We start from the raw sequence: 72,089 nt of genomic DNA on the forward strand, positions 1-72,089 counted from the left end.
AAACACGAACAAAGTATTCTGTACTTTGTTCGTGTTTAACTGCTCAGTGAAGTACTTGTCAGTACTTTTTATACAATTTACGGAGCACTTTATATACTTAAAATAAAGGCATCGGGAATGCTGCTTAACTGGAGTTTGGTGCTTTTGTGGAACTATATTACAAGAACCTGGAAAAATGGCATGTTAACAGGGTTGTGTACACTTATCATATCCACTGTAAGCTTAGAAGGTTGGTGGTGTAACAGGAATTGTGTGACCATACATTTTTTACTGCTGGTTTGGAGGTCTTGACACTCAAATATACGTCATTAATTAGTCATGCCACTCCTCAGATCATCCCATTTATGTATCCTAGAAGCACAGGGGTTATGAGAAACAGAGCAAACATATGAGCCAGACATCTACACATCCTGCAAGGATCTGTACAGTTGTGAAGTATGTTCTGTAGTACTTGCCACTGTGCTATACAGGTGAACAGCAATGATGTGTACATGGGTGCAGTCTGTGGTGGGGAAGGGCCATCACCTACTAACACTAATCATGTATCCCGGAGCTCTATATTGTTAGTTACATGTAGTAAAACTGGCTGCAATGCATGATGTTGTGGGCCGTGTGTAACGCATGTCACCATTTGGGTAATGTATGGTCTGTGTAACAGATTTGTGCCACCTCATCTGTAAGTGTTTGTGTGTGTGTGTGTGTGTGTGTGTGTGTGTGTGTGTGTGTGTGTGTGTGTATATATATATATATATATATATATATATATATATATATATATATATATATATATATATACCAGCCAACCTCAAAGTGCAGGTATTAATGTACATATGTTGTGTGGCAATGGAGTTCAGGGTCCCTCCTGCTTGGAAACTGATGTCATTATTTCTGCAGACTCTGACAATGATGATAGGAATAGTGAGGTACAGGTGGGGTTGTCAGGGGCTGAATCTGTGCCATTGGTTGGCATCACATTCTTGTCCACACCATCCCCGCACACAGCGACAATGCCCACACATACCCCATCACCAGTGGCCACAGATGATGGACAGCTGGCAGGTGGTGGCATTGAAAAGGCTAGTGTGGTGACTATGGCAGATGTGTGTGTAGACACTGGCCATAGCCAGAGTGCAGGCGAGGACCCACACAGGTGGATGGACAGGGGTGTTCACAGAAGGATTGCTACTCCTCAAGCTGCTGTCTCAAGTGCCACAGCAGGAGTCACCAGATGCATGTTTTAGGCTGTCATGGATGCACAGGCACCTAGTGAATGCCACACCAAATACTCAGGGTGGTGGATGCAACTCTTCTTGATTTACATGGCAATATACATGACCTTGTTGAGGCCACATGTCAAAATACTGAGGTCATGAATAGACGGAGGGGTGAGACCTTGGCAATCCTTGACCATGGCATGTCTGTGCTAGAGCATGTGGTGGGAGATGGGCATCAGCCACATGGATGTAGGTCAGCACCAACAACAGCTGAGAGTCTATGGGGCCATGCACCATCACACGCCTGTAGTGGCAGTAACACCAGCACTACCAAACGGGGCTTTCTGTACACATCACACTGGAGCAGGCCATGGGCACATAGTTCTGTCTGGTCCCAGTCAGGGGCATGGATCCAGCAGACAGCAGTCACCATCAGGAAGCAGTACTGCATCTGGCCTTGGGCCTGGTGGTGCCAGTGATACCCCTGGAAGGACTAGTTCCCATGTCCGTGGCCAGAGACAGTGAACTGGACACCTTGTCATGTACGGTCCACAGCTGTCCTTTGTACCCCTGTGTAGGGAAACCACATGGCATGACTGTGCACACACACACACACACACACACACACACACACACACACACACACACACACACACACACACACACACACACACACACATTTGTATCACAGGAAGGTCACCTCCAGACACATACAGCACCTCTGCACAACCCATCTGTTGGATACTCCTCCAAACACACACACATGATGTCAACCGTATGGCCCAGCCTAGGCCTCTGGTAAACACACACCACAACATGTGCATATGATGTTACCTGTGCCACATCCCTGTCATCCATACCATCGATGCAGGGACATGCTAATATGGGTTGGATCAGATGTACAGGGTAAATATAATAAAGTCTAGCTATTTAATACTATATAAGGTGCTGTCTGCTTGCATTTGTTATTGGTCAACATACATATGTATGTACCTTATTAGCCAGGATGCAATATTGCTGTTAGTACCACTGACTGAATGTAGTCTGACATGTATTCTGTTTTTGTTCCAGGTGTCTGTGTGTCTGCAGGCTGTGGCCCTGCAGACATTCCCAAGTGGGAGTATGGCAGAGTGGGAATACACTGACCATGTCATAGGCAAGGTACACTTTTATATGTGCATGTACCAGGTGTGAATGCATGCAACAGCGTGTGAGGGACACTGTTGTCAGACAGTGTGACCTTGCATAAATACCCTCTTGTCACAGACAGGTAGCCTTCAGACATGTCAGCTCAGTGTTGTGTGGTACTACAGGCTCATACATATGGAACCGGTTCCTGCAGTACTGTCAGCAGATCCCTCACAAGCGTAGCCAATACATTAACTGAGACCTGGTTCAAGGCTCCAGAGAGCACCCCTGCAATACCAGGCTACAACTCTTACCACACTTTTCGGCCACCAAACCAGGACCAAAACACTAAAGGTGGGGGAGTGTCCATATTCACCAAGGATATTCACAACACCAAGCTAGCTGCCCAACACAATGCGTATGAAATTCTCCAGATGCAACTAACACTAGGTAAGACTGCAATCCAAATTGTAGCTTGCTACAGATCCCCCACCATGCCCCAAGATTCTCAATACACCTTTTTAAACATACTGGAAAATATTATGATACAACCAAACACCCTAATACCAAGTGATTTCAACTACCCTGCCATTAACTGGGAAAACTACTCATGTACCAACACCTTTGCCCAACGGTTCTTGGAATTCATAAATTCCAATGCCCTGGATCAACTAATCCTTAGTCCCACTAGGGGCTCCAATATCCTTGACCTGGTCATTACCAACATGGGAAATTGATGCTCCACACCTATGGTCATCCCCTCGTTGGTCAGGTCTGACCATAAGCTAATCACCCTTGACATCCACATCCCACCCCCACCCCCCAGTAAGAAACCGCCATAAAAAAACTTCTCCAAAGCCACTCAAGTCAGAAGTGACAAACTTCATGACACCCATGCAGATGGGAACTGAAAGTTTGACTGCTGAATCCTACACTAAGGCACTGTATGAGCACATCCACTCGTGCATGAATTGTGCCATCCCCAATAGAACCAAGATGCTCTCCTCCAAAAAAAGGAAGCCAATCTGGTGGTCCCTTGCCATAAACAAACTTTACAACAAAAGGAAGAAACTGTTGCAGAAAAGAGGAAAATCCTAGGATGCAAAAAACTCCCTTACCAGCCTCACTAAGAAGCTGAGATCCCTCATAAAATCCTCCAAAGCTAGTTACAAAAATAAAATTGCCAAAGATTCCAAAGACGACCACAAGACATTCTATAGCTATGATAAGAATCTAAATGGCAATGCTCTGATCTGCTCTGAGATACAACAGAATGGCATTAAATATACTGATCCCAAGAATATTGCCAGTATCCTGGCAGATCGATTCAGTGCAAACTTCACCCCCTCTCACCCCCTAAAGGGCCCATCTCAATACCAAAAGATTGCCAAATTCCAGTAATAATGGCCACACAGGTAAAAAAATGCACTCTCCAAAGCTAAGAATACAGCATCCATGGGATCAGATAACATCCCGGGCTGTGTACTACATAAACTACAAAATGAACTGGCTCATCACCTAAGTGTCATGTTTAATCATAGCCTCACCTCAGGCTTCATGCCCACTGAGTGGCGCATTGCTACAGTTATCCCACTCCACAAGGAGGGATCCACCTTGGATCCTGGGAACTACCACCCCATCAATCTGACGAGCCTGATCTGCAAGGCCATGGAATGTATTATCATAGAACTTATAAACAAAGACATTGGCAACCTTCAAACACTGGACCCCATGCAGTTTTGGTTCATGAATGGCCAATCTTGTCTCCTGAACCTGATTGACTTCTTCGAATCAGTCTCCAGAGCTGTGGACAAGGGTAAGGTGGTCCACACAGCCTATCTGGACCTCGCCAAGGCCTTCGACACCATCCCCCACTCTGAAATCATACATAAACTTAATAAGCTGGGCATTAATCCCTGCATCACTCAATGGGTTGCCAACTGGCTTACTGACAGAATCTACACTGTAAAAGTGGCTGACTCCAAATCCAGCTCCAGACAAATGACAAGTGGAGTACCTCAGGGTTCAGTCCTGGGACCGCTCTTGTTTGTCATCTACTTCTCTGAAGTACAGGCCAACACTAAGGGACTCTGGCTAACAAAGTTCGCAGATGACTTTATTGACTCCCCAAATGATGTGGATATTCTACAAAAGGGCCTTACAGAAACAGATGCTTGGTGCCACAGCCATGGGCTCAAGCTCAATGCTAAGAAATGTAGTTATCCCCTTTGGGAAAAAACATGTACCCATGAATTACCACATAGGTGGCAGTACACTAAACACTGAAAGTGTGATAAGAGACTTAGGGACACAGGAGGACAGTGGTCTCACCTTCGATAACCACATCCCCACAACAGTCAGGAAATCCTTCTATGTGGCACACCTCATCACTAAGGGCTTTTCATCCAGAAAAAAGGAGGTCATTGTCCCACTGTACTCATCCCTCATTAGACCCATTATAGAATACAACACCCCATTTGGTATGTAACTCTCAAGACATCTGTAACAACTGGAAAGGCAGCAGAAATACCTAACTAAAGGAACTGCAGACCTAAAGCAGATGCCCTATGCTGACCGTCTAAAAAAACTCCACCTATACTCTGTCGCATATCATCTACTCAGAGGTAAATCTCTGCTTACCAGATGGGTCAATGTCAAATCTTTGAATGTTGGAAATGTCGAACGTCATATGGTCGAGAACATATGTTCGACATTTCAAGTGTTCGAAGGTTGACATAATGGTGCCATACAGTGCAGAATTGGAGAATTTCCCTTTTCCGCACTGAACCTTGGTCTCAGAGTTGGTATATTTAAGTAGGTGGGGTGTGGGGGTGCAAGGGGGCTTGCCCCCCTGCTCGCACTGTTAATGTATGTTTTTTTTTTTTTATTAGACATTCAAACTTCCAAATGTCAACCATATGGTCTTGACCATATGGTATTCGACATTTTGGAAGTTTGAATATTTGACATAGACCCTTAACATACAAGACCATGTCAAACCCAGAGCTGTTGGACATGCTACACTTAAAGAAATTCCAATCTCTCAGAGATGCATGCTCCAAGGATCTAAACCTTGTCATCACAATGAACAAAACATGCTGGAGGGACAGGTTCCTGACCCAGAGACTCCCTAGGCTCTGGAATAGACTGCCCATACATGTCAAGCAGAGTGCCTCTTTGGCCCTCTTCGAAAGGAACCTTGATGATTGGATGGGGATAGGAAATTCACCCCAGGGATCAAGTCAGTCGCCCTGCTAGATAGGGGTCTAGGGAAGTAAATACTGTAGGAAGAAATAGCCAGGGAGTTGTTATGGCTAGGCTTGTATAGGCCCTAGGGCCAATAGCCTAGTACCAACCTATGAACCTATTAACTCATTCCCTCCAGTACAGCTCTTTTGAGTGTGTACCTTTAATTCATAGTGGGCATGGCTTGTGCCTTTAAAAATGAAGTTATCACCTTACACACACACACACACACACACACACACACACACACACACACACACACACACACACACACACACACACACACACACACACACTCTCTTGCTAATATTGAGATTAGAACCCCTGACTATCTAGTTATTTAGGCTGACAACTGACCAAAGGTGCTGATAAATGCACAGCTGAGGTAAGCTGCTACAGGTGCCAGAAAGTCTGCCTTCAGTTTTTCCCATAGGTCTTGCTAGTTCTTTCTCTCCTGCACTTCAAATAGCCTAATAGCTTTGCACTTCACCAGTTTTTTTTATCAATTATTCTAGCACACCTGAGAGCCATCAGCAGTAGTCCTTCCCCACAGAATTAGCTCCAGTACTTAGTAGTTATGACCCCCCCTCCTGGCATGATTAAAGTGCAGTTCCCTGTGCTTTTGCCCATTACCCTGGTGTACTTGAGCATTCTGAGACACTGCTGCAACTGCCTCATGTACACAGACAACCCTCTCCTCTAAACTCCCAAAACTCAGACTTGTGAGAGATACCCCTATATCACCGAATTGGAAGATATGCACTCTCCAGCGAAGACTGGACTAGCTGGTCAAGAGGAGAAGGGTCAACACCTGCAATACACCACATGGAACACATACCCCTCCAGAGCACCCACTATGACAGCTCTGATATACAAACAATAACCACACACCCACCTTCACAAAGGCACTCAATAGACATTTACCCAAACAGCGGAGACCACCAAGACAGACACCCACTCGACCACCATAACACAGCACAAACCACAGGACACATATCTCACCTACACAGTGTGCCCCTCAACCTAAGCCCCAAAGGCTAACCACCTTGCCTGATACAGTAATCATAGGTGACTCAATAGTGAGGCATACAGATGCCCCACTCACTAGGTTGAACATGGAGGAAGTAACAGTCAGCTGTCTATCAGGTGCCAGAATTCAACACATAACACACCCAGTCAGGTCACTCCACAACAATTACAAGTATCACTCTGTCATTGTCCATGTGTGTGTGAATGACCTGAGATGCTCCTCCATGGACTATATGAAAACAGACATGGTGAAATTCTCAGATTATGTGGGCCAGGCAGGTATGACAGTAGCCCTGAGCAGTATACTACAGTCACCCAGAATGATACCACAGTACAAACAACAAATGATTGACTTCAACAATTGGCTTAAGTGTCTGGTGTCACTCTCATGGGATCCAGTATCTGTGTGCTTTGGATGGCATGCTTGACAGACTGTGATGGCTTGCCAGAGATGGCCTGCATCTGTCACCCCTGGATTTCCAGGTACTGGCTAAGTGTTTTGCCACCCCTACAGTGCCTTTTTAGGTGGTGTTCCAAATCAAATTACCACCGTAACAGCTATACATATATGCAATCTGAGAGTCATGCTACTCAACATTAGGCATCATCAAGGGTCTATATTACGTGATCGAAAGTTTAGGTGATGGAAAACCTAAACATTGACCCATAAATGTTGAAGTCTGACAATGGCGATTGGCCATTTATGGGAATTTTTTCCCTGGGAAAAAATTTGTTTGGCCATTATTGGCAATTTGACCTTTTTCCCAATGTAGAGCGATTTCGGAGTTGGTATATTTAGTTAGGGAGTGTGGGGGGCACAGCCCCCACATCGGTGGGTGTGGGGGGTGAAGCCCCCCCAGTTGATTAGTGTTTAAAGGTTTGTTTTGTTTCCTATGGCCAAGCAAATTTTTTCCCAAGGAAAAATTTGCGTAAATGGCCATTCACAGTTTTAAGGGTTCGACATTTACGGGTCGACGTTTAGGTGTTCAATCACCTTAATATTCAATCATGTAATATAGACCCCATCTCAAGATGCAGCCACTCGAAGCACTCCTCAAAATGGAGAACACTGACATTTGTGCTGTAACGGAGACCTGGTTTACAGCAGCAGACAGCACCCCTGCACTACCAGCCTATAATTCATTCCACACCTGTCAGCCCCAAAACATGGACCACAGCTCCAAAGGCAGTGGTGTTGCCATATTTATAATGGATATGCACACATCCAGATTAGTATCCCAGCATAATGCATCTGAGATATTTCAGGTACAACTGACACTGGGTAATAGTGCAATCCAGGCCATAGCCTGCTATAGGTCCACATACATGTCTCTAGACTCAATCCACATTCCTCAACACCCTGGAATCTATCAAGGTCCAACCCAACACTCTCATACTAGGAGAGTTCAACTACCCCTGCATCAACTGGGAAAAATACTCAAGCACCAATACACTGGCCCAATGCTTCCTTGAACTGATCAGTTCCAATGCCCTGGACCAGCTCATTCTGACACCCAATAGAGGAAGCAACATCCTTGACCTGTGTTGATTACTAACATATGGGACCGTTGCTTGACAACAGTAGTCAATCGCTACCTGGTCAGATCCAACATAGAGTAATCACCATGGAAATCCACATGTCATCCACATCCCCCGCAAAGGTAACCACCTTGAAAAACTTCTCCAAAGCTGACTATGGACTCATAAGAACAGAGGTGGCTAACTTCACAGCACCCATGCCAATGGAAAATACCCGCATGACTGCCAAATCGTACACAAATGCACTGTACAAACATGTACATCAATGCATGGAACTAGTCATACCCAACAGAACCATGACACTCTCCTCCAAACACTGGAGGCCAATCTGGTGGTCCCCTACCATTAATAACTTGTACAACAGAAGGAAGAAACTGTTGCGGAAAAATGTGGAGTCCCAAGAGTGATAAAACTCCTTATTCACCTCAACAACAACTTCAGAACCCTCATGAAATCATCTAAAGCTGCCTATGATGGCAGAATTGCAGCAGACACTGACAACAATCACAAATCTTTTGATAGTTATATCAAGAACCTCTGCGCCAATACCCAGAAGTGCTCTGAGTTACTGCGCAATGCTACCTTCTATACTGAACCAACAGATATTGCCAACATTCTTGCCAACACATTCAGTGCTAGCTTTACCCCTTTCTGCCCCCCTAGGGGAACAATCAGAATGCCAGAAAAATGCCAGGCTCCTAGGATTACTGCCACCCAGGTTACACCTGCATTGTCCTTGGGCAAGGATACAGCTTCCATGGGACCCCAAATTATCCCTGTCTGTGTTCTACATGAACTACAAAGATACCTGGCACCACATCTGTCTGCACTGTTCAGTCACAGCCTTACCTCAGGTTTTGTCCCTCCCAAATGGTGCACTGCTACAGTCATCCCTCTCCATAAAGGTGTGGCAACTACCGAACCTGGGACTTATCAGTCCATTAGCCTGATGAGTCTGATATTTACAGCTATGGAGCACATCATCAGAAATCTGATCGACAAACATATAGGTAATCTCCTAACTCTGGACCCCACACAAATTGGATTTCTGAAAGGGAGATCATGCCTGCTCAACCCAGTTGACTTCTTTGAGTCAGTTACCAGGGCTGTGTATGACAGTAAGGCACTGCAATACAGCATACATCAATCTGGCCAAGGCTCTTGATACCATTCCTCAGTCAGGAATTATGGATGAACCCACCAAACTAGGCATCAACCCCCATATCACTAGGGTGGGGTTGCAAATTGCCTCACAGATAGAACACACAGTATGAAAGTAGTGAGCTCCAAGTCAGACTGCCAGCCAGTCATGAGTGGAGTCCACAGGGATCAGTCCTAGGTACTCTCCTGATCAGCATTTACTTCTCAGGAGTCCAGGCCAACACAAAGAACCTCTGGCTGACCAATTTCACTGACAAATGCAGGCTGGGAGCCATCATCAACTCCACAAGGGATGTAGACATCCTACAGAAAGGCCTCACTGAGACCACTGACTGGTGTGGAAACCATGGCCTGAAGTTTAACACCAAAAAATGCATCATCAGCCCCTCTGGTAAACTCTCAGTTCCCACTAAGTACCACATCAATGAGAGCCCACTGAACACTGTAGGTGCTATAAGAGATCTGGGGACACAGATTGACAGCAACCTCTCCTTTAACCACCACATTTCCACTGTGGTCAGGAAATCCTTCTATGTGGCACATGTAATTACCAAGGGTTTTGCATCCAGGAAGAAAGAGGTCAGTGTCTCTGTGTACTCTTCCCTCATTAGACCAATCATCAAGTATAATGTCCCATTTGGCATGTACCTCACTAGACACCTGCAATAGCTGGAGAGGCCACAGAAGTAACTCCCAATGAGGATCCTAGGCATTAAGCACATGTCCTGCACAGACAGACTCAAAAGAATCCAGCTATTCTCTGTCTCATATCACCTACTTAGAGGCGATCTCTGCTTGACTTGCAAAGCCATGTCTGACCCAGATCTTTTACAAATGCTACATCTAAAGACATCCCAATCTCTCTGCACCACACACTGCAGGGACCTCAACCTCATTACCGCAATCAACACAACATTCTGGTGGGACAGGTTCTTCACCCAGAGACTGCACACACCCTAGAATAGACTTCCCATACATGTCAAACAAAGCACCTAGATGGCCCTGTTGCAGAGAGATCTTGATGAGTGGATGGGTAATAGAAAGTTCACCCCAGGCATCTCTCCAGTGGCTCTACTTGATGGGGGCACTGGGAATTAATGCTGGGTGACACAATAGCAGGGCACTTCTATGGGCTAGGCTTGTAACGGCATCAGGGCCATTAGCCTAGTACACACCTATGAACCTATAAGGGGAGTGACATCGGCATGAGTGATAAAGTATGCCAGTGGGTAGGTAATTTATCAAAATACTTCTTCCTACAAACATACACACCTCACACACACTTATACAACCCACACACACATTTACCAGATCTGAGCGTAGAACCTCTGCCTATCTTGTTATTTGTACTACAGTGTTACACAGTTATCACATGTGCTACAGAGCTTATTGGACTGACATCTGGCCAAAGGTGCTGATAAGGGGAATGACATCAGCATGACTGATAAAGTATGGCAGTGGGTGGGAAACGTATCAAAATACTTACTCCTACATACACACTTTCACACACACTTATACACCCACACACACATTTGCCAGATCTGAGATTAGAACCCCTGTCTAGCTAGTGATTTGTACTACTGTGTTCCACAGTTATTACACACGCTATGGAGCTTACAGGGCTGACAACTGGCCAAAGGTGCCAATAAGGGGAATGACATCAGCAGGACTGATAAAATGGGGCACTGGTAAGTGTTGTGAGTGGGAATGGCCTAAAACTGTTTCACCTACACACACACACACACACACACACACACACACACACACACACACACACACACAGTTGCCAGTATTGAGATTAGAACCCCTACTTACCTAGTTATTTGTACTATAGTGTTACACAGTTATCATATGCACTACAGATCTTATGGGGTGAGCAGTGTCCAATGGTACTGCTAAGGTGAATGACAGCAGAAGATCTTGTGAAGTAGGGCAATGTGAAGTGTACTGAGTGGGAAGAGTCTTCTAATACTTGGACCTATGGAGACACACACAGACACAGGTAGGTGATGTGATATTATAAACTCAACCTTAGTACTGTTACACAATGGGGCTCACCTTTTATGCTGGCACATGCAGCTGTTTACAACTGGTATGCCACTGTCCACAGCAGGACATCACTGTATGCCATTCAGGGTATCCATGTGTGTCTCACTCTGTCTTTGTCCCCCTGTGTCTCTCTCTGTATCACTGTCTGTCTCTCAGTTCCCCACATCTGTATGTGTATGCTTGACATATGCTGTTATCTGGTGCCCATATATATGTGTGTGTGTATCTTACGCAACAGATGCAGATACATCACATATGGGCCACCTACAGCTAGCTGAGGGTAATCCTGTCTGATGTGCGTGTGTGGGGACAGTTGAGGTGTACATAGCTGTCTGTATGCACAGACATATATACACAATACAGTCATATATTCTGATGTGGGTTCCAACAAGTCCTGTGATTCTCTAAGTGTAGGAGCATGCCCAGTGTGACTATCTATAGTTAGGGTGGGACTCCATTCCAGAAATAGGTGTACTCCAGTCTGGGATTTTGTGTGTCACATACATACCTCTCAGGAGTACACAGAACTTTCCTCAGGTTACTTGTTTTGTTTAGCAGACATTTTCTGACATATCTGTCTGAAACTGCAATGTATTGTGTCATTACCTAGTGCCAGACATCCTCAGATCATCACAGTGCTTTACCAGAGGAATACTAGTTGTATGATGTATAGACTAATATTATGAGGGCAGCTATGTAAATTCTTGCGCAACAAGGCCATTTGTGAGGTGTGGCTACAGCCAGTGTACTAATGACACACAGCTGTGTAAACAGTCCAGCAACCTTTTGTGGCAGATTGCCCAGGTGTTTGGCTAGAGGTTTCATCCCTTTTACATACACTTGTGTTTTTATAGCAAGTTAGTTACATATAATTAAAGTGTGATGTTACAAAATAATACAGACATTACTGCTTCAGAATACATAACCTTCAGACCATTCCCGCTACTGCAAACCCCTCACCATACCAACTTTCTCAGAATGTAAAGGTAATATTACAACATATGCCTAACATTGTGCCTTTGTTCCACTTTTATTTTTGCCCTTGTCCAGACATTATGCTGTCAGAGGTTGGGAGTTATGGGTGTGGGTACAGAGTGCATTCAACTGTGCAGGCATGTCCATTATTTGTAACAGCAAACATAAGAAAAAGGGTTACTGAGAATGACCACTGGCAACAGTACCACAAAGCACTTATATTCACAAAAGCCTTGGCACCTTTGCTACACATCCTTCAAGATGTCACTAATATGTGTAGTGTATTCCACATAGCACTGTGACTTCCAGGTATGTCAGTGGTAGAGCAGTGGGTGTCACTGACATGCATAACAGTTGACACTGCAGTTATCTGCACATGACCCTGTCAAAGGCAGCATGATACCTAGGGCAGTACAAGACGACTGCCAGGAAAACATGCTGGCCAGATCCAGACAGTATTAACCACACATACACATAGCTCATTGACCCCTGCATATTGTGGACAGGCAACATGCTTTCATGTGTATTGGTACAGCCCTGCCAATGTGTGCTTTGCTGCAATTTCCATGCAAACATATATGTTACTGCATTTGTGTGGGTATATGCGGGGGACACACCTGTGAACTGTACACACTGTGCTGATATTTGCTTATATTTTGGTTCCGTTTACCATACTGCTGTGCCCTGTCTTGGGGACTGGAGCATATCATTAAAGAGCTCAGGTCAGATTGTACTGGCATACATTTGAGTTTCAGACTTCTTACCTTTCATAGACTTACTGCAACTGTGGCTCCTGTTGTGCTATCACTTTGTGAGTCTGTAGGGGGTTAATTCAACATTGCCGCCATGTGTGTCTTTACCAGACTTTTCTCTGTGGTTTTCTATATCTGACTAGCTGTGTGGGTGTGAGGGGTGGTTATGGGACCCCCACCCTGACATCCATGCCTGTGACCTATGACCCCCCACTTAGTTGTCCCCATATATATACTCCAGTGGGATTTGCCATCTTGGGTACTACTGCATAGTCTGTGGAGGCCAGTTTTGGCCAGACATTTCCTGATGTCCCACATAGCTGTCAGTTGTGTGCTGCTATCCCAGTAGGCCACCCCATTCCCTTGCATGCATGCAGCATTAACATAGATATGCTAGCAGAACATACTATTCCATTCATATACTGTTAAGAAGACTGACTTACCTTGAGCTTGCGGCAGTTGTGAGGACAGTGCTTGATGGCCACCTATGTTGGATGCACACAGTACACTGCCTATACATGGTAAGTTACAGGTAATGTGATGTGTGTGTCATCCATTTTACTGTGTGTGCAAGTCAGAGAGAGCATTGCCTCTTTGCCAAGGTGTGAGCATACTATGCACGCCTCTGTCTGCCTACTGGAGCAGGCTCAGGGGCCTCGTCTTGTGAGTCCCCCTGTGCCTGTAGGGACCTTGGCAATGGTGGTGGGCTGTGTGGCCCTTCCCAGTGCTGTTCCTGCTGCAGCTGTTTCCATAGGAGCATATTGTGTATCATGGCACATACTATGAACTTGTGTGCACATTTGGCTGGAGAGTACTGTAAGGCCCCACCAGATATGTCAAGGCAGTGTAACCATGACTTGAGCATCTGAAACACATGCTCTATAATGATCCTGGTTTGTGCATGTGCCTCATTATGGTGTTCTTGTGTGGGTGTGTGTGCATTTCTGATGGGTGTCATCATCCATGGCTCTAGTGCATAGCCAGCATCCCCTACCAGATGGCCATATGGGATGCCCCCTGGCAAATGTCCGGTACAGCTGTGATGAATGCCAGATGTGGGAGTTCTGATAGCTTCCAGGGATGTCAGCAAACACATTCATGATAATACCCTAAGCATCGCACACAACCTGGCAGTTGATGGAGGGGAAGCCCTTGTGGTTTATGTAGACCCTACCCTGTTCATCATGTGGTACTTTGATGTGGATGTGTGTGCAGTCTATGGCACCCAGTGCCTCTGGGTATTCTGCTACACGGTGGAAGAGATGCATATTGCTAGTCCTCTCCTCACGGGTGTTGAAGTAAATGTCCTCATTGGCATGTGGTAGCATGGCATCCAGGAATTGGTGGAGTACCCTGAATGCAGATGCCTGTGAGACCCCCATGATGTCTCCAGTAGGTCTTTGGAAAGTACCTGTAGCTAGAATTCTTAAGGGTACACAAACCTTGGTATCCACTGGGATGGGTTCCCCTCTGTTGGTTATAGCTCTGAGTTGAGGCCAGCACAGCTTAGTGATTTGCTGAAGTATGTCTCTGTCCACCCTGTAGCGCTCTACTATTTCCAGATCATGTAGCCCCTGGTAGGTTACCCTGGTTCTGAACATTCTTCACCTCCTCCTTGGTCTGTGGCGGTTGTCAGCATTATCCTCCTCTCTGACGTCAGCCTCCAGCACATACTGATGGATTAAAGCAATGGCAGACCCTAACATTTTTCCAGTTAAAATTCCAATGGTGCAGAGTTTGTGGCAAAAAACAGACTGTAAGGTGTTTCTATACTTTATACTGCTGTGCTGCAGATGCTGCCTGTATGATTAGCTGACTATGATACATTCCAGGTGCCACCTATATTACTCATGGCTTTGATTTGGCCACTTTGACTGTTAGAGACATTAGTGGTAATTTGTACATGATTGCCTTTATTCTGCTGTTGCCCTTTTTTAAATTATTTTTTACTTACATCTCCTCCCATTTTCAGCTATGCAGCCACATGCCAGCTGTATTATTGTGTGCTTTGCATGGCCCATTGTAAATTGCAAGAGTCCCATATTAGTGATTTCTACTTCATTTCTCCTTTATTGTGCTGTTGCCCCTTATTTCTTTTTTTACATCTCCCATTTTCAGCTATGCAGCCACCTGCCAGCTGTATTACTAAGTGCTTTCAATGGCCCATTGTTATTTGCAGAATCCCATATTGCTGATTTGTACTGCATTTCCCTTGTTCTATTTCCTTTTTTTGCCTATATCCTTCCTGTTTAAGCCCCAGTGCATCATGCAGACCTGTTTAGCTAGTGTAAACAGCAAGAAATGGCCCTCCCCTGGGTGCAAACACGCTCCTCAGTTCATGGAATAAGACTATACAGCCTCAGACACACCCCTTCACTTAGCTGTGCTTAGCTAAGTGCAAACCCAGGCAACGGAGCTCCAATGTGCTTACAGCAAGCATGACACACCTCCTTTTCATGTAGTTGCTTCTCTTGCCTACACAATGGTTTAGAGCACCTACAATGTTAGGTGCAGTGTGATACTTAGAAGAATTTTGTGATTCAGTATAAGTCCCTTCATTAACATACCCCACTGTCTTAGTCTGTAGTTACTGCAATACACAAGAGCCTTCCCCTTAGCAACCACTGTTCTCTAATATTGTTTTGATTTTGCTTGCCATATAGTATAATGGCAAAATGCAGACCCAATAGGGACAGGAAACAGATGGGAAAAAGGGAATTACAATAGGAAAAGATAGTTTCAAGAATCCCATGTAATAATGGAAATGGTATAGAAAAAATTAATGACATCGTTAGTAAATGGAATGATTTTTACATTTACAACTACACAAGGTTGGAATTGAAAAAGGAACATTTTTCTTTATTATCTAAAGGAATGAAGTTCATCCCTGAGGACAAGTTCAATGTAGTTGACTACATATTGGAGGTTAAAAAGTTTGTTAGAAAATTAAATTTACGAATATTTTTTAAGGACCAAACTGTTACAAAGCCCCATGAATTTATAACAAAGAGTTCTTTTACACCCCCGTTGAACAATCTATTAGCCACTTATGAGAAAATGGTAGTAGAAGAAATTTATGAATATGGGCGAAAAAGTGTTTTAAAAAGACTAGGATGGAATCTAAGTAAGGATGAAGCAAATATTTTAAAGGAATTGCAGGCAGACCACACTTTGAGAATAATGAAACCTGATAAGGGAGGGGGGGCAGTACTTTATGACAAGGTAGAATACATTGGTAAAATGAATGATATTTTAATAAATTCAGGCAACTATGAGGCTATTTCACTGAATGAAGTTAATATTGGGTATCATAAAGTGGATTATATATTAGAAGACCTCTTATTAGAGGACAGGATCGATGGGGAACTATATAAGTTTTTGAAAGTTGATTACCCAATTATAGGAACCATTATAGGGATACCGAAGGTTCATAAAGATGCTATTAATCCCCCATTTAGGCCCATTATATCTGGCAGTAATTCCAAAACTTTTCCTTATGGAAAAGTGGTAGATAAATGGCTTAAACCCATTTATAAGAAAATTCCACAAATAATTATAGATTCATGGGATTTTCTGAGAAGACTAAAGCCTGAAATAGCCCAGAAAGCAGAATGGTTGGTTACCATAGACGTAGTAGACCTTTTTTCCAGTATTCCCAAGGATGAAGGAATGTTAAGGTTTCAGGATTGTATTACGAAGAAAAGTGACATCTCCTGGGAGAGAACATTATTAATAACAGAGTTTATGGATATAGTATTGTCCCACAATTACATAATGTTTGGAGGGGAGTACTATAGACAAAAGAAAGGGGTGGCGATGGAAGCTGCATGTGCCCCTATGTTTGCCAACCTTTTTTTGACCAGTTGGGAAGAAGAATTTATTTTGAGCTCTGAGTGGTCTTCCTATTTAGGGTGTTATTTCCGTTTTTTAGATGATATTTTTATTACATGGAACGGAAATAAAGTAGAACTGGATAGGTTTAAAGTTTATTTGAACACCTGCAGTGATGTAATAAAGTTCACCTTTAATCAAAACCAAATTTCTATACCCTATTTGGACACCATGATTACCCTCGAAGATGGGAGATTTAAATCCAATATATATAGGAAATTAACATTTAGTAATTCCTACCTTGAATATCATAGTAGTCACCCCATGATTCAGAAAAGAAATATAGTTAAGGGCCAATGTATTAGAGCGGCCAGGATGACATCTCAAGTGAAGGATCTAGTGAATGAACTAAAAAAGATAGGTGATTACTTTTTGGATAGAGGGTATCCTTATGAATTAGTGACTGATGTCAGAAATTATGTGTTGAGAGAATGGGGAAAAAAATATAAACCATTATTGGGAAATGATGACACGCATGTTAACTGTAATCAACCAACTATAGATATTGATGGAAATTTAGGTAACATAAGGACAGAAAACGAGTATGGAAGAGCATGCATACTTAGATTTGGTAAACACAGTGGAGAAATTAGGAAAATTTTGGAGAAACACTGGAACATCACCAGGATAGATGGTGAAATATCCAAAATAGTAGGGGAGAAACCATTATGTGTTTATAAAAATGGTAGTAACATGAAGAAATTACTGGAAAGGAAAACCCAACCCAAGGAAGGCATTAATAAAGGTACCCAAAAGTGTGGGACTTGTAAGCAGTGCCAATATATTATAACAACGCCTTGTCTTATATTAAATGACATTAATAGGACCAAAGTATGGTTTCAAAGGGGCAACTGTAGATCCAGGCATCTGGTATACTTAGCTAAGTGTACAAAATGTTCAGTTTTTTATGTAGGGAAGACTACCAGATGCCTGAGAAATAGAATATATGAACACCTTTATAGTATACAAAAGAGAGATGAGAGGAATGCATTGTGGAAGCATCTGTCTGAAAACCAAGGATGTTCAGGTTTTCACTTTGGGATATTGGAATTGGTTAAAACTAACCCCAGAGGAGGGGATATAAAGAAAACAGTGGGGGAAAAAGAGATTATTTGGCAAATTAAATTAAATGCATCTGTTTCCCCAGGGATTAATGAATATTTGTCCATTAAACCCATCTTAGAAGTTAATACATAATTTAATAAAATGTTCCAATAATGTTTATAATATTATTTATTTTTTAAGGTAATTTATAAGGTATTTTGAATAATTATTAATGTGTTTTTAGAGTAGAATTTTTTTAAAAATTTGTTAATATGAATTATTCAGCAACAACATTATAAAAGGATGTATTTATGAAAAGCACTAGCACTTTAAGGCAGTAATGGGGACTAACATGTGATTAAAAAAGAAGGTATAAAAGAATTGGTTAAATTAATAGCATTGTTCTGAGGAAGTCTGAATCGATGAAAGCGCTTAACCGAATGGTTTCTGTTTTTATTTGTCTTCATTAAATGTTTTTTTTAAACTACATTTCAAGTAGTGGTTCATAATTGAAGGACTATACTGTCGTAGTGCTGATGTACTTGTCAACGTTTGGAACAGAGCTTTTTTTCATTTTCATTTGTTGGACTGTTCCTGGTTTTTATCCTTTTTTAAAATTCAGGTTTCCCTTAAAATTGAATTTTCACTATTCTTTTTTTTCCCCATGATACCTTTTGCATGGTGCTGCGCTATGCTTCAACAGCCAAGATCAGCCACAATAAAATAAACTTTAATTTTTAGTAAAATTAAGAGGTTTTCTATGCCAATGACCATATATTTGGCCATTGGCATGCCTACAGATTTGGGTACATGCTTTTATTGGAGCTGTCATGGCTCCGTTTTCATTTTTGCAGAAATGTATTCGGCTAGTAGCCGAATACATTTCTGCATCTTACAGTATTCCAGCACTGTTACCTGCCTGCTTCCCGGATTGCTAATTCAGCTCATTTGCATGGTTTTCATCAGTAAATAAGGTAATTAGCATCCTGCATGCGTTTTCATGCAGGAACAGTGGCGCCTCGCTCGTGCACATCAAAATGGCACATTCCTGGATTGCTCGGCAGCCATATTCCATGCAGGAGCAGCTACACTGCTCCTGCACAGATAAAGAGTTTGTGAATCCCACAGTTTGTGTTTCTCTCTCTCTCTATGTAGGTAAGACACTGTAATCACTAGGTATAACAATTTCAACGAGCAATGCTACCGTTTTCTTGGACTACTATACCTGTTTTTCTTGCATCTATTTTGTTTATAATGGGTGATCCCATGTGATATAAACCTCATCATTCTCTATAATGATGTGTGGTTCATGTTTCTAATGCTTCACATCTACTTTTATTTTGGAGTGTTTGCACAATTCCCAGTGCAACACTCTTGTCACATTATACAGGCCCTCTGCCATGAGTGTATCACACCCAACAAGATGTGTGATTGTTTCCTGTTCATTTTTACAGAACTTGCACTTGTCTGTTTCACCTACATGTTTAATGAACTTTGTAAACAAACATATATGTAGTCCACTCTCCTGAACCTCCGTTATTAGCCTTTCATATTTTGGTTTGAATTCACCTCTCCTTAACCATTCCTGCATCAATCTTAGTCAACACGAGGTTGTTCCAGGAGATCTCTGTATTTGCCACTGTATTTATAGATTTTACAGTTTTCTTTCCTTCTCATCTGATTTGTTTCCTTATATTCTTTTTTTTGTTTTTGGCATATTCAGTTGCTGTCTGCTTTTTGTCTTCTGATTTGATTTCCATTTCCACTTCACACTGAAATGCTTCTACTAAACTAAGCAAGGATGTCATCTTAGACTTCTTTTCCTCATGTTTTAAAACTTTCACTGTGTTTGGATCTAGTGATGTCAGCAGTTATGTAAACAGTCCCATGACTGCATATCAGTACATGTAATCAGTTTCAAGGAGGCTCATACCTCCTTTGGAGCAAGTCATATATAATCGGGTTCCTATTATGTGATCGAAGACGCATTCCTTCGAATGCATGTTGATCGAGCTTGAAAGCACGAAATAGCAAAATAGCGAAACGGCATATAAGTGATTTCTTTCCCTGGGAAAGAAATCACTTGGTTGCCTCTGTTACTTTGCTATTTTCGTCACTGTAGTGCGATCTCGGAGTTGGTATATTTAAGTGGGGGTGGGGTGGGGGTGGGGGGCAAAGCCCCCCACTTTATGTAATGTTTTAAAGTTTTTATTTATATATTTCTTTTTTGTGGAACAGCAATTGTTTTCCCTTGGAAAAAAAATCACTGTTCTAAGTGTTTGGGATTGTAAGCGTTTGCTTACATGGGGTCGATAAATCAGCGTTCGCTTTTTTAAGCGTTCGCTGTTCGCTGATTTAATATAGACCCATAAAATCTTGGTATACATTGATTTTTATATATCATTTGATAAACATGAAGCATTTTCTAGTTTACTTGATCAACTGATACAATACTTTTTGGGGCCAGTCAATCACCCCAAAACTGTAAGTTACAATAGGAAGAACAAACTGGTTTATAGCTTGGGCATTATTCCTAGATATTAAGGTAGTTTTCAATATTAGTTTTAGTCATCTAAAGTATTCTTTGCTGAGTTTTATTCTTATTTGTTCATGTTTTATTTGTGATCCTTCACCTGTTCCCAAATATTTATACACTCCATCCTGCTCAATTTTTTACATCCTCAGTAAGATGCTGAGATCCTTCATAAAATCCACCAAAGCTAGTTTCGAAAATAAAATTGCCAAAGATTCCAAAGACAGCCACAAGGCATTCTATAACTATGTCAAGAATCTAAATGGCAATGCTCAGATCTGCTCTGAGCTACAACAGAATGGCATTAAATATACTGATCCCAAGGATATTGCCAATATCCTGGCAGATTGATTCAGTGACTTCACCCCTCTCTCACCCCCTAAATGGCCCATCTCCATACTGGAGTATTGCCAAATTCAGGTAATAATGGCCACACAGGTAAATAACACACTCTCCAAAGCTAAGAATACAGCATCCATGGGACCAAATGACATCCCGGGCTGTGTACTACATGAACTACAAAATGAACTGGCACCTCACCTAAGTGTCATGTGTAATCATACCCTCAACTCAGGCTTCATGCCCACTGAGTGGTGCACAGCTACAATTATCCCACTCCACAAGGGGGAATCCACCTTGGATCCCAAGAACTACCACCCCATCAGTCTGACAAGCTTGATCTGCAAGGCCATGAAACGTATTATCATGGAACTTATAAACAAAGACATTGGCAACCTTAAAACACTGGACCCCACCCAGTTTGGGTTTGTGAAGGGCCAGTCTTGTCTCCTGAACCTTATTGACTTCTTTGAATCAGTCTCCAGAGCCGTGGACGAGGGTAAGGCAGTCCACACAGCTTATCTGGACCTCGCCAAGGCCTTTGACACCATCCCCCACTCTGGAATCATAGATAAACTTACTAAGCTGGGCATTAATCCCTACATCACTCGATGGGTTGCCAACTGGCTTACTGACAGAATCCACACTGTAAAAGTTGCTGACTCCAAATCCAGCTTCAGACAAGTGACAAGTGGAGTACCTCAGGGTTCAGTCCTGGGACCTCTCTTCTTTGGTATCTACTTCTCTGAAGTACAGGCCAACACTAAAGGACTCTGGCTAACAAAGTTCGCAGATGACTGCAAACTGGGAGCCATTATTGATTCCCCAAATGATGTGGATACTCTACAAAAGGGCCTTACAGAAACAGATGCTTTTTGCCAGAGCCATAGGCAAAAGCTCAATGCCATGAAATGTATAGTTATCCCCTTTGGGAAAAAACATGTACCCGTGAATTATCACATAGGTGGCAATACACTAAACACGGAAAGTGTGATAAGAGACTTAGGGACACATGTGGACAGTGGTCTCACCTTCAATAACCACATCGTCACACCAGTCAGGAAATCCTTCTATGTGGCACACCTCCTCACTAAGGGCTTTTCATCCAGAAAAAAGGAGGTCATTGTCCCACTGTACATATCCCTCATTAGACCCATTATAGAATACAGTGCCCCATTATGTACCTCTCAAGACATCTGCAAAAACTGGAAAGGCCGCAGAAATACATCACTAAAAAAATCACAGGCCTAAAGCAGATGCCCTATGCTGACCACCTTAAAAAACTCCAGCTATACTCTGTCGCATATCGTCTACTCTGAGGCAATCTCTGCTTAACATACAAGGTCATGTCAATCCCAGAGCTGTTGGACATGCTACACTTAAAGAAATCTCAATCCCTCAGAGCCACATGCTCCAGGGATCGAAATCTTGTAATCACAATAAACAAAACATGCTGGAGGGATAGGTTCCTGACCCAGAGACTCCCCAGACTCTGGAATAGACTTCCCATACATGTCAAGCAGAGCACCTCTTTGGCCCTTTTCAAAAGAATCCTTGATAATTGGATGGGAGAAAGGAAATTCACCCCGGGGATCACGTCAGTCGCCCTGCTAGACATGGGTCCAGGGAAGTAAACAGTGTGGGAAGAAATAGCCAGGGAATTATGGCTAGGCTTGTATAGGCCCTAGGGCCGATAGCCTAGTACCAACCTATGAACCTATGAACATTCTTGTCCCAGCTTAATATTTCCTTGATGCTGCAGGTTCCCTGTTTTAAATTTTGTTTCCAGTAATATCTGAGAATGTTTTACTATTTGTAGTTGTGTTTTCAACTCCTTATCTGATGAATTATACTGTTAATTCATCCACATAAAGCAGATGAGATGTCTTTAAACAATGTTGTTTTCTGGGAGCCAAACTATAACCATGGCCTAATCTGTTAAGTAAATAGCTTAATGGGTTAAGAACAAGATAAAACAGCAGTGGTGACAGAGAATCACTGTGAAATAACTTCCTTTGAATTTTTTTCCTGGGATAATAATTCACCCTTTGTCATAGCTCACCCGCAAAGCAGTCTGCCATTGTTTCATTGATCAGTGTAGAGTGTATCTTGTATATCTGCAAGCATTCCTTTATTCATGAATGTGGAATGCTGTCAAATGTCTTTTTTTAAAATCTATCCATGTCATACTTAGATCCTTCTCATTTTTCAATTCTCCATTATGGATTTATTTAACAACAAATGATCCTTGTTCCATCAGTCTTTCTATTGTTACCCTTTTGTTCTATTGCAATAATTGATTTTTTTCTAAATGTCTATAAACTCTGCCTGCATCAGTTCCAGTCAATAGCTTGTATATTGTTGTAAATCAAGTGATTAGTCTAAAGTTTTAGACTGGCTTTTAGGGTCACTCTTAAGGAGGAATATGATTTTTTCTGTTGTTAACCAATCTGATATCTGTTTGTGATGTGTATATAAGTAATTCTTAGGGCAAAATCTCTGTCTAAAGATGTTAATGCTTTTAACCAAAAGTTAGGTACTGCATCTGGGTCTGGGGATTTCCATTTAAGTGCTTTTCTTTATTTTATCTCAGTTTCTCTGACCATTACTTCATCCCATTTCACATCTTTTACATTAGAGCTCCTGTTTCTTTTAATTCTTCTATCCATGCAACATCTTTCTTATGTTCAACAAGGTCTTTTTCTCCAAAACGTGCAAATTTCTTCTTTTTTGATTGTGTTTCTATTCCTTTTGCTTTGTTTCCCAATTCTCTACAAAAACTTTTTGTGTTATTCTTAAATTGTTTATGGTGTACATTTCCTTAATATTTATCCCCAGGTAGATTAACCAAACTATACATAGCTAAGCACAATAGCAGAAGGGGCGCTATGTTAATGTAGCCGAGGCAAAAACTCACAAGATTTTGCCATAAGCTGTTTACTTCTATTTAGCCTAAGTTGCAGTTGGTACTTGGTGACAGATATTGCACAAATGCAGAGGAGACAGACTATGACACAGAAGGAAAAAGAGGGAGGCAGGGACCAAGTAGCTTCTGACAGAAACATAATGCATAATAAAAGGCCTTCGCTTCCAGAATATTATATCAAATTCAATGCTACAACATGCAAAGGAGCATATCTGTTTCCCACAAACCCTATATGAAAGAGCAATTACCATTCAGGAATTCTATGCAGTAGCACACTTTCCTGAAGTATTAGGAGCCATAGACTGCATGCACATAGAAATAAAAGTCCCACCTGGGGAACAGAAAAGCAGGTGCCTTAACAGAAAAGATTTCTACTCAATAAACTTTCAAGTTGTCTGTAATGCCCAAGGGATAATCTACAATGTCTGTGCAGCTAACCCAGGCAGTTTCCACAACTCACACATATGACACACTTGTGAGCTGTACACCAGGTTTACTAGAGGTGAAATTCCTCAAGGTCATCTAGTGAAGGGTGCATGTTATGCACTAGAGCTCTGACACCCATGAGAAACCCACACAACCCCACTGAGCAAGGATACAATGATGCCCATACTCAAACTATGAATATCACAGAACGTGTGTTTGGATTGCTGAAATCAAGAGTCTATTGTCGAGATACATCAGGAGGTATACTATGGCCCTACACATATGTCTGACAGCACCTATCACACACCAGCATTAGGAAGACAGTGAACAGCAGGTCTCCTCCAAGCACCCCTACCAACCCTTTTCTGTGGTAACTTGCCCTCACAATGGCTACTGGGAGAAGTAACTGGTTCTGCAACTGGAATAACCATATTAGCGTGATCAACTCTGTGTTCTCTGTGTCCTGGGAATGCACAGGCATACTGATGGTCTCCATAATATGGGCAAGGTATATCAGAGCCACAACCTCAGTGTCAGACTGACTCTCTGCACCCACAGACTGTGCATTTTCATTGCCACCATCATTATCAGAGGCTACCAATACTCTGACATCAGGCGGTAGGAGTTCCACATTGCTACTCTCAGGATCACCTATGATAACATGCAATAAACACAGCAAACAGAAAAAAAAGAATAAAATTGATCACATATTTTCCTTATATGAAAGATATGTTAAACTTAAGAGATTATAAAGCAACACCAACTTTACTCTCAAATAGACCTGAATCTACCTTACATACAGTAATAACAATAACCAAATTTGTTCTTATGTGAAGGTGGGCTGGCAGCCTGTAATCCAGAAGAGCCTCCATGTAAGGAATGGAAAAGAAAGAAGTCTGCTAAGTGTCGTAATGGAAATGAAACAAGAAAAAGAGGGCAATCACCTTCACAACAGCAGATTAAAAATGTTCTCATACAAAATGTAACGAACAGCTGGATTTCCCCCAAAACACCCTCCACTATTTCTCTGTAACTTTAGTTTGACTCTCAGTTATTGCTGGCTCCCTCCCTTTTTTGCTCTCATTATATATATATATATATATATATATATATATATATATATAATCTATGTGTGTGTGTGTGTGTGTGTGTGTGTGTGTGTGTGTGTCAGACATCTAAGACATAACAATGACACTTGCATTTTACATACCTAGAAGGTCTGCTTGTGAGACTCTGAGCTTGTCATCCACATCTGCATCAATGTCAAGCATTCTGTGGTAACTCGCTGCCAAGATTTCTATATCTCTGACAGTGGACAGGAACTTCTTTGTTTCAGTTAGTGGTAGTTCAGTAGCAAGACCACCCCCAATTATCATCTACTCCAGGAAATTGCAGCTGCCCTACAGTGGGTAGACATTATCATGTCACATGCCTGATACTGTACCTGGGAGTAAGTACTCTCATACCCTCCATTAGCACTGATGTTGTCAACCACCTACTGTCATATCCTGTCTTGGGCAGATCATCTCTACGTCTCCCTAACAGAAAAGCTCCATGGCAACATAAGGCCTTGATAATGACCTCATTTTCTGTATCAGTGTATGGTAGCTTGCAGGGTACAGATTTCTTCTTGGGTGCCATATCCCTCTATGCGATGAAACAGAAAACAACACACATTATTATATATATAATACACAGACAGGATGGCTGTGAGCTCTGTTATGTGTGACTGCATGCATGCAACATACACACTATCATTTAAAAATTAATGCTCCCTATAATTACACACAATTTAGGACAGCTGCCCCCCCCCAAGAAATTCTAATTCAAATATCAGCAATGATCTATAACAGTTCTATAATGCAGATAACATGGTTTTAAAGGTTTAATTGTGTAATGCATTGCAACATTAAAAATAGCAATAAAATGTAGTATTAGAAATATACAACAAAACTATTATAACTGCCATCTCCATTGTTGTAGAGGACAAACATTACAAATCCACAAACCAAACACCTTTTTCTTTTTCTGCTATCACAGGTAAAATGCCAGACCTTCATACAAAGTTAGAATGTACTCATCTGCAATAACTGTGCAAGTTGTTGTTGTTGTTTGTCTTTCGGCTTTTCGGTAAGGGGTCGCCACAGCGGAACTCTGGTCTGCTAATGACTGGCAGTAGATTTTTTTACGAAACGCCGTGGTGCCAGCTCGACGCCCAACTTTCAATGAAAGCATGCCCATTTATGCACGCATGTCTTTTGAATGCTACACAACTGCGGGGAGGACATGCAGACTCCACACAGAAGGCACACCCAAGCCACACCGAGAATCGTAAATACAAGCTAAAAAAATAGGTCATCTAGCATTCTGTAACATCCTTTTTGTAATGCAGATATGGCTACGCCAAAAGAAAAGGATAAAGAAAAAAAAAAAACAAGATAAACGAAAGTGCTTTCAAAGGTCAGTGCAATTCATCTTTTAATGTTAAACTAAAAGCATTATGTAAGAAATAGAAACATACCTTGAGAATACAACAGTGAGGAAAATAGATAAGTATCCAAATATTGTATTTTTAGCAGTATCAAGTTCTCCAGATCAAAACAGTTTCCCCAGAATGCTATAGGGGCATTAGCTACATGATTACCTTTTACATAGTGTAGAGTCAGCCCTGTGAGTATGTACACAAGATGTTAAATAATTAGCATTCCTGAGTACCACAATCTGCATTGTGTAGGGAATGTAAATATGATGTACGGACCTACAAGATTACGTGCACATGCCCTGGCAATACCAGGATGAGCACTGAAAAGTGTTTCTTGCTAATGGCCTGGAGGTGTCTATGATTACTTTGACTGCAGGAACACTTAGCTTTCACAGTCTCCCCTCTTTAAGGTACATCTCCCAAGAGTTTGTTAGGGAGAAGAGACTTACCAAACAGTCTGAAAGCACACTGAGTGATTTAGGAGACTGGCGTTCTTAAAATTCAAATGTTGGGTTTAATAATCAGAGTTACTGACTCTTAGAAATAAATGTTCATATTCCAGGGAGTACTTTAAGCACTAATAAAGGTTAAATATGCAATAAAACAGAGATAAAATTGCTATTAAAAATCATAGATAAGAGAATGAGGCATCATAGAGAAAGAAGTCCACCTGCAGGATCTGCAGTTTTTGTTTAATATTGTATGAGTGCATGGGTATCCTAACTGTTTGCAGTATCCCAATCATCCAGACATGTACTGTCAAATGAGAAAGGACAACTTTCATAACTTGTTTCTGTCATGTTACCATTACATCTAACATTTTTCACCTGCTAATATATGTCTTTGTCGCAACTATGGGAAATACTCTTAGATGATTGTTCTCACTACCCTCAAATAAGTATAGGTTCCTCTTGCAAGATAAAGTTGCTTGATATGTGAATGTACATTTAAAGTATTTGATCAAGAATTTTTTTCCTTGTATTATTTGTGCACTGTTTTTGCATTGAGTTTTATTGGCTGACTGCAGTCAATAGCAGCTACCAGCATTTCACTGTCCAAGGTGAAAACTGATAAATTTTATTTGAACTGCCTTCAAAAGGCCAATAAAGACTGGCATTGCACTTTTGTCAGCAGTCTGGAGAATACTTAGTGAAGAAATTCAAGTTGTTACACTCCCATCTCTGTGGCATAATATATAAAGGTATGGAGATTAGAGAAACAGTGCAGGTGATGCAGGGATCAAAATCTGTTCCCAGTTACTTTTACTGAGGGAGTTCATAATAAATTTTGACACTCATTTTGTTGTATGAATGTGCTGACGGGGAAAACTCATGTAAGGTCACTTTTGACTAAAACTGACAGATAACTCAATTGAAATGATGTCAGTATTAACTGAGTGTGCTGTGTGAACAATGAAAGCATTTCTACTGCTCCCTGTGCTCTTCTCCACTCCAATGACATTAGCAGGTAAAATCCTGATATTGAAACACATGCAAGATAGTAATGGTTCTACAATGAGAAGTGAGATGACTGAATGTATCAGTGTAATGCAGTACTAGGAAAGTTCATTGCTACATGTATACTGTGATTCATTTAATTTGTTTTCAAGTTGTTATTCCCAAAAGAGGTGTTTGAATGCTTCTGATATGTATTGCCTTCTGCAGTTGCACACCACTTGCAGTGCAAAATTCAGGTCTATATTAGATGAACAAAAGTTCATATAAGCGAACGCTCAATGACCAAAAATCCCGGACATCGAAAACAACATCCCCCACTAAATATATATTCCAACTCCGAGATCACACTACAGTGAGGAAAGGGCAAAAACTCCAACCTTCACTGTACTGCGATCCCACAACATACACCTCCATGTCTGGGAGTTTTGCTCATTAGAGCGTTCGCTTATATGAACTTTCATTTATATATTATATGAACTTTCGTTCATATAATATAGACCCCAAAATTCACTTTCACTGCTTAAGGAAAAAAGTGAAAAACTTAGGTTGCCTTATGTAACACAAACCAACCAGGTGGCATTGTCTGGCTGTCAGCACTTGGGATAGTACTCAGTGAAGAAAAGACATCTAGCAATTGACTTTCTCTGTGGCACAAGGTGCAAGTGTAATGAGCTTATAGAAAAAACAGTTGACTCATGGTTTTAATCCACTAAATTATAACTTTACAGATAGTAATCTGAGTACATATTTAATCACATTTTGTGATACCATTGTGGTGTTGTTTAAAAAGCAACTCATGTCACTATTAACAAAATGTGAGCTTTTGTCTGTCCACTTTCACATTATTTGTCATTAACTACAAGTCTGATAATGAATTCCACAAAGTACATTTCTGATGTTGCAATGACAAGTGAGAAGGATGAATATGTCATCTGAATGCACTTCTTGCTCTGATCATTGCTACATCTATCCATTGATTGCATTTAATGTATTACTGTTTTTTCTGATTGCATTTATTACTGTTTTTTCTCTCTCATATGTTTTTTTTTCTAATGCCTTTTCCATTACCTTATATACAGCAAATATGTCTGGAGTTGTTGCATGTTGCTCCACAATAGCACTTACTGAAAAGAATGGACCTGACAGATGTCCAGTATCTGTGGCACAAGGTGTAACTGAAGTGAAATGAGAGATAAAAGGCAAATGAAGCATTGCTTGAATCCTGTTTAGAGATCACATTGCAATTATTTAAAAAAGGACATTTTTTATATTTTAGTCATTTTAATTTGCATTTGCTCTCTACTTGAAAGCATGCAAACACAGTTCACTACCTAAAGAAAAAAGTGGAACATTTTTTAGGCTGCCTTAGCTAGTGCAATCACCTTTGGCAGCAGTGCACTTTGCTCAACAATCTGGATAGTACTAGCACTGAATGGAGACATTTCACAAGCTGTAAACCTGTTTCTGTGGCACATGGTGTAAAGCAGTGAGCTTAGATTAAGACTTTCACTAATTAAGGGTTCAAATCCAGCTAGAAGATGCTTTTACAATATGTGTAACAATCCTGTTTGTCACGTCATATTTATTAGAACTGTAACAGCCAAGAAAAATGCTACTTTTAAATGTTTCTTGTAAGCAATGTATCAGTAATCAGCAAACCAAAAACGTCACTGGGAACTGCTGCTGGACGAATGCTGTAAAATGTTTATTAAAACACAAAACAATCCAAAAGGTATCAAAGTGAACACTTTCGGGCTAAGCCCTTCTTCAGACAAAGTGCTCTTACAAACATCACACTTTTAAAATAAACATACACCAATCACTCTTCAGTCAAAACCCCACCCTATTCTGTTTGTTAGCTGAAAGCTGACAGATCATCATTAAAAACACATTACCACTGCTCTTGCTCAATAAAAAGTACGCCTACTTTTAAGTGTTGGCTTCAAAGGCACCATATCATTCAGCCCAGGTTGAATATGGGCTGTTAAATCTAAAATCCACTTTGTTTCTATAGTTTCTGTCTTTAACCTAATATCACCCCCTCTCTTATTGATAAATACATTGGCTATCACCCTGAATTTAAATCTATGTGTGGGATTATCCTTCACATGATTATATAGCGCATTGTGCTCATCACAGTTCCTAATTGACGAAATGTGCTGTAGTATCCTGACCTTAAACATATTGTTGGTTTTACCAACATAATACCCTGAGCATTACATGCAATCAGCCAAATACACCACATTGACAGTTCTACAGGTAGCTCTCCCCTTGAAATGAAAACTCTTCCCTGTGGAAGGATGTACAAACACTGTCTCCCTATTGATGTGATCACAAGCCTTACAGCCCCCACATGGGACGGTACCCAGCGACCTAGGTAGGCATGTGACCTCATTGTTTCCCCTATCATGACAGAGTATATCCTTCAGGTTTTTGTTCCTCTTATAGCTAAATTGTGGAAAGTCCCCTACTATATCACTCAGATTTCTGTCACTAGTAATAATGTTCCAGTTCCTCTTAATGATGTCACACACCCCTTTGACATTGCTGCCATATGTTAGTGTTATCCTAGGTATAGTTTCCTTTTTCCTGTCTGTAATCCGATGACCATTGTGATTACTGTAATTATTTCCTGGGCTCGTTGTAACATCAAGCCATGGTCTATATTTACCTTGTCTATTCCCACTACCTCTTGCTATTGCTGTTTCCACTAGCTCACATCTATATCCTCTTTCTTGGAAACATTCTTTCAAATCATCTATCTCTCTCTCAAAATGTTCATCCAGTCGACTGATCCTGGAGATCCTGCCAACCTGCCCCTCCACTATGTTGGAAAAAGTATATCTAGGGTGCATGCTGTCGAATGAGAGCAAAGAGTTCTTCCAACTTTCTTTCCGATACAATCTGGAACTAAAGCCTACGGGTGTGAGTTCTACTGTGACATCTAAGAAGTCCAGAGCCTCATATGAGCTCTTGATATCAAACTTCAAGAAGGATGTGGTAGAGTGTAGATATTTAGCATCTATCGTTTTACATATAACCTCAAGCTAATGTGTGCCCAATTTCTTAAAACTGACAACGACATTTAATATAAAATCCACTTGAATATGTATGATGGGCACAATCATTTTGTTATAATTATCATGACTCATCATGTATCTGAACTATATTTTTTATGACTGTTAAGTCTTGTGAAGAATGTATGTAGTTTACCCAACCTGTACTACTCAGCCCATTCAAATGCATCCATCTGAAATATATTTATAAACAGAAATAATGACTTTTACATAGGAACACAGTCCCAGGACTAATTAAAATCACACACATACAGGCCTCTCTGAAGTGTATATTCATTCATTTTCACATTAGTATTATTCTAATTTCCATGCTGGAAAGGTCGTTCTCCTCTGGCAATGTCATTAAATAAGTTGGCTTTCAATTTTTGCATGCTTTATCCCATGGGTTCAAGTCCCAGCTGGTACAACATTTTAACATCGTGTAAGTCCTAACATCACGTATGTCACAATTAATGCTTTTTCTCTTTCCAAAGTGCAGGAAGTAAATCATGTCATTAAGCATTCCATTGTTAAACATTGGAACCTGTGTTGATATAGGTTGAGCATCAGACACGGCAAAGCTCAATGCCATGTTTCACACCTTTGCTGCTATGTGGTGCAAGTAGTATCAAAGTGCCTGCCAAGGAGTCCATCCGCTTTCAGTTGTGCAAATACAGCTTTCAAGGCTGTGCATCTTTGTGTGCAACCAGTTACCAGTGAGATCTGAATTGGGCACCAATTCATACATATTTTGTTAGCATGACATTTGCAGTTATGGCTCATGAAAGAGAGAATGGTGCTAAATTTAGAGGACAAAGGTGGAGTGCTGAGGAGTCAAGGATATTTGTGGCACTCCTCATGAAGTGCTACAGCCATAGGCTGCTGCAGGGGGATTATACCAGGTCTCAGTATGAGGCTGAGGCTTAGGCTTGGACCAGTTTAGACAAGGCTGTCTCCAATGAAATAGGCATTCCATACATTGGGGAACAATGTCGTCACCACTACAGTCACCTTACAAATAGCAAGCAGGACATCCTAAGCCAATATGAGGCTGAATTTAGAACTGCAAATACTCCCCAGTTGGGTAAGTATATTGACCCATAACCTGTCTATGATATGGTATTAATTATTTACCCAGCCAATGCAGGTACTCATTACGCTTTCATACATATTTATTTTCTTTTTCTACTATACAGCTGCAGAGGAGATAGCTGCAAACCATAAGGCACATTAGTAGAGATTAGCTTCCCTCAGAGAGACTTGGGGTATGTATGTCTGACTGAGTCATAGATTGTTACTAGGCTAATGACTGGGGGAGGGGCCTTTCTAAGCCTAGCCATGTTTTCCCAAAATAATGATGTCCTGTATCCAAATAGGACATTGAGGGCCAGGCATATGTAAGTGACCCGAGTCCATAAGGGATATGGGTGCCAGGTCAGTTGTAAATCCCCCCCCCCCCAATCCACTGGTCTGGGTAGGACAATTAGAGGCCTTGATGAGATTTGAATTCATGACCCTAGTTTACTAGGGCAGTGCTCTAACCCATGAGCTACAGAGCCACATTTAAAAACAACATAAATTACAACATCTTTAGAAGCTGTCTGTGAGATTATAACACCTTACACTACATATGTGTTGAATGGATGTCCAAAGATGGTAGCTTCATGCCACAGGAGTCTATTCAGGTCCAAACTCAAGCCAAAATGTTATTTTCATTCCCTCAAGCACTAACATCTTAAGCAGATATTCCTCAACCTTCATCTCAAGCATGCATGCCTTCCTTAATAACTCTTGCTGCTTGAATCAGGCAATGATAATACCAGCTTAACTGTGTTTGGGTTCAGTATCCAGAAGCAGCAATTACTTGATCTGATGTTGTCATTTTCATTCATTCTTCAACTGTTGGGTTTCAATCTGCCCCTTGGATCCAACTCAGCATCTTTTTCCAGCTTGTGAAATACTGAAACTCTCAAGCTGCTCCCTTACCCATAATGCCCTAGTGATCTAACATACTTCAGATCTCATTTGCCACCTTACTGGATGGACATAGTCACTGTATATTCTTGAGTATAGCAACTTTCTTCTTGTGAGTGAGATTTTTTTTACAACTATTTATCTTGATATTTTAAAAACTTCTTTTTCTTTATAAAACTTATATTATTATAGTTCTTCTTCTACTTTAAACTCTTATTTGTATAGTCTTAATTACTATCGTTGGTATCCCCCTATTTCTCATACTTTTTAGTACTTCTCTAATTACCATTGTTGGTAATTTTCCCCCTTTCTCTTTTCTAACTATTTAAAAAAAATCTTGCTTAATAGCTTTCTTTTCTCTACAATAGTGTCTTAAAAATGTCTGAAAAGCCTTCAAGTTTTAAAAAAATATATGGCCATAAAATACCATTGTTGGATGCGCATTCTAAAATGTGTGTATTGTTTAGGCCCAGTGCATCTCTTCTTTAGTTGTGATATTTGCAAAGCATTTAACCCCACAGCTCTGACTGACAGAAAAAATAAATTAATACTAAGAGGTCTGCTCCCTTCCAACTCTTCATCAGCATCATCTGGGGCTCAAACTCCCACAAAACTGGATAAAAAGGATGCGAGAAAGTGTTCGCCATATCCAAACAGATCTTCAACAGCAGGTTCCAAACCTCTGTGCAAAATGTCTAAACCTTCAGATCCAACCCCCTTTGATCTGAAGTCTAGGCCTGAAATGTCTCCTAGGATCCAATCACCACAGTTGGAATTGGATCCAGTCTTCTCTTGACTACCTTCTCCACGCTTGGAGCTGTCTCCAAAGCATCACCACTCCAGACCATTATTGACAGCAGATTTCACATGTTCTTCCAGAAGTCTGACTGAAGCTGATGTGGACAGGATGATGAGGAAGTTCTTCTCAGCACAGATTCAAATGGGGGTTCTTCCAGCTCCAACCCCATTAGATCCAGAGACCATTACTAGTACTATCCCACCATTACTGGCTCCTTCTCTAATCTGATCATTGGTTTTGGAACTGTCAGATCCGAAGATTCTGGAGTCATCTGCATCAGATCTGAAGATTATGATACATTCAGTGCCAGTGGCATCTCTGAGTGTATCTGCATTGAGCACTTTGGGGCCACTGTAGCATCATTGCCAGATCTGGAGTTTTGAAGTCAACTCTGAAGCTGTAAGAGCCATCTCTACCCCTCGGAGCTTCAGCATTAGATAGCTCATCTCCATCTCCTTCCTTGAGTAGTTTGCCTTTGAGGCAGTGGGAGCCTATGATGGATAAATATGTCTTTTTGGAGTCATTGGTTTCCCTCTTTCCAAGGTTTTCTTCTTTCAAGGTAGTTCACAGAGCTTTCTCTGAGGCCATAGTTTGGACTTCCCTTCCTTTCCTCAGCTCCAACTACCAAACCCCATTTGTCTATGTGTCTAGAGCCTCAACCAACTGTGTCAATGGGCTACCCAGCCCAGGACAGTCACCAGGATACCAAACACGGTATACTAATTTCTTCTGATACATCTCTGGAACATCCCACTGAAGAAGTTCCCAGGAAGAAAAGTTCAAAAGGAGGCACTTAGTCCCTCTACAAGAGTCTGTCACAGAAGATATCGACTTTGATGAGGGGAAGGGTCCCCAAGATCACTACCTGATGACATTTCATTTGGAGGTATCTTAGAAATCCTAAAGCAAAGGGATGGTTAGTCTCCTGACAACTCTTCCCTATAGGAGTCAGTATTCCTGGAAGCTTCTGGAGCTGGCCCGTCTACCTCCTGGGTGACTCCACCCACCAACAAGCTCAATGATCTGGTTTTTCAATGGGCATGCAAGGAACCTGACATTAGTGAGCCAATCCCAAGAGACCAGACAGGATCCTGGCACCACCAAAGTAAAGAGAATACTGCAGCAAATGAGTACCAGTTGATGCCATGGTTGTGGCAGTGGCCACAACAAGGAAGGCAGCTAAGGTAGCAGAACAGAGTTCCTCTGCCCCCCCCCCAACAGGGAGTCTAGGGAGTGGGACAGATTTGGGATGACTTTTGCCCTCTGGTTGCTGAATAATTTGAGCACACTTCACTAGACTTCAAAGGGATTTGCTCAAATAACTTACCAAATCTCTTACTGGGATAACATTCTCTGAGGAAAAGGGCTTTGTTGTCTTGCACTTGGCTACCCTTCAAGCCATTTCTAACTCATCCATGAGGCTTATATCTCACACTGCTGCAGGTACTTCACGAATGGCAGGTTCAGGCATTTCAATCAGAAAACATGCCTGGATGCACTTGTGTGACTTTATGTAAACCTTCAAAGCTTGCTTCCTACATAAATGCTTCCTTTGATAGAAGTTCCTTATTTGGCCCCAAAGTTAAAGGCACACTCTCTAGGTGTTAGCAGGAAGGGAAAATACTGTCTGCTCAGAGCGTACATTTTTCACCCCTTCATCAGACTTTTTCTGGGAACCAACAAGGTGGATGAAAAAATGTGGTTCAGAAAATCCCAGGGTCCCTTCCGTGGAGACAGTTCCCCCAGGGGCAGGGGGATCTCTAATGGAAGATGTCATCCCTGTGGCAAAGGTTGTCCACACAACCAGGAATCTAGAGATACTTTGTCTGACAGATCCTACCATTGTTCCTGAAAGGAGGCCTGACTGTCCATCTCTGGAGGCAGTCTGGGGTCATCTGTCCCTGCACCTGAGAGCCTGGCTGGAAATTACCAAGGATTATTGGGTGTGGAGGCTAATATTCAGAGGACACATAATACCCTTTTCCCATCCCCTCCTGCTAGTATCAAACAAAATCCCTAATGTTCCACCCAATCAGAAGGAAGCACCACTAGACATACAAAAGCTAATAGAAAAAAGTCATCCAAGAGGTCTCCCCAGACCAGAAACAGTCCAGAACTTACTAAAATTATTTTTAATACCAAAGAAAACAGGGGACTGGAGACCAGTTTTGGATATCAGCTGTTTAAATCAGTCAGTTAAATACACAAAGTTCCGGATGGTCACAGTGCAGTCCATGCTGCCTTTTCCGCAGAAGGATGTGCTCACTAGATCTTCAGAATGCGAACTATCATATCAAAATGAACAGACGATCCAGGAGATATCTACAATTCCATTTGGAAGCCAGTCATTACCAATTCAGAGTTCTGCACTTTGGCCTTACCACAGTGCCCAGGGTGTTAACCAAGTGTATGGCAGTACTGGCAGCTGTCTTGAGACTGCAGGTATTCCAAGTATTTCCGTATCTAAAAAAACGGCTGATAACTGCATTGACTAGATATCAACTGGTTCTGTCTCAAGATTACTTACTCCAAATATGCTCCCATCTGGGCATTTCAATCTATTACAACAAATCTCATCTGGAACCAACACAGACATTGGAATTCATTGCTGCCTTGCTCAGTACAATCACTCAAGTAACATCTCTCCTGTATATAGAGTTCAGACTATTCATCTCCAGGTCAGAAAGATCATTCAAAGCTCTTCTCTCTCAGCTCAACTGATCCTTCAAGCTTTGGAATCCATGTCAGCAGCAATCATCCTGGTATTGTTGTCAAGGTAGTATATGAGAATTCTTCAGTGGTAACTGAATGGTCCATTCTTTACCATCCCTTGTCCAGTCAGATCAAAAGAACTTAGGCATGCAAAAGTTATCTCCTATGGTGGATACACTCTAGTCAAGAATAAGATGGTTGCCCTTTTGCTGTTCCCCCAACCCAAGGCCATAGTGACCACTGCCGCTTCCCACATAGGGTGGGGGGGGGCACTTCTTGGAAAACAGAGTCTAAGGCACATGGTTCCCTGAAGAGACCAACACTCATATCAATGTTCTGGAAATGAGAGAGGTCATACTAGCATTGCAGACCTTCCAAGGCACCAGGAATATTGTGATCTAGATGAACAATATGTCAGTAATCTGGTACATTAACAAACAAGAGGTAACCTAAATATGAAGGTTGTGGAATGAATTTTCCATCGATGGGGGACAACCATGCTGTGATCTCTTTGCATCTCCTCTCAACAATAAATGCAACAAATTCTTTGCCCTCATCACCCACCAGGGGAGTCACCAAGGGACACTCTAAGTCACAACTGGCCTCCCGGTCTCCTTTACACCTATCCATGTTCCCGCTAATTCCCGAATTTCATCAGAAAGCATCTCAACCGAACAGCACAGTTATCCTCACTGTCCCTTACTGGCCTTGTCAGATTTGGTTTCCCTTTCTTTGGCCTCATCTAATTTATCCTCCATGAATTCTGGATCCAACTCCAGACCTGCTGTCTCACTCGACAGATGAGTCATTCAGACATTTCCACCTAAACTGACCAAAAGGTTGTTCCACTTCTGTTGATTGCTAGACAGCCCAGGCTCTCCTCTCCTGTCCGTCACATTCCCCTATCATCTCACAAAGATTCTACTAGGAAGCTTTACATAAGTAAATCAAACAAATTTGTTATTTGCATGCAACACAAATGTCTAGATCTCTTTTCAGCACCGGTCCCTAAAGTTCTTGATTTTTTTAGCTACAATTTTCAATGAAGGTGCTAGCTTGTTGTAAAAAGTACAACTAGCTGCCATTTATAATTTTCATATAGGTGTAAGTAACTCATCTTTAGCATACTACAAACTTTGTAAAGCCTTTCTAAGGGGAACTTTGCTACTTAGACCCCCATTAAAAGATCACACTGCTCCTTGGGATGTGAACATTGTTTTACAAACCTTAACACAATCACTGTTTGAAACCAAGAAGTAAAACCGCTGACAAAGTCCATGAATACCCAACAAATTTATTGTAATATAAGCGCTTTCATGCACCTCTCATGAGTGCACTTCCTCAGACAATTACATAAAACCAACAGCCATATTTTATAATCAAGTCAATCAAGTAATTAACCAATTAATATAATAACATCTTAAAGAGCACCATTGTGTCCTACTAATCTATGTTAAAAACTATGTGTAAAACTAACAACACTATGAAAAAAACATGCTACATATTTTAGATAAAAACGCAAGTAAAAATAAAAATAAACTGTATTAATTCAAATATTTATGCTATATCTAAAGGCACGGTTACCAATGCCCTGGCTAGACACATTAATGAATTCAATTCTCACAGATTTCAATTTACTGTAGTGCAACAAGTTATTCCCAACCCTAGGGGTGGTCCTTGGCAATTAAAACTAGAGGAACAGGAACTTATTTGGCAACTTAGAACAAATGCTTATGTTCATCCTGGAATAAATGATGTTTCTTCTATTAAATGTTTACTCAGGTTAAAAGCTCTGAAATGTTAAATGATTTTGTGATCTTTTGAATTAATACAGTTTATTTTTATTTTTACTTGCGTTTTTATCTAAAATATGTAGTATGTTTTTTTCATAGTGTTGTTAGTTTTACACATAGTTTTTAACATAGATTAGTAGGACACAATGGTGCTCTTTAAGATGTTATTATATTAATTGGTTAATTACTTGATTGACTTGATTATAAAATATGGCTGTTGGTTTTATGTAATTGTCTGAGGAAGTGTACTCATGAGAGGTGCATGAAAGCGCTTATATTACAATAAATTTGTTGGGTATTCGTGGACTTCATCAGCGGTTTTACTTCTTGGTTTCTTTATCTTGTTTGCTGTTTTTCTTGTTTTTTACAATCAACGTTTGAGCCATCAGCTAAATATGAACTAACTTTCTTGACCTGGAAAACTATCTTTTTCATGCCCATTACTTCTGTTAGAAGAGTATCAAAATTACAGGCCTTGTCATCCTAACCTCCTTATTTAATTTTTCATAGGGATAGGGTATCTTTATGGACCAGTTCTTCCTTTCTTCCTAAGGTGGTGTCAGAATACAATATCAATCAGGTTATCAACCTTCTAGTCTTCTTTCCAAATTTCTCAAATAAGGGAGAGTATATGTTACACCTTTTGGAGATTCACAGGCAATTACAGGTTTATCTACATAAAACCAAACATTTTAGGAAATGTGAACAACTGTCTCTTTCACAGACTTAAAATTAGGCAAAGCCATTTCTAAAGTGACTTTAGCCAAATGGTAACTGATTGTATTACCTTTGTTTATGACAAATTGGGCTTTTCTTTGCCAAAATCACCAAAAGAACATTCCACTAGACCTATGGCAATTTCTTCAGCATTTTTATCCAGATCTTCATTGGATAATATTTGTGCATGTGAGACTGCCAGCACAGCTATCTGAAATTTTGTAAATAATTATATATCATTTGCAAATATTAATATGATTCATATGCTTGTCTTACAAATGTAAGAAAACTATATGTTATGTGGATATTAAATTAGTGGTGCAGAAGTCTGTGTTCAACTGTATGTTGTATACTGAGCTTCAAGAATGTAACCACAGTGCACCCTACTGAAAAAGAACATAAATGTACATAAACTATATATCTGTGCAAATGTATGTTTTAATAGTAGAAACTGGAACATACAGAGTTAACTTGCAAAGCTTCAAGAAAATAAGTTGAAATTAAGAGTGTTTTATGATGTGCTATAAAGTTAGTTAATACAGCAAGAAGACAGGATGTCTAGAGCTAGAAGTTTCTTTTTATTGTCTTGAAACGGAAATTTAATTACTAGGTTTGAAATGTAAAGTGTTTTTATTGCTCTGTGACTTCCTAGAAGCTGCACATCTGAGAGATAAGTATTTGTAATACAGAGGTGTTAGGCTGTGTTAGCATGGGAACTTAAGGCAGGTGAAAAAGAGTGATGTCATCCCAGCTAACCCAGTAGTAATATGTATTCTTAATTTAAAAACTATCTCAGAGAGTGTGTCTGTGCATTTTATATCTGTCTTGGACCTAAAAACATTCACTCAGCACTTCTGCTTGCATGTTGCTCTGTAGGTAAGTTATTTAGGGCATAGTTTCTTTTAGAGATAGTTAGGAATATAGTAAAGAATAGTTTAGATGTGTTCTGAATTTATATAGGAATGCCCTACAATGTCATTTTACATCCCTCACTGGTGCTAATGGTGAGGATTGAGGCTCCTGGATTACTGGGCCCATGCAGGTCCAACACAAGATACAAAATGCACAGACTCACTCTCTGAGATAGTTCTTAAATTAATAATACATATTACTGCTGGGTCAGCTGGGATTACATTACTCTTTGCCACCTGCCTTCAGTTTCCAGGCTAACACAGACTAACACCTCTGTGTTACAAATATTTAATCTCTCAGATGTGCAGCTTCTAGGATGTCACAGAGCAATAAAACCACTTTACAGTTTAAACCTAGTAATTATTTATGTTTCAAGGCAATAGAAAGAAACTTCTAGCTCTAGACATAATGTCTTCCTGCTGTATTAACTAACTTTATAGCACACCATAAAACATTCTTAATTTCAACTTATTTTCTTGAAGTTTTGCAAGTTAACTCTGTATGTTCCAGATTCTACTATTAAAGCATACATTTGCACAGGTATATAGTTTATATACATTTCTGTTCTTTTCCAGTAGGGTACACTATGGTTACATTCTTGAAGCTTAGTGCATAACATACAGTTCAACACACACTTCTGCACCAGTAGTTTAATATCCATATAACATATAGTTCTCTTACATTTGTAAGACAAGCATATGAATCAGATTAATATTCACAAATGACATATAATTATTTAAAAAGTTCCAGATAGCTGTGCTGGCAGTATCACAGTGCAGCCACATCTTGGGCTAATCCGCATACCTTTACTACTCATTACAAATTAGATCTGGTCTCTAGAGGAAGAGTAGCCTCTGGTCAATGGTACTCATGAACATCCTTCCTTAGAGTCCTTCCGGGATTTAGGTAGCTGGGAGCTCTATCCCAACAGTTGAGGAATAAAAGAAAATGAGAACATCTGATAAAAAAGTGACATACTCACCATAAAGTTCCAATCTGTGTTGTCTATTTTTATTTTTCCTCAACTTTCCTCCTTCCATTCCCCTCCTTGTTTGACTTTTGGAAGATAGTAATATGCTTGAGGAACTACTGTTCATTTGTTTGAGTCCCAGATGCTGTTGACTTATCATTTTCTAATATGTTCTGGTTTGGGGGCAGCAAACATGATCTGATGTATGTTATATCACTGAGCATTATGGGTAAGGGAGGAGCTCAAGAGTTTCATTGTTCCATGAGCTGGAAAAAGCAAATGAGTTGGATCCAAGAGTCGGATCTGAACCCAACAGTTGAGGAAAAATTAAAATGGAGAATACAGATGGAATGCTATGGTGACTACATATTTTTCTTTATTTTTATTACTGGATAGGCATTCATAAAATATCAATGGCAGTAACATTTCAGGAAGAATTAAATAATGGTAGTTGCAATTATTAAATTAGAATGCATATTTTATGTTCATCAAAGGGAAATAAAGGCTGCCCTTTGTTTTAGCATAGCAGTTGATTTGATTATTTTATGACACATAAATACCTTTCCATCATACATGAATGTGGTAATAGTGTACAATAGTAAATTATCACAATTGTTTATGTATTGCCAAAGTTTATTGAAAAAATATAGTACTGTGACATGCCATGTATATAATTACCGTTTGTTTGTCTCATCTCCCTCCACCCTCTCTCTCTCTTTTATTTTTTGTCTTTGTGGGATTGCAGTTTGTTAACAATCTGCTGTTTGTCCTACTTGCTGATGAAAAATTAATGATCAACAGCACAGAGAGGTACACTGAGCACTGCAGCTCAGCCCACCATACCTCCACAGATGGCAACACAGACACCCAGCACTTTGGGTTCACAACCTGTCAGTGTTGCCTCCATAACCACTGCTCTATCTGTTCCAACTGTGCCAAGAACTTCTGTCCTGACTGCTGTGCAGTGGTACCTTCCAGGAGCAGAAGTAGTGACAATGATAATTTTGTCACCCAGTAGGAGCTGACAGGGCTCGTGGAGTATATAATGGAGAGGGGTTTCAGTGCACATATCAACACAGTTGAAAAGGTCCCATGCTGCACTGATAAGACAATAAAACTTCCAGAACTGACCCAGGGAGCTGCAGCATGAGACAATGATGACAATTCTGAGAGCAAGGACTACATTCTCATTGTTCTTAAGCTAGACATGGGTGCACCCCTATTGTCTCCTACCTATTTCAAACCATGGTGTCTCCATCACCATACCTGTCTGTCTTTTACATCCTACATGTGTGCACATGCTTCCTAACCTATCCGACCCTCTCATTCTTTTACACCTTTTCCAACATTCCTCTCTCTCCCAAAAGATAACAAAATATGGGTGCCTGTCCCATGAAAAAACATTATGCCTCATACATAGCCCTCCACTTTATCTGTGTGTCATCTTGACACAACTGATTTGACTCAATTGGATAGACAACATTATTCTGTTGTCACTCATTACTGGTGTGGTGACTTCGTTAAGTTATAAAATTATGTGTACAATTGTGCACTTATGCTGTGAAGAAATGGATAGCTATGGTGCTCTCCCATGACCCTCATGTAAATTCCTGTATTCTTACCCCTGTGTCCTACCTTCTGTTTCCAGCCCCATTTTCACCACTTTCTTATCCACCTTTTTCACACATTTAATGTGGTCAAAAATAGATTCACAAACAACATGCACAGCCAGAAATAACCCACGGAAAACCCTTTATGTCCTTGGAATTTGAACAGAGTTTGACATGATACAGCAATGCTGAATGACAGAGAATGTTATTTAACTTCTTATTGTAAAAGCTGAGGATTTCAATGTAATCTGCAGCAGTCAGGTTACTTTCACACAAATGTGCTTAAATTCATGGTGTTCTGAGAACACAGAGTAAAGGTAGACTAAAGGTAGTACCGCGGAACAGTTAATGTTACAGCTCTTAGGCTGCTGGATGCAATAAATTAGGAGTTTCTATGTGGTCTGTTAAAATAATTATCCTTTTTGTAGCCTAATGTATTTGTGTAATGTCATGGGTTCGATTATAGCTGTATATCAATTTATTAATTCATCACATTTCATATTCCTATCATATATTTAACTGCAAACATCTGTATTTCTCTCCATATAAAATATTTCATTAACATACCATTTGAATAGTGTAGAAAGACATCAATTCAGTGGAGTCCCAACAGGGAGGCATAGTAAGCCAACCTTATCCTGGTTAGGTATTTATGTGTATTGCACTCTCCCACCTCTTATTTGTACCTATAACATGTACAGAGCATGACAGATTTATAATGGTTTAATAAGTAAAACTAATACACCATACAGATGGTCCTACATGTCCCGCAAATATGTTGTTCTATTCCTCTCTGTATCTGTCTCTCTGTTTACCCCTTCTGCTTCAGAAGGTTTTCACTCTACTTCATTTGTATTATTTTAAAATTGTGAAGTGGTAATTCCTTTCTGTTATAATAAACTAATGTTCACACGTGCAGAAAGATTTTTGACTGATTTCAAGAGTTCTAATCCAATCATTAGCTAACTGTTATTGGCTGTTTTTGGTACACTATTTTACGTGTATCTTTTGGCTAGATATTTTTATGTGCTACCATTATCCTTCATCTGTCATAATCTACTTTGTCCCTGCCAACATATCACCTTGTCAATGTAGCTTTCTTCTGTACAATTAATCTTTCACCTCTCCATTTGCACAATGTCTGCAGCCAGGCAACAAATACAACTCAGACTAAATGGAAGTACATACTTTTTGGCAATATCTTGTTTATTTTATTGCCTTCATCTGCATTACTCAGTTGTGCTTTGCACCACTGTGCCAATTTATTTTTATTCAGGTTTAATGTACTTTTCAACAAGCTAAGAGTTGGATGTACAGATAACAGCTATCAATACAGCAATGAAGATGGAAACATACATTCACAATTGCCGAAATGTGATGTCAAATGTGAACTATCAGAAGTATGACTCCCTACATGGTGTGCCTAGATACAACTCAGGTATAAATGTTTTTCTTGGAATGCTCTAAAGATTTGAATACAGATGGATAAAAAAATGTTTCAGGATGTTTTGTCTGACTGTAAATGTTGGCTACATCTTTACTTAACACATCATTATCCTGCTGCTATATTAACGTGCCTGCTACCTATTGTGAAGTCTTTCTTGCACAGTTATTTGTGCAAAAGTTGGCATAGAGCATAATAGAGTACTACTAATTCCCATTCAAAACTTCTAGACATTATTACATATGCACTAATACTTTGCCATCAGCAGCAAAATTTAGCTTGGCAGCACTGTGCTCAAAGACTAAAAAAAAAAAAAGACAAAAGAAAAGTATTCTTGTTTTAAATTGCACAGCTTTGTATGCCTCTATTAGGGGAGCTTGATTTCAGAATGATGTTGTCTCTATTAATTCAGTCCTTTAATGTATGTCTACAGTGTTTACAACTGAAATGTGTTATAAGCTGTGTTAACTTATTCTCACATAATCCATCACTGTTTTTCTGCAGTGCACTGCCTATGTGTAATTTACATGTTTGTCTTGGCAATGACATAATGCAATTATGAGGCAATACAAGGGTGCAATCATCTCGACATGAAGTTGCAGGAAAGCTTGATTGATAATCCAGTGGTGTACAACAGTGAATGCCTATATCATCCCATAATGTCAAACATGTCAATGTCCTCAGAGTAACACAATGTACACAAAGGCCAATATCTAAATTATAGAACAGAAGTATGTCATTACATATCACAATCATAATGATGTTACATTGCCCTGTGAAAACATATGCATTTGTTGTACAACCTGTAATGCACAGTACAATCTGTTCTGAATTAGTGTACCAAAAGCAGTCAATAACACTTAGCTAATGACTGGTTCAAATGTCCTATTTCACATTGTTAATGTCAGTCTTCTCCCGTGTTGTCCTCTCTAGATTGTGCAACTTGATAGGAGGTTTGATGTCCAACACGAGAAACATATGTGTGTGTGTGTGTGTAACATTTGGTGGAGTATCCATTTCCCCTGAGAAGAATGCATTTAACTGTTCACACAGCTCCCTTATCCTACTTTTTTATTGAAGCATCCTCTATGAAAAACACACTGATGAGTTCATTCCGACAAAAGTGTATCATGTATTTCCTGTTGTCAAATGCTCATTTGTTCAACATCCACAGTCAGTGCTTGTTAGCATTGTTGGGTTTTATGCTGTAAAGAATGAATGGCATCCACCACAGTTATAATGTGCCCATTTACAGTGGGAGAGGCCTCCACCATCCCATTTATCTCAGTGGCTGTTTACAACATAAACATCAAGTGTCACAGCTGTGTTAAGACTTCCACCCTGGCACTTGTGGTTGAGTCACATGTCTTTAATCAGTAGAGTCACATAGCTTGCTGTTTAATGCCCAAAAGGGCAACCTTTATATGAATGTCCTGATTTTACATAAAACACCATTGTACCTAGCTATTATTGTCTAGTTTTATGTTGGACAATGATATATCATCATGGGTTGTGATTGCATGGCAGTGAAATGGTTATTGGGACATGTCATGCTTTGATTGGTCCTGTGGTGCTTCAATTGAGTACTGGCTTATATAGTATATGTACACAGACAGACTGTGGTTCAATTCAGGGACAGTGTGTGTACTACAAGAGTCAGATCCAGCACTATGTGACCTACGTAGGTGCTAGGGCCTGCTGGCAGGGAGGGGGCCACTGGCCACGGGGCTGCCGCAACATTTGCTATTTTAATTTAAAAAATTGCATGTTTTCTTAAGGATATTCTTCTTTAAGAAAACCATGTGCGTCAATACACGTACCTGTTGCTTGCTTCTTCTTTTCTGTGTTCCATGCATGGAACTGGAATTTAAATACAAGATGTTTTTGCCTGGAACTTACACATGGAGAAAAGAGCATTATATCCATCAGTAGTGCCTGGATGTGGGAACACGCTTGCTGCCAAGCACAGGCTATGTGGGTGTGGGTGTGTGTGTTTGTGATGCCCTAGTTAGGAATGGCATGTTAGTTAATTTGCAAAGACGCAAACCCTGTAGCTTGAGTACAGGAGACAAGGGCCTGAATTCTCTACATCAACTACCAAACTACTAAAAAATGTGAGCTTCAGTGCATTTTCTAGGAACTGAGTTTACCCTACCTTAGGCCACATTGAGTCACTATCTGACTGTATCTACTACATGATGAAGACCGCTCCCTTGTCAAAGAAGCATTGAGATTGTACTGCTCACTGTTGTGTGGACAGTAACGTGTAGCTCCTTTTCAGCATTCTGAATAAATCTGATTCTTCATATGGATCCATAACTCCTTTCTTAATGTACACATTCAATTCAGTTATTTGTGACAGAATCCATTATTTTCTGATATGGCATATGCAGTCAATACAGAGTTCTGGAAAGGGCCTCATATAATAAGCAGGGGTTTGAATCTGGTAGTCTGACTATCATACAAATGTCCACACCAGAAATGTGGAAGAAACAGAAAAAGTCCAGATAAAATTCCACAGATTTATTACAGACAGTTAAGCACTTTTGTTCTTATACTGTTTTATGTATTTGTGTTTTAGTACAAGGTTATATGTACACAGTCTTAAGGGTTTTATTGTTTTATAGGTTCATAGGTAGGTACTAGGCTATCTGCCCAAAGGCATTTATAAGCCTAGCCAGAATGTGTTGGCTTTTGCTGCCTCCTTCAAGGAAAGGAAGTTTTCTTAGTTTTCTTCAGTTTTATTAAACTGATTGGCTTATTGAATGTCACATGATCAGTTTGAGCTGTATTTAAATGGTCTGTGTTTGCATAATGGCAGTTCTGAAGAAGTCCCACTTGAGGACAAAAGCACTTAACTGTTTGTAATAAATCTGTGGAATTTATCCAGACTTTTGCTGTTTCTTCCACATTTCTGGTGTGGTTATTAGTTGGACTTTTGTTCGTTTGATTTTTCTAATACAATGTGTCAGACAACAGTGGCTTACAGACAACAGTTATGGTACACTCAGAGGGCCGCCTTTTTCAGGCCTGTTCCAACAAGGCAGATCATCCATACACTTTATAATAGGAAAGTGCTGTAAGCCCTTACAGGCTGTTTTTCATAACATGATCAATATGTATATTTCTGTAGTACCCCTGATTGTTATGCATCTCTCTGATATCTGTCCTGGCATGTGGTTGAAAATTCATTCATTGCTCACATGCATTACCTTTTCCCGAGATAATTGTGTTGCATTTTGCATATCTTCATCTGGACATTTCTTCATTACTGCAATTGTTTTCATCACACTGTACAACTTAATGGCAAATGAGGGATTCCATAAATGTTTTTACTGTATGGCATGCTGCCAGACCATCAGAAACTGTGACTGGTCCTCTATTAAATACTTTCTACTGTGTTGCTGCTGTTATGTTACTGTTCTCTTATTTTCATGTGAGCATGCCCAGTATAATGCTATCTGAGATATTTGCAAATCAGCAATGGAAAACCTGAACTCATGACGTCATCCATTTTGTGTTGTGTGTTATTAGGTTGCCATTTAGCATTTATATGACTATACAACACCCTTTCCTGTGGGTGCCACTGTCATTTCTTTGCAAAAACATATCCATTCTGATATATCTAACATTACAGTTGTAAGGGTAATTTTTTCATGTGTATATATGCTGAGGTGGTGAATACAGCAGTGGAGTCAGCATGCATACATAAATTCCCTGTACATGTATCTCATATGCAATAACTGCAGTCTATGCATTCATCCCATAATGTACTTTCTGTCCTTGCTGTTATCTGAACTCAGCATTTTATTAGCACGTATAATACATTTTCATTCTCCTTTATTACACTGCGGCTTTATATCCCTATCACAGCCTTTGTTAGCATGTCTGTTTTTTTTGTGTGCATAACTCTGGTACTGTCATTGACATTAATTATCATTACATCAGTGTTTTAGGATTTATGTCAAAAATGCTTCTTAGATACTTCATCACATTTGTCTGTGGTAATATATGAGTACATTTTACACATTTGCCCTTCCACATTAATTAATTTATGCAATATAACAGTTATTTGCATACAATTCTCCCATTTCACTTCTCCTCTTTCTGTATTCTTTCATTGTACTTGTCCTTTAATGTGTCTGGGCTACAGCCCATGTTCATATCTGAGCTTTGCCTATATGCATGCTGTTTGGTTTGCATTCTGTGCTCATGCTTGCAAACACCTTTTCGTGGCTGAGATAACTAGTGCTGGCCACGAAAAGGTACTTGCAAATCTGTAGACGTGATGAGCTGCATGCATGTTTGACTAGCACTTCTGCTCATCACACTATCACACATCATGTAGGCTTAGTGTGGTGCCTCCATAATTATTACTGAATCCCAGGGATGTTTGTGTCTGTTTATATATGTTTGGGGTTATGAAGAAGACAGGTTGCCCTCTCTGAGTTGGGGATGCAGGGGAGTTTGTCTCCTGAAAAACATGTTGACATTTATTCATTTATTTTAGGTTTCCTGACTAGTTGTGATTAGCATGTTGGTTCTTTTACCAAGTTGTAACTTGATGAGTCAAGTGGAATCCAATTATTTCTATTGTTACTTAAGGATACATTCTCTTCAGAGAATGGGCAACCTGCACATCACCATGTTCTCCAGCAGGGTGTTAAAGTACAGGCAATGCCTGGTGAAACACAAGTCCACCACTTCATAGCACTACATTAAACTGCCGTGAAGCTCAGACAGTTAAAAAGCAAACTACCACCATTTCTAATGTTCACTAATTAGAGCTTTGCCATTTAGGAACTGTAAAAGTAAAGTTTATTTAAAGTAAATAAAATAAAAAAGGTATAATAATGTGTGTACGCATTTGTGTGGGCTTGTGTACATGCATGACAGAGACAGAGAGATCACTGACTGCATCATGCAATTGTTTAGGTACCTTTTTATTTTAATATAGAGGATTATGAGCAGGTCACCAATCACAACCGGTTTATTAGGAAGCTCAAGAAGTGAATCTTGGCATCCATGCTGAGAACACATAATTGAAGGTTATGTTCAGAGACCCAAGCATAATTCTTTGTAGTGCATAGAGCACTACTCTGTAAGATCTGCCAGTACGGACAAGCAAATGATAGAGGTGCACAGACAACACAGTGATACAGCGGTAGCATTGTCGCCTCACAGCAAGAGGTTCTGCGGTTCGATTCATTGCTGGAGTGTCTTCTGTGTGGAGTCTGCATGTCCTCCCTGCGTTTGTGTGGGTTTCCTCCGGGTGCTCCGGTTTCCTCCCACATTACAAAGACATACATTTAGAGCATTTCTCCCCAGGCCTCCACTGAAAATTGGCTTTGTTCCAAGTCAGGCTTTCCTGGTCAACAAATGATAAAAAAAATCAAAAAATAGGCAGAATAAAAGATTTGTTTCTGCCTGCTGTATGCACTGATAAGGTGTCCCTTCCTATTAGAGCTTAGAAAGTACCTAGAATAATAGGATATGTCTTTGCCTGCAGTTTGTCTGAAGGATATGAATTCTGAAACTGAAATGCATGTCACTATGCAGTAACTTAAATCCTCTTTGATTTGCATGAAGATCTTGGAATTTATGAGGAACAGACTAAACAAATGAGGCAAAAATCTGGACATTCTGAGAAAAATCTAGACAGTTTAGAGGCATGGCAAGGTGAGTGTAAAAATAAGGGACTGTGTTACACTGCTTTTCTGACTGGAGCTCTCTAAGTGCTTTGATATCTGGCAAAACATTTTTTTTTTTTTTTTACTTTAAGTAGTAGTACATGGGGCAAATAGTGCTAGACCCAACTTTAACAACTTAAGCTAGGGGTATAGCGCTTAACTGATTTGTCTTTTTCTGAATATCAGAGCATAATCATCACACTCAGTGCTCTACAAAATTAATAAAACTGGTATTATTGACTGAAAATATATTTGGGAACCTGCGCAATCCCAGCCTGGGGTGATCATTCAGCACTACATATGTGCAGTGGTTCAGCGGTTAGTATTGTTGCTTTACAGCAAGAGTCTGTCCAGTTCGATTCTTGGCTGGGGTGCCTTCTTTGTAAAGTCTGCATGTCCTCCATGCATTAATGTGGGTTTCCTCTAGGTGCTCCAGTTTCCTTCAGCATTCCAAAGACATGTGTCTGGAGCCTTTCTCCACAGGCCTCTGCTGAAAATGGGCTCTATCCCAGTTGGACTTTCCTAGTAAAAAAGAAGTTATGTCTTACCATAACCTTCCATCTATGTTGTCGATCTTCATCTATTCTTGACTTGTCCAGCTGATATATAGCTCACGTCAGCCAAAAGTCTCTCGAGTTGCTAGTCTACCTACAATGCCCCTCTCTGCATTACCTCCGATCGAGTTTGTAAACATACTGAAAAAGACAGTCTAACTCAAGCCAAAAGCCTTGTCCAAGGTATACCCTAACAATGAAACCCAGGACAGGATGTTGCTCCACCAGAACACCAAGGGAGGGAGCAGGTGAGGAAGGACACAAGAATAGATGAAGCTCAACAACACAGATGGAACATTATGGTAAGACATAACTTCTTTATCTGATGTTGTCAATCATCATCTATTCTTGGCTTGTGGGACAGTCTCCATCTACTTTAGATCGTGGGTGGCCCTATGGAAGAACATTTCTGAGAACCAAAGAACCAAAGGAGGCTTTCCCCCTGGAGACCATATTCAATTTTAATGAGTAATAAAAGTATATGGTTTAGCCCATGTTGCAGCTGCACAGATTTTTGACATGGAACTTTTAGAATGAAAACAACTGAAATTGCCATAGATCTGGTAGAATGTGCCTTCACTGGAATAGGGAGTTGTAAAAAAAGGAAATGCAATCCCTTAACCATCTAGACAGAGTAACCTTAGAAACAGATCTGCCTAATGTTGTGCTTGCAAAGGACACAAATAATTGTTCTGATTGTCTAAATTGCTTAGTTCTATCCCAATAAAAATATAAATGTCTATGAACATCCAGAAGGTGCAGCCAGTATTCACCTTTATTAGAAAAATTTTGGAAAAATACAGGCAAGTCCATAGATTGATTGACATTGGTCTCTGAAATCAGTTTAGGAAGGAAGGCCAGGCTTGTTCTGAGTGACACTCTGTCTTTTTGGAAAACTAAATAAGGGGCTTCAGAACATAGAGCCTGTAATTCAGAGACTCATCTCACAAAAGTGACAGCTATAAGAAGCAATGTTTTCCAAGAAAGAAATTTTAAGTCACAAGTAGCTGCAGGTTCAAATGGAGGTAATGTAAGAGATTGCAATACAATAGTCAAGTCCCATGGTGGTAGCGGATCCTTGAATGGGGGCTTTAAATGGATGGTGCCTTTAAGAAAAACTTTGCAAAACCTGTAGAAGATTAAAGGCTGGTCACTGATACCATTATGGAAATTTGAAATAGCTGCTAAGATAACCCTGACTGTGGAAGCAGAAGCTTCTTTACCAAAAATGGCAGCTAGAAACTCTAGAACATTTTCTACTGGTGCTAAAAAGAGATCCAGACCATTATCAGAAGCCCAAACAGAACATCTCTTCCATTTACTATGGCAGAGATTCCTGGTGGAAGGTTTATGGAATGCCAACAAAATGTGTCTTACAGGAGAAGGAATATCATTATTCCTGGTGACTAATGGAATTGGTGAAACCAAGCAGTTAGGTTGAGAGTCTGTAGATTGGAGTGCACTAGTCCCCGAGGATGGTACAGAATGTCTGGAACTGGGTCAAGAATCCATTGGCGGTGAAGTAGATGAGGCCAGAGAAGGGGGAACCATAATCAGTCAAGGCCAGTAAGGTGCAATGGGGATCACTTTGCTTTACAACCAAGCTGCTTTCTTGAGAAAAGGAGGGATCAGAGGGAAGGGGGAAAGGCATAAAGGAGACCTAGGGGCCCAGTCTTGGAGAAGATCATCTCTGGGGACTCCCCCCAAGGGGGAATTAGGGCAAAGTAGCTTCAGCATATGTTGCTCAAGGGTGAAGCAAACAGGTCACAACAAGGCTGGCCTCAGGAAAGGAAGATCTTCTTCACCACTCTGGAATTTAGAGACCACTTGTGTGGCATGAGAATGCATCTGCTCAGCTTGTCTGCAATCACATTTGAACTCCCCAGGATGTGTATTGCTATCAGAAAATGGTTGGATGTTATGGCCCATTGCCACATTCGAAGGGCTTCTAAACACAGAGGGTAGGACTTGGTTCCCCCTTGTTTGTTGATGTACAAGGCTACAGACATGTTGTCTGACTGAATAACTATTGTCCCCTGAGGTAAGGCAGAATGAAATGCTTGCAACACCAAAAGCAATGCCCTTAGCTCTAGAACACTGATATTCAGATTGACCTCTGAGGGGGAACAAGTGCCTTGGACTGTCCTCCCAAGATAATGCCTCCCCACCTCATCTGGGAAACATCAGTGGTCACTATGACCTTGGGCTGCAGGGGGACAAAGGGGCAGCCTAGAAAAATCTCCTTGGACTGCATCCACCAGGTTAGGTCATTTTTGCCTTGGCTGGATATGAAAACTAAGTGATTCATGGGGTGTGTTAGAACAAACCATTGGTTCACAAGCAACCATTGGAGAAGTCTCAAGTGAAATCCCTTACCAGTGGAACTAATGTAATCGCTGCTGCCATGGAGCCCAATGCCTGCAGAATTTGCTGAGCTGATATTTTGTTTGAGTGAAGACGAGGGGAACCTGCAATTTTATTTTCTGCAACCTGTGGTAGGGAAGCGATGCCACACAGGACAGGATGTTGAGACGAGCTACTCTAAGAAGGGGTTAGTTGGGATTTCTCAAGATTGGCCGTGATGTCCAACTGTTGAGATAGTTCCAGAATGAAGTCTGTTGTTCATAGTTGTAGTTGCCTGGTGGAAGCGGTGAGGAGCCAGTCGTCTAGGTAAGGAAATACTCGGAAAACATGCAGCCTCAAATATGCTGTGACCACTGCCATGCATTTGGTGAACACCCTGTGGCTGTCATGAGACCAAAGGTTAGCACTCTGAACTGGTAATGACTGGCTCCTAGCCAGAAGCGGAGAAACTTTGATTGTTTGTTAAACTTTATTTGGTAATATGCATCTTGAAAGCTGATAGAGCACATCCAATCATTTTCCTCTAAGAAAGGAAGTATTGACTGAACCGTGACCATCCAGAATTTTGACTGTTGGATAAATTTCTTTGGAATACTGAGATACAAAATCGGTCCCCAGTCCCCAGGTTTCTTTGGCACTAAAAAGAATCTTGAGTAGAATCCAGACCTTAATTGGTCGGGTGGGACTTCTTGGATGACTCATTTCTAGCAACTTTTGTATTTCTAATGCTGCTTGGTCCCTCTGACTGGGTGGAACATCGGGGAGTCTTGCTTGGGTTCTTGGGTAAGGAGTGAAGTGGATTAAATAACCTCTAGAAATGATCCTTAGCACCCAGGCATTGGAGGTTATTTGTTGCCCAGCAGATGGGTGCAAGGAATATCTTCCCCAACTGCCTCCAGAGGCAAGCAATCGGGCCCCCTTTCAGGAGTGCTGGTAGGGTTTACCAGAGAAGGAATCCATGGAACCCTGAGTCTGCAGACCACCTCTGCCCCGGGACAGTGTCTTCCATTGTAACTCTGCCCTCTGCCCAGAGGGGTGGTTGAACCACATTTGTCCTGGAAAGGCTTCTAGGACTTCTTGAACCACATCTCCTTTGATTCCTGGAGTAGTATCGTTGAGGCATGGAAAAACATACACCCACAGCAGACAGACTCTTTCCATCCTTTTCAAGCCTGGACAGAGTTTCCTTTACTTTGGGTCCAAACAAAAAGGATCCATCAAAGGGAGCATTGATGAAGGAAGACTTGAATGGTTCCACAAACTCGCACAGGCACATCCAAGGGTGTCATTAAATAGCAACACCTGAACCTGCTGACCTGGTCACCCCTTCAGCTGCATGCGCAATGAGCCTCATGGATGAATGCAAAATAGACTTCAGGGTAGCTAACTGGGAGGCCACTTTTTCCTGGATCCCATCAGCCACTGCTCTCACCAGGGTATCTGACAGCTCCTTCACCAGATCCCTCTGAAGTCTAGTAAAGTGTGCCAAAATGTTCAAGGAACTGATGGAGAAGGTCGATGATGCATAGACCTGCTTCCCAAATCTGTCCATCGCCCTGGACTCTCAATTAGGGGGATGTACAGTAGAACATTCCTTGGCTAGTTCTTTCTTGGTGGCAGCCACCACCATCATGGCATCAACTACTATTCCCTTTGCCCAGTGTGGATGATCTTCAGGAACAGAAAGTATTTTGTCAAGTCTCTGGGGGACAGGTTCTACAAAGTCAGGAGTCTTCCAAGCCCACTGAGCAATCAATTAATTAGGTTGTCAGCAGGCAGAGTCATCTAGGAAGTAGACAGGTGAGCACCAAAGGCCTACAAGTACAAGGATTTCTCAAAGGATGGGTCTTTGGGCTTCCAATCTCTCCTCTGCTTTAGGATCTCAAGAATGTCTCCAAAGGAGATCTCATCTGGGGGTGACCGAGGGGAACTCCCCCCCCCCATCAAAATCCATGTCCTCCATGATGGATTCCTTGGGAGAATCAAGGTGTTTCCTCTTACATAATCTCTTCTAAGGAGGCTCTTCAGTGGGAATATCTGAAGAGGACTTGGAAGAGGGTATGCCATTAGTAGGTAAGTCTTGCGATCTTGGGGCTCATTGCCCAGGGGTTGAGGTTGGTGGTAGAACCATAAACCCTGGGGTCATAGGAAAAGACCCTGGTAACGCAGGAGCCATGTGAGATGAGGCAGTGGTCAAAGCTATTTCCATGGCTTGAAAGGCAGGACCCCCTGAGGAGGGATGGAAGCTTGGAACTGAGATAGACAAACTCGGAATCTGGGTCACACCCCACCTCAAGAGATCCACTTGACAAACTGGAAACAAGGATGGGTTCCCTGTCTGCGCAGCCTGAAGAGGCAAGGCCAGCTGCATAGAAAAACACGAAGCTGACTCAAACCCCTCAGGCCCAACACCAAAGACCCAGTCCCAGGGACCCGATAGTGCTGAAGACACTGAAAGCTTCAGAGTCAGACTCTAGATTGAAAACAAAAAGGTAGTCAGCACCAAAGTCATTGGACTCTGTGAACTCTAAGGCCTGTGAAAAGGTCAGAGGAGGAGAATAAGAAGGGGTCATAGAGGAGAAGCCCCCTGCACCAGAAGGGAGAGGGGGCTGGGAAGATGTGGGAAGATCCCTGGCTGTCAGGATCTGATCCACCAACTTAATGTCAGCTTCAGAGAGACTTCTGGTAGAGTGAATGGACAACCCAAAAGGAGACTCGGGTCTTTCTAGAAAGGGCTAGGGAGTTGTCCAATTAAAGGGTTCAAGGAGGGGGAATAAGTGGTCCTGGGATGACTGGAAATATGAGTCTTCTGCACCATCTGTGGGGCTGTGGGAGATATTGGCACAGGCATGGTGGTAGTGACAACTGGTTCCAGTGTCAGAACCATGGTCAATGTAGGCACAGTAGTGGTCAAAGACTGAATGAGTGTCGTGGTTGGTGTCAGACACTGGTATGGGTATCAGTGCTGAAGATTTAGACTGTTGTGAAAGCTTAGGAACTTTACCTCTTGGTTCCATAGAGGAACCTGCAGATGCATGCTTATGCTTCTTAACAGTTGGTGTTGAGGGAGATGTCAGCACTGAAAGGGAAGATTTTGATCCGGAAAAGAAAGAATGAGGAAAGAACAGAAAACCCAGTCACACTGCAAAGAAGAAATCTACCAGCAATGGTGGAAAGATTATCAATGTTAAAAAGAAGGGGGGGACTACCAATGATGCTAGTGGAAAAATACCAACAGTGCAGGGAAACAAACATACTCACACTGAGTGTAGACCAACGACTTCAAAAATAGAGAAAAAAAAATAGAGAACTACTTAAGAAAAAGAGTAAATATAAAGTTTTTACTTAGCTACAAGACAGGAGTTGGGTGATGCATCTTGTAAGAGCAGCAAATGAAATGTGAGGTAATGTAGAGAGAGGCATTGTGAGTAGACTAGCAGCTCGAAAGATTCTTAGCTGATGCAAGCTATATATCGGCCTGATCGGTTCCGAGGATCGGAACTGTACCCACAAGTCAAGAATAGATGAAGACTGACAACATCAGATCAAATGTTAAATAAAAAAAAATCTGGGAAATGAATAGATGGAGCACAGCCAAACTGTAAAATCAGTGACTGCAAAGAGGAAGGTCTTTATGCTTTGCATTTTTTGAGGGGAGGATTGGAGGAAGAGTTGCTATGCACTGCATTTATTTATTTATTTTTTTTGTGTTTTTTTTCATTCACATCCTGTCATGTAAACATCTGATGATGTGTTCACTCAGACTTGATGCTAAGTGCCGTATACGTATCTTTGTTTCTATCAATTTGTCTGCCTTACTATGTTTATGGGCAAGTACTAGGCTAACTGCCCTTGTAGGCCATTTTAAACCTAGCCAGTTTCCCTTTCAAAGGTGAGAATCAAACCCTGAGCCTTGTGTCTGTAAACACCTTAACCATTATAATGACCTGAGGTGTGTGTGTGTGTGTGTATGTATGTATGTATGTATGTATGTATGTGTGTGTGTGTGTGTGTGTGTGTGTGTGTGTGTGTGTGTGTGTGTGTGTAGATACTTGCATAACTTTCATTTTTGATGTAAAATACTTGATCCAACAATTGTATGTACTATATCAAGTTTAAACATTAGACAGAGGAACTGTTTTACATCAAAAATAAAAAAAATAAAAAAATAAATATAAAACAATTTAACAGACACCCCTTCTCTAAGTGCACCTTCCAGGGTGTGTGTCATTGTGGAAATAATGCCCTTGCAGGGATGTAGAAGCCCTCCGTCTCTGGTGTTGGACCTCAGAACATCCTTAAGCATGTGTTATTTCCACAATTACACACACCCTGTCAGGTATTATTGCTTGTGCATGGAATTACCTTAAGTCATTCTTTATAAACACATTATTACAGTTATGCAATGAAATGCAAAGGTAGTAACACAAGACTTTAAACATGAAATGATTTGGCACCTAGTGGCAATACTGGAAAATTGTTAAACTGTTTAAAGATGAAGCACTTACTTCCACTAGGTAGATACATACAAGCATTTTATTTGAACTCTGTAGGGTTAATACATACAGTTTAACTACTTCTAACACATTTAAAGGAATTCTAACAAACCACATCTTCTTAACCACAGGTTTACAATTAAAGGAAAAGAATGTTAACCAAATTTAAGAGCAATTCCCACTGAAACAACTTAAGAGCTTAATGAAATCCACAAAAGCCAAGTTTGAGGCTAAAACAGGTAACCAAAGACAATCACAAAGCCTTTTTTTAGTTATGGTCGTAATCTCAAAAGTGCAAAGTAGCAATGCGTTGAACCTATTGTGAATGATGTTATCTATACTAAGGCTAAAGATATAGTGAACCTACTGGCTGATAAATTTTCCCCACTCTACCCTCTGCCTGTCCCTTAGGATATACCTCAAACTGGCTGACCTTCAGCTATCACACGTCTGAGTTTTAAGAATGCTATCAAAAGCTAAAAATACTGCATCGATGGGAGCTGACAATATCTCTGGATGCATCTTAAATAGCTTGAAGAGTGATTTAGGCACAACCTTAACAACATTGTTCAATCTCAGCCTCCCTACAGGTTTTGCACAAGTTGAATGAAGAACAGCTACAGTCTTGCCCCTGCATAAGGCAGGACCTTCCATGGACCCAGGCAATTATAGACCCATAAGTCTGACCAGCCTCATATGCAAAGCCAGGGAAAGACTTATCATGGAATTAGTCAATAAGGACATAGGAAACCTCCAGACTTTGAACCTGACTCAGTTTGGATTTGTCAAGGGCAGATCATGGTTACTCAGCCTGGAGGATTTTTTCGCAAAGGTCATCAAAGCAATGGAGGAAGGTGAATCATTATACCACATATGTCAACATAGCCAAAACTTTTGACACATTTCCCCATCAAAGCCATGGATGAAGGGAAAACAGTATACTACATATCTCGACAGCCAAAGCTTTTAACACAATTCTTCAATCAGGCATAGTAGAAAAGCTACATAAACTGGGAATAAACCCCTATATCACTCAATGGATTGTCATCTGTCTCACAGAAGGCAGAAAATCAGAATAGGGGACACTACCAACACGGTCACCAGTGGTGTCCCTCAGGGTTCTGTGCTAGGACCTCTCCTGTATGGCATCTACTTCTCTGAAGTAAAAGTCAATATCAACGGGCTCTGACTGACTAATTCTGTAGATGACTGCAAGCTAGGAGCAGTCATTGAATCCCCAAATGGCTTAGCCATCCTGCAAGAAGGTTTGTCCCAAATAAATAACTGGTACCAAAATCATGGACTGGCACTAAATTCCAAAATTGCATTATGGTATCTTTAGGGAAGTCCACCACAGCAGGAAACTATCACATTAAAAACATGCCTAAGAATTGATCCAACTGTATGGGATTTGGGAACGTATACGGACATTGACCTAATTTTTGACCAACATGTCTTCATTGTCATAAGAAAGTCCTTCTATAGTGCACAACTTATAAATAAAGGGATTGTGTATAGATCTAGGGATGTCATTGTCCTCCTTAAATCAGCCCTCATTAGGTCAGTTATTGAATATAATGCCCACTTTGACATGTAACTGTCCTTAACTCAGCCCTCATTAGGTCAGTCATTGAATATAATGCCCATTTTGGCATGTATCTGTCCAGATGCATGGAACACCCACAGAGATACCTTACTAAAAGGATACAAGGCTTAAACAATATCCCCTACATGGACTGACATAAAGCTTTGTCACTTTACTCAGTGTCCTACAGATTGCTAAGATGTGACCTGTGGCTGGTATATAACTCAGTACAGATGAATTTACTGCATATCAACAAGTCAAATGACATCCGAAATACTCGGTCTAGGGATCTAAATCTCTTCAGCAACATCAACAGAATTGTTTGGAGGGACACGTATATCTCATTCAGCAGAAGCATAGCTGGTCAATCAGCGCTCTGTGCAGGTCCCACATAGTAGCATCCCACACTCAGCTCTTCAAGTGAAGAGCAACAAGCTTACAGAATGGTTCCATGCTTCCTGCTGACACTGCCTAATCAGCATGCCTCCACCTCACCTCCGCTCCTTCTACTGATACACAAACCAGGTGGCCAGATACATGAAATGCCCGCCCTGCACTAACCACTCAAGTCATTTTCTGTGCCCTGCCCCCTACTTTCCTTCCTCACAGAGAATACTGCTGCTCTGGAACAGACTCATCCCAGTAGCATAGATAGGGTGGGGCAAGATAGGCAATTGCCCTGGGCGCAAAGTGTTGAGGGCACGATCTGCCAATCCCAATCTCTCCTGCTGTGGTACTCCATGTGTGGTCTGTGCATTGTAGAAAGCAGTTTGCTACATTTTTTAACTAAAACCTGAGCACTGTTTTTTGCTCCATGCAGTCAAGGTATAAACCATTGCAACTGTCTGGTATATTTGTAGCAAGCAGTTTGCTACAGTTTAAAAAGAAGACTTTTTTTAAATAAACTATGAGCACCACAGCACTCTGTACAGGCAAGGTATAAACTGTAAAAAGAAGTTATGTCTTACCATAACATTCCATCTGTGTTGCTGATCTTGTTAACAAAAAGCGAGCTTTGAAAACAGTCCACTCAAACGAAAGTATAAATAACTTTATGATATCTTTTTATTGTTGTTAGCACACACTTTCGGAGAGCTCTATGTCCCTCCTTCTGCTGATCTTCACTAATCCTTGAAAGTAGGCTCGATTCCGAGCCTTGGAACCGACTCAGCCGTTTATTCCAGCTCACGCCTTCCAACTCTCAAGCCAGGCATTACCCATCGATTCCGAGCCTTGGAACCGACTCAGCCATTTATTCCAGCTCACGTCTTCCAACTCTCGAGCCAGGCACTACCCATAATGCTCCTCTCAAAATTACCTCAGATTGAGTTTGCCCAACCTAGTGGTAGACAGACAAACAGAAATTATAGCCAAAATAATAGACATAATAGTCAGAGGTCAGATATGTGTCCTTAATATGAAGCTAGCTATGGAAAATCTGGTCCACTAAGAGTCTCAGGTTGGGGGAAGAAGGGTGGGGATGTCAAGAATTAGTGAAGATCAACAACACAGATGGAACGTTATGGTAAGACATAACTTCTTTATCTGTTGTTGTCAATCTTCACTCAGTCATTGACAGTGGGACAGAGTCCTCAGCTACTTAAGTCTTGGGAGGTCTCATGGAAGAATATTACAAAGCACCATTGAGCCAAATGATGTCCATCCCCTTGAGACCTGCTCCAATTTGTAATGAGTGATAAAGGTATGAGGAAAGGACCAAATGACTTCTGCACATATATTGTCCAAAGATGTTCTGGCATGAAAACTTGCAGAAGTTGTCACCTCTCTCGTTGAATGGGCTTTAACTGGACCTGGAAGTTGGAGCCCTTTATAATGACAGATGAACGTAATGCAGTCTTTAAGCCATTTAGCCAAGGTAACCTTTGAAACTGGATTACCTAAAGAGAGAGAGAGGAGAATGCCACAAATAATTAGTCAGATTTCCTAAAATCCTATGTTCTGTGAAGATAAAAATGTAATTGTCTGTGGACATCTAGTAGGTGAAAGGAATATTCCCCTTTATTAGAAAAATTAGAGAAGAATACTGGCAATTGTAGAGTCTGGTTAATGTTAGACTCTAAAGCAACCTTTGGTAAAAAAGTTGGATTTATCCTAAGGGCAACCCTGTCCTTGTGAAATATTAAGTAGGGAGGCTTGCAAGATAAGGTCTGAGGTTCGGATACTGTTCTGGCAGGTGTAATAGCCACCAAAAATAAAGTTTTCCAAAACAAATATGTTAAGTCACAAGTCACTGATGGTTCAAAAGGGTTTATAGTAAGGGCCTGTAGAACCAAAGTTAAATCCCAATGAGGAATGGGTTCTTTAAATGGAGGCCTTAACAATAGGAGATGCTTTAAAAATGCTTTACAAAGTTTGTATGATATTAGAAATGCATCCTCAAGACCCACATGAAAGTTCGAAATTGCTGATAGGTGAACTTTAATTGTTGAAGCAGAGGAACCAGATTGGTAAAGGATAGCCAAAAAATCCAAAACCTTATGACTAGGACTCATATAAGGGTCTAATCCATTGCCAAGAGCAGAGTTAGCAAAATTTTTCCCATTTACTTTGGTAGTTTCCTAGTAGAAGGTTTGTGATGAGTGACAATAATTTGTCAGACAGGAGAAGAAAGTGAAGGATGCCAGGCAATTGTGGGAATTGGAGAAACAACACAGTGAGCTTGAGATGTTGGAGATTCAGATTTACCATGCTCTATGGATAAGATAGCAGATCTGGAGCCGGGCCCAGAATCCATGGTTTCCAAAGAAGAGGCCAAAGGAAAGGAAAACAAACTTGTCGAGGCCAGAAGGGGGCAATGAGGATTACTGCATTTTCCATCTTCTTGGCTTTCTTTAGGAACTACAATATCAGGGGGGTTGGGGGAAAGACATAAAGGAGATCAGGGGGGCAATTGTGGAGAAAAGCATCTCTGGGTGACTCCCCTTGGGGGCGGATTAGGGCAAAATAACATCTGCACTTGTTGTTCAGAGAAGAAGCAAAGAGACTGCAGCAAGGAATGCCCCAGTGATGGAAAATTTTGTTCGCCACTACAGGCTTGAGAGACCACACGTGAGACTTGAGAATAGTTTTGCTCAGCTTGTCCACTATCACTTTGGAGCTTCCTGGGATGTGCATTGCTGTGAGAAAGCAGTTGGATGAAATCGCCTATTGCCAAACACTGACAGCCTCTCAACACAATGAGTAAGATTTGGTTCCCCTTTGTTTGGTGATATACCGGACTACTGACATATTGTCTGTCTGAATAGCTACTGTCCCTAGAAGAAGGGTGTCTTGAAATGTCTGCAACGCTAACAGCACTACCCTCATCTCTAGAACATTGATGTATAAATTGATCTCCAGTTGAGTCCACGTGCCTCGGACTGTCCTTCCCAGATAATGCCCTCCCATCTGGGAAGCATCTGTGGTCACTATGGCTTGGGGCTGGGGAAGGATGAATAGCCAACCCAAGAGAATTTGATTGGAGTGCAGCCACCACTTGAGATCCTGTTTGCAGCGATTGGTAATCAAGATTAGATGAGACATTGATAGGTGCATCAGAGACCATTGTGAAGCAAGTAACCATTGCAAGATTTGCATGTCATACCTTGCCAAGGGAAGAAGAGTGATCACTGTCACCATGGAGCTTAATGTTTGTAGGACTAGTCTAGCAGGATAATTTGTGTCATAGAATTAGTCCAGCTTGGGATCTGATACATTCTAGTCTTTCCAGAGGGAGTGAAGTGATCCCTGAAGCAGTGTTTAAATGGGCTCCAATAAATTCTAATTGCTGAGAGGGTTGCAAGCTTGACTTTTTGAAATTTGTGGCTATGCCTAGAGATATACAGAGGTGTAGAGTGTAATCTCTTGCCCATTCCAAGTGACGCCTGGTGGTATTGGTAAGGAGCCAATCGTCAAAGTCAGGAAAACCTCAAAATCCTTGCAGCCTGAGATGAGCTGCCACCACTGCCATGCATTTAATGAACACCTTGGGGGCTGTGGTGAGTCCAAAGGGCAGCGCTCTGAATTGGAAATGACTGGCTCCCAGCTGGAAGCTCAGATACCTCCTGGAGCTCTTGTCCATTTTTATATGGTAATAAGCATCTTGGAGGTCTACAGATCACATCCAATCACCTTTTTCCAAGAATGGAAGCATTGACTGCACTGAGATCATCTGGAATTTGGTTTGCTGAATGGCCTTGTTAAACTGACTGAGATCCAAGATGGATCTCCAGTCCCCTGTTTTTTTGGGCACTAAAAAGAACCTTAAGTAAAACCCGGATCCTGTTTAGTCTGGTGGGACCTTTTGGATGACTCTTTTGTCTAGCAGTCTTTGAATTTCTAAAGCTGCTGCTTCCCTGTGACTGGGTGGTACTTCCAGGAGTTTTTTCTGGGATGTTGGGGGAAATGATGGTGGAACTTTGTAACCTCTGGATATTATTCCCTGCACCCATTTGTCTGTAGTTAATATTTGCCAGGCAGACTGGTGCAGAGAGAGTTGTCCTCTGACTGCTGCCAGAGAAGGGCAATCGGGTACCTGTTCAGGGGTGTTGGTAGGTAGTATCAGAGAAATATTCTCAGGATCCCTGGTTTTGTGGTCCATATCTGCCTCTGGGGTGGCATCTTCCGTTACTTCCCCCTCTGCCCCAGGGAAAGTCTTTGCCGCGTGAATCTTGGAAAGGCCCTTTGGATTTTTTAAACCATAGTCTCCCACTTCTCTGGTTCCTAGAGTAGGGCTTCTGAGGAGTGGAGAAATGTACACCTACAGCAGAAAGGGTCTTACCATCTTTTTCACATCTGGCTAAAGTGTCTTTAACCTTGGGACCAAAAAGAGTAGATCTGTCAAACAGAGCGCTGGTGAATGATGCTTTGAATAGCTCCGCAAAGTTGCACAATTGCATCCAGGAGTGCCTTCTAATGGCTATGCCTGAACCCACTGCCCTGGAAGTCCCTTCAGCTGTGTGAGCAATCAGTCTCATGGACAAGTTAGAAATTGCATCAAGGGCTGCTAGCTGAGAGGTAACATTGTCCTGTACCCCTTCAGCCACTGCTCTGTCAAGGGTATTTGACAGCTCCTTGATCACATCCCTCTGTAATCTCGTAAAGTGCACCATATAATTCAAGGACCTGAGAATGAAGGTCGGTGAAGCATAAACACGCTTCCCAAATCTAGCCAAAGTCCTAGACTGCTTGTTAGGAGGATGGATAGTCAGATTTTCCTCAGCAAGTTCCCTTTATGTGGCCGCCACTATCACCATGGCATCAATGGTTATTCCTTTGGACCAGTGTGGCTCATACTTAGGGGCTGATAAGATATGATCAGCCCTTTTGGGGATCAGCTTGATGGCGTCCGGCATCTGCCACTCCTGCTGAGTGATCAGTTTAATGAGATCGTCAGCAGGTGGAGAAATCCAAGAAGTAGAAGGCTGGGCACGAAAAGTCTCCAGGTATATTGACTCCTCCAAGGAAGGTTGGATGGAGGACCAGCCACCCCTCTGTTTCAGGATTTCTAGGATATCCCCAAAGGAAACATCATCAGGGGGTGACCTGGAGGAACCTTCCCCTTCATCAAAATCAGTATCTTTGGTGAAAGACTCCGGGAGTCAAAGTGCTTCTTCCTGCACTTCTTCTTCACAGGAAGCTTCCGTGGGGGGATAATCCGGGGAAGTGTCCAAACAGAAAACCACCAAAGTGGGTGTATCCTGGGACTTTTCTGCCCTTTTTCCTGGGAATGAGGATAGCAGCTCAGGTCGAGGGGATGTAGACAGTTGTCCTGATAGAGATGGCAAAGAGTGCGAGTCCCCAGTGGACAAAGCTTTCTCCATGATTTGGAAGGCCGCCCCCCCCCCATAGAGGGATGGGAGCCCGAAATCAAAATAGATTCTTTCAGAAACAGGGTCACACCCTGCACTGAGGAGGCAGCCCCCAAAACAGAAGCCTAGGTCAATGCTGCAAAGGCCGAAGCACCAGGGGATATGGATGGCTCGAAACTCGGGAAACCGATCCATGCACCTCGGACTCAACCAGAGAGCCTCGACCCCGGGAGGCTTCTGGTACCGACAAGTTGGAGGAGCTCAAGGCAGGTCTCAGAGCTGAAGAAGAGGATGCTACTGGAACCGAGACAATTGATGTCGGGAGTGTTGGAATCGAGGGCTCCAAAAGACTCAACAGGAGTTGGGGGAGGAGGAATTGGAGGTGTCGTAGATTGGTTGGTTCTGATGCCAGTGTGGCTAGGAACTGAGGGCAATCCCCTCACTGTTAGAAGCTGATCCACCAGACTCAAAATATTGGCTTCTAAGAGTCTCTTAGTAGATTGGATCGAGGCAGTAGAAGGAGACTTATGGGGTCTCACTTCGAGGAAAGGACTTGGTGGCCTGTCTTTAAAGGGGTCACAAGTTGATGAATATCTCATCCTTGGAAACAAATGCAGCTGTGATTGTTTTGGCACTGAGGATTCTCTTGGTACTGAAGAAGTCGCTGTCGGCTCCAATACGTTTTAGGTGTCGAGTCAGATAAACCTTTTGGTGCCAAAGAGCTCGTCAGCTTCGAGTTCAGTCTAGAGGCCTTCTTGGACAGTTCCAAGGTACTTGGAAGCAAAGAAGGTCTTTTCTTTGAATTAGAAGAAGAAAAGGATGAAGATGTGCTAGCTTCAGTCCTAGACCCAGAATTGGCCTCTTTGATATCAGATTTGAGGAGCCCATTCAAAATCAGTTTATTTTTACCCTCAGTAAGAATACAGGTAGAGAATGGTATGAAAAAGTTATAAACTCCAAATACCAAAATAAAGTGACAGGAGAAATAAAATATGAGTTAAAGTTGCAAGCAAAAATCCCAGTCACTCACAGCTGTAGGCAATAAAAGTCTCCTGATTATAAACACAAATCCAGTGTAAAGTCAAATCCAGTAGAAAATAATGATCCAAAGGTGAAGTAATATCAAAGATTTAATAAAAAGTGAGCGCATTTGCGCTAAACCTCACTGCTTCATCAGACTTTAAAAAGGAAGAAAACCCATGACAGATTAAAATTTTTCTTGAAAATGGAGTTTCTGCAAACAGTATACACATAAGGTATGCCTGTCAGAATTGGGCATCTTACCCTGGCACTTCTGGCACTTTTTAAAATTGGAGGTGCCTTTAGAAGATTTCACAGGCGAAACTTGTGTTTTAGCTATAACGAAAAAAAAGGGCTGAAACACACACACACACACACATGCACACAGATAGGAGAAAGAAATATAGCAACAAGTTTTTTTTAGCAATTAAATAGGGGATAGAAAAAGGGAAATACCAACAATGATCACTTGAAGAGACTACCAATGGTAGAAAGGAAAAAGAAAAGAAACACACTCACACAAAACTATAAGGGGAGCAGGTAGACAGTAAAAAGGTGGAGGAAAGAAATTAAGCAAAAATATAGAGAAATAAGAGTTTTAAGGATAAACTTACTTTAGAATAAGGCAAGGCTCGAGAGAAGGAGAAATGTATCTGACACACGAAGCAGCAAACGTAATCTGAGGTAATCTTTTCAGGAGCATTATGGATATTGCCTGGCTCGAGAGTTTGGAAGGTGCGAGCTGGAATACATTGCTGAGTTGGTTCTGAGGTTCAGAACCGAGCCCACTGTCAAGGATTGAGTGAAGATTGACAACATAACATCAACTGTTTGCTACAGATTAAAAGAAGTGATTTCTTTATTTTTATTTTAATAAAATAAGTTAAAGGAGGATTCGGGGGAGAGCACAGAAATGATACCTGAATAGCTGGGGTAGGAGGAAGGGAGAGGCATGTCATGCATCTGGCCACTTGGTTGGTGTGTCAGTAGAAGGAACTTTTTTTTTTTTTTACTTTAACAGAAGTGTGTGTGGTATAGATCTAATTGCACTAACCTGATCTTTGCAATTGGTTTATTACAGTGAAGTGCTTCTTTTTTTTCCCCCCAAGCCGAAGGTTGGGGTGCTGGCTCATAGTACCAGCCCAGGGCACTGGTTGAACCAGCTATGGTTCTACTATTACAAATTAGAAACAAATGAAACTGTTAAAAAATAAAGTTCAGGCTTGATGCAGTAATACAACAAAGCAAATAAAAGGGAAGTGCAATGACTTAACTTAAAATGGCCCACAAGGTCCTACAGGTTCATAGGAAAGTACTAAGCTAGCTGGCCTTGTGGGCCATTTTAATCCTGAGACAATTCCCCTTTTAGTGCTTGACCTATCCCATGGGTGTTAGACTAGTCTTACCCTTCCCATGACTGATAATTATATATGACCCCTACTGAGAATAACTGGTATCATACCATCGATAACCTGAGGGAGACACATGCATCAAATACAAGCATGTAGGAGCTGCCTCTGTCCATTAGTAGTACAATGAGCAGTCCTTGGTAAATATTCTATTACCTATCCACAGATACAATTTTTTGCTTGAATGTGGACAAAAATGAATTAGTATTGACAAAGTCCAGGAAGCTCTGTGCTTGTACACTAGTGGTGGTGTAGACTTCCCAGACTACACACACATATCTATCTACACGCACATACTCCAATCTGTTTTGTTGATGCTGTAGAAGAGGTTTAGTTTCCTAGAAAAAAATATTTCTGATGCCTTTTGACTTACTGTATTGGGTTGGATGACTTCTGTGCTCTACACAGGTCATCTCTTAGCAGTCCGTAGGATACTGAGTCTAGTGAGAGGGCTTTTAGTTGGTCCATATAGGACATACTGGTTAGGCCTTGTATTTTTTTAGTAAGGTGGGCATTCCAGTTGTTAAATTTATCGAGAAAGATACACGCCAAAGGGGTCATCATACTCCATGACTGGTCCAGCAATGACCAAGTAAAAGGGGATAATGACATCTTAATATCTAGACACAATCCCTTTTATAAGCTGCACAATATAGAGGGACTTTCTTACAACACTGGACATGTTACCTGAATGTTAGGTCACTGTACACTTAAGTTCCCAATTCCCAAACAACTGGGACAGCTCTCAGGGGATTATTGTTACTGTGGTAGTTCCCTGATATAGATGAATTTCCAAAGGATATGATAATGTATTTTTTTGGCACTTATCTCCAGTACATGATTTTGGCACCAATTAATTTGGGGCAAATCTTCCTGCATAACAGCTAAGTTATTAGGGGATTCAGTGACTGCTCCCATCCATAGATCCAAGTTGTGTTTGAATATGGACAGGAATGAGTATTGTATTGACAAATTTAGTCATCCTTTGTTATTGGATTTTACTTCAGAGAAATAGATGCAAAAGAGGAGAGGTCCTGGTACTGAACCATAGGGAACTCCACTGGTCTGTTTGTGGAGGTAGCTTCCCCTATGTTGATCTCCTGCATTCTGTTAGTGAACTAGTGGACAAACCAGCCAGTTATGAAAATGTTTATTCCCAGTTTATTTATTTATTTGAAGTTTGTTTGCCAGAATGGTCTAACTGGGCCACGAAGAGCCTGTTTTCAATGGAGTCCTAGGGAGAAAAGCTCCAGAAAAATACATGAATACAAAAATACAAATATAAATGCAAGAAGTCACTAGAATACAAGATAAAAAATTACAAAAATAAGGGTGAATTTAAAGTAACAAGTTGCCATAGATTGGGATTATGAAGTGCTAGTTAATATAATGCATTAAACTTCATTACAAATTAATTACAGTTCCTGTAAAATATGATAGTTCCTACAGTTAATATTAAGAGTTATAAGACCGTAGGAGGCTATTTACAGATATATTAGCTTATGGAGAGTAATTTAGGCCAAGGAACTTATGTAGTATGGGAGCAAGAGCATTCCCATTGTAAAGTTAGGTGTGAGTGAAGTAGGGTTTTGAAGGCAGAGAGTCTGTTAGTGGTATGGATGAGAGGTGGAAGAGAATTCCAATGGCGTGCTAGAGAGAAGGATAGGACGTGTTTGCATGGTGGATGGGAAGGTTTATGTAGTTCTATTAGATTCTTGGAGTTAGATCTGAGACATCTATCAGGAAGATGGATTTTGAAGGTGGAGGCAAAGGAGGGGCAGAGAGAGGGGCTAAAAATAAGTTTGTGTGCTTGGATAAGTTGGGTATAGGTGAGATAGTTGGGTAGCTCAAGCCAGTTCAGTTGATGTAGGGAAATACAGTGATGGGTAGTGGATCTATAGCCAGTTGCAAATTTTGAAATTTTGTAGTAACAGGAGGAGAGTTTTGAATTGAGGGAAGATTGCAGATTAGTAAGGATAGAGGCAACATATAGGAGGGAAGGGATGAGGTAAGTAGTCGCGAGAAAAAGCCTGGTAGAGGGAGCGATATAACGGTTATGATGGTAAAGCATGCCTAATTTCTTATGTTTTTTTTTTATATTTACTTGTAGGTGACTATCAAACTTTAACTGATCATCAATGAGAATTCCTAAAAGTTTTCAGAGGAGACTATTTTGAGAATTGTATTATTTTGGCTGGTGATAGAGAAGGAGTTTTTATCTAAGGTGGTGGTTTTGGAAGGGGTAAATATCATTAATTTAGCCTTGGTTGCATTGAGTGCCAGATGGTTGTCTAGCATCCATTGTTTAGTAGAAGAGAAGGCTTCCTGAGTTAATTGTGATAATGAGGAAGTAGAGATGGCAGAACAGATTATAGTAGAGTCATTAGCTTATTGGATGAGGTTGGCATTAGGGACGGCATGATAGAAGTCATTTATGAAGATATTGAATAGAAGGGGACCTAGAATTGAGCCTTGGGGATGCCTGTGGGAGTATCTAGGAAAGGTGAAATAGCTTTTTTTTCACTTGACTCCTTGTTGCCTGTTTGATAAGTAACTGGTGAACCAGTTGATAGAGGAGGGGGATAGGTTTAGTTTAGAGAGTTTGGTAATGAGAAGGTTGTGAGAGATAGTGTCAAAAGCCTTCCAAAAGGTCTAAGAGGAGGGTGGATACAATATGACCAGTGTCACGGGCCTTGTTAATGGTCTCTAGGAAGGCGAGAAGAGCAGTGGTGGTACTGTGGCCTGGCCAGAATCCATGCTGAGTGGGAGTAAGAAGGTTGTTATTTAAGAGATAGAGGAGAAGTTGAAGGTGGATACATTTTTCGAGAAGTTTAGAAATAGGGGATAAGATAGCGATAGGTCAGAAATTTGGGATATCATTGTTGTTGCCTCCTTGAGCCAAGGAGACAGAAGAGCAAGTCAGCGAGGAACAATCAGTAAGATGAATAGCAAGCACAAGGTAAAAAAAGCACAGGGGTGAGGCACTAATTTGCTAAGTGAGACTGGGGGGAAGGCAGGGAAGTTTACAGAGGTTAGGGAAGGGCAATAGGGCAAAAGTAGGACAGACAAATATTAAATAACTTATTTAGTCTAGAGTGCAAAATTTTGGGCAGCAATGGTGGTGCAGTGGTTAGCATTGCTGCCTCACAGTAAGAGGTTCTCCGGTTCAATCCTTGGCTGGGTGTGCCTTCTGTGCAGAGTTTGCATGTCCTCCCTGTGGTCGCGTGGGTTTCCTCCGGGTGCTCCGGTTTCCTCCCACATCCCAAAGACATACTGTAGGTGGAATATACACTCTAAATTGGCCCAAGGTGTGAGTGTGTGTGTGTGCCTTCTGTGGAAGGTTGGACGCTGGGCTGGCAACTCGACACCGTAAAACTCCACTGCCAATCATGAGCGGACAGGTCGCTGTGGCGACCCCTAATCAGGAAAAGCTGAAAGAAGTCTAGAGTGAAAAATTTAAAAGTAGGTAAATGCTGCCATCTAGTGGACAGATCTGTGGGGGTTAGTGATGGACAGGAGGGAGCAGGTTGAGAGGAGTCTGCAGTAGGCTGTTAGCATGCACACGTAGGATTACAATACAGCTATAGGGAGTGCAAACAACTTTCAAAAAAGGTACATACACTTTTGTTTTTTATCTTTTATGTTTTCAGCTTAAGCTTGGGGAACCAGTAAAGCACAGGGAGATTTAAACGTTCCCTTTAGATATCTTTTTCAGCAGACAGGAATCCAGGGTACCTCAAATGGTGGCAGGAGACACCAGGGATGATTTACACACGGCAGGGCAAACTGGTAGAGAAGGGATATAAAACAATTACTAACACAAAGTAGCTTAACAGCAACTAGGCTGGAAAGAAAGGGTTAAAATGTGAGGTTTTAGTTTGCAGTGAGATTGTATGCAAGAGAGGGATAGGGAGCACTACATAGTCTAATAACCTAAATCAAAACTGCAATGTAATACTGGTACATAGGCAGAAAATTCACAGGAAATCATAGGCAACTACTTTCAGTTAAATAAGACTACTCAAATAAAATGTGTAAGCACAGTAAAAAAAAAAAAAAAAAATATATATATATATATATATATATATATATATATATATGGATCTACCTCAGAAGATCGACAGACCATTTGATCGAAATTCATTTGGTCGATAGCTCATTTGGTCAAAAAACAGTATTCAAGGCACATAACAGGGATTTGTCCCCATCCCCAATGTTGTGTGACCCTGGAGTTGGTAAATATAGTTGGGGGAGGTGAGGGGCACAGCCCCCCACCTATTTTCGTTTAAAATGTGTAGTTTTTGTTGTATTTTCATGTTTTTAAACGATAATAGGTGGGGGGGCTTCCCCCCACACCCCCCAATGTGGGGGGCTGTGCCTCCCACCCCCCAACTATATATACCAATTCCAGGGTCGCACAACATTGGGGAGGGGGGCAAATCCCTGTTATGTGCCTTGCATACTGGTTTTCTACCAAATGAGCTGTCGACCAAATGAATGTCGATCAAATGGTCTGTCAATCTTGAGGTAGATCCATATATATATATATATATATATATATATATATATATATATATATATGAAAAACAAATCAGGAGTAAGTATATATTGATAGCAGTACATTTAAATGGATACAAACATTTCAGGAGCCTTCAACATTCAAAATGCAGTATAATATTTCAGTCCACTCAAGGTGAAGAGTTCACAATTTAAAATGTAATTAGTAACTGCACTTGCAATACAAAAAAAAACAGAAATACTCAGGACAGAATGGTCTTTTCAATTTACAATCAGAAAAGAGAGAAAAAAGAAAAAACACAGCTAATTTGTCAAACAGCTGCACAATGCAATTATCACATACAACAGTAGGCTGGGTTAACTATTCCATAGCTTTGCTGGGTAGTGCAGGGATCACAGAATATATAAGCATTAAGATTCAGGCAGAAATAGAAGTTTCAGCACTCAGAAACAATGCAAAGATAA

This window comes from Protopterus annectens, chromosome 10.part0, assembly GCF_019279795.1.
Source record: "Protopterus annectens isolate FY-2018-M chromosome 10.part0, PAN1.0, whole genome shotgun sequence".
In the NCBI taxonomy this organism is placed as follows: Eukaryota; Metazoa; Chordata; order Ceratodontiformes; family Protopteridae; genus Protopterus; species Protopterus annectens.